This window comes from Patiria miniata, unplaced genomic scaffold (genome assembly GCF_015706575.1).
Source record: "Patiria miniata isolate m_02_andy unplaced genomic scaffold, ASM1570657v1 HiC_scaffold_10, whole genome shotgun sequence".
In the NCBI taxonomy this organism is placed as follows: Eukaryota; Metazoa; Echinodermata; class Asteroidea; order Valvatida; family Asterinidae; genus Patiria; species Patiria miniata.
In genome coordinates this window covers 20,437,130-20,509,218 of record NW_024037048.1, presented here as the reverse complement: position 1 = coordinate 20,509,218, position 72,089 = coordinate 20,437,130, and the positions used below count along the sequence as shown (strand labels likewise).

Genomic DNA, 72,089 nt, shown 5'->3' with positions numbered 1-72,089 from the left:
GCAGTTTTTAGAAGAGTTTAAAACATCAAGTTCTCTGCTGTTTTCAGAATAGTTTCAACTGATTGTGATTAATGCTTAAACATATTCACGCACTATTAATATTTAAAAAAGTGTCTTTCTTTGGTTTAAAGAAGACATATTGCGAAAGCTCCATCCTTTATAAATAACCTCACCCATAAAATCAGTATGATCAACCACTCCTTATTTTCTTCCTCATTTTGCCATTTTAATTTTATCACTTTGATTAGAAAACATGCGATGTACTCACATTGTTTCCCGGCAATCAGTAATTCAGGATCAACAGTTATGGGGAAGTTGGTCACGGAAGAACGTTTTTCAGGAAATCCGGACATCAAAAACATTCCTGTCTTATTGTGTGTTATTGCTCAAGCAGTACCCTTTCAACTTTGCCATTTCGCTAGAGTTCACAGTGCGCTTTGATCATCAAGTTTCATTCAATCATAGCATGCAGGATGAACGAGTCATGAATATAGAGGGCGCAAATACAAACGGACCGGATCGTGATGATACACACAGTTTTATACAAGTTCAAACTGCTTTATTTAAGTGGGTGAATTTGTAGAAATCATGTGTAGAGTTGGTGTTTGTACAAATTGCTCAGGCTTTCTGTTCGCCTGAAGAGATTGAAGCAAAAGCTCTCGATGAATTCACTCATGTATTTGCATGTAGGGTTCCACTCAGCATGCCGCTGAGATTCTGTTGGATATTTGGACAAACAGCCATATTGAATTTTTGGCTTGTTTTTTTAATGTTTTTGGTGATTGGTACAGATTTTTACAAATCTGAAATATTTTGTGAGACAAGTTTCAGTTGACAAACAGATGGAGGCTTACTAGAACCAAACCGGTGCGCTGATTTCCCATCCGGAAAAAAATCTTTATGTAACGACTGTAACTTGACTGCGGTAGTCCAGCTGTAATGTTTGCGCCTCTACTTCCTGGGTATGAGATCGATTTTCCCCACAAATGCAGAAACTGTACGCTCATTGTGATTCCTATAACTACAAGTTCAAGCAACCTTGAACCAGTTAGTGGAACATTTGATCAATTGCTCACAATCTTAAGTATGATGCAGCACAACTAACTTTTGAACTTTTAGCTTGGTTGATGCTATACATTTTACCAAAACAGAGAAATTAAAGGGATTATTTTTTGGGGTTCTTGTCACTGAATTTCGTTGCTAACTCACGTTAATAGTCTGCCCACCGGCACACTATTTCGAAAACGTCTTCAGTTTTTTAAGACGATATATCTTGTCGGATATAACACTATACAAACACGAAATAATTCAGTGTCAAAAAACAAAGCTGTTCAGACTCGACTGGTTTTGAATCAAATTTTGGGAGCATTTTTTAAAGAGCTCATTACATCAAGTTCCCTGCTGTGATTCAGAATAGTTGAAATTGATCGGGATTCGCACTTATTCAAAATAATTCACGCACTTGTAATAGTTCAGGTACATTACTGCGTTAACATTTTGGTTTAAAGAAAACAATCTTGCGAAAGTTCGACTCTTTATATAGGTATGATCAACCACCCCCTGGTTTTCTGCCTCGTTTTTTCCCTGTTTAATTTATCATTTTCATTTTTACACATGAAATCCTGATTCGATGTACTCACATTGTATTCCGGCAATCACTCAAACTAATTCAGGATGAAGAGTTATGGGAAGTTGGTCACGGAAGAACGTTCCTCAGGAAATCCAGACAACTCAAACATGCCTGTCGTATGATAACTTGTGTTATCAGTAAGGTGGATACATGTATTCTCAGTACCTTTTGAACTGTGTCATTTCGCTAGAGTTCACAGTGCGCCATTCCGGTTTGATCATCAAACATTCAAGCATTTCAGGATGAACGTGTCACTGAATATATAGAGGGTGCAAATACAAACGGACCGGATCGTGATGATGCGCACAGTTTTATTCAAGTTCAAATTGCTTTATCTAGTTGGATTCATTTGTAGCAATCATGTACAGCGTTGATGTCTGTGCACATTATTCGTCCCTTCTGTTCCCTGTCAAGGGCGGATCCAAAACACAATTTTTTTTGGGGGGGGGGGGGGTAGCCCAGGGTTCCACTCAGCATGCCACTTAGATTCCGTTGAATATTTTCTTGAAATGGTGATAGTAGTATTTGCTGAATACTTTGAAAGTGTTTGGCCAGTTGGTACACAGATAATAAAAACAAAAAATATGGGACATTATTCGGTTAACAAACATGGGTGGCTGATGCTAGTAGTCAAACCGGTGCGCTGATTTCCAATCCGGAACATAATTATTTTTGTAACGACCGTACCTTGACTGCGGTGCCCACCTGATTTCCGCCACTACTTCCTTGGTATGAGATCGATTGTCCTTGATAATGCAGAAAATGTATGTTCATTGTGATTCCTACAATTTCAAATGCAAGCAATTTAAAAAAGAAAACATAGGATTATTTGCTTTTTAATTTTTTTTTCGTTAGAAGCAACAAAATGGCTTAAAAACTTAACAAGGTCGCAACTAACCTGTTGAAGTTTCAGCTCAGTGGATACTATCATTGAGAAAAAGCAGAGAAAACGTATGCACTATTTTATTGAATCTCGTTACTTGATTCCGTGCTTTATAACACCTTAACTATTTTTTTTATTTTAAAAACACCTGCAAAGTTTTCAACCGATATATCAGGCGAAATACTTTCACCGGGTATTTGATACCAGTCTTATCTTCATTCTCAGCATTGCAAGGTTTCTGCCATTAAATCGCTATGTACTTTTCCGGGCAATTGTAAATGATCCTACGTGGCATTAAATTCTTTTTGCATACAGATTTCTCTCAGAAAATCTGGGCATTTGTTTTGGAAGTTACTGCGTTTGATTCGAAAATATTAAATCCTTTAAAGAAGACATGAATATTGTTGCTCGTGCGTGGGTCTGTTCAGGGCTGTTGCATGTAGGATGCATTCCGCTATATAATCAAACCAGATCGCATTTCGCCCGACAGAGATTTTGATCTGGGGGTGTTTTACTTGTGAAATTCAGCTATGCCTCCCCCAACAGCCCCCAAGATATCTCCCAGCGGATTTTCAATGACTCATTTGCGTTGGTATTATTTCCAGCTCGCAATCTGCTGAGTGTTGAGGATTCCCTTCGTGATAGAATTCAAGAACGTTACATCGAGGTGAGTGTCTGTTATTTGACATTTTCCTGACTCAATCATCAGAACAGAGCAGTGATTCGGTGGGAGACTGTATTTTTTTCTACATATTTATACACCTTTTGGTAAAAATTTTAACAGAAAACATCGCTCGAGTGATATTCTCTCCCTATAACCCCCACATTAGAACTGTGCCAGACATTTTGGCCTGCAGTCTTTGCAAATTCCTCGTTAAACTCACCAGGGTGCCTCGAACTTATAGCGGAAACACGCTGAAATTTCCTTCACATTTTCTTTTATGCAGGTACATCAGTTGGCAAAAAAGAGAACTAAGATGAAAACAAATATTGATCACACCAATACTTAATTGCTGTGTAATCAGATTCTTTGGAATTTGTCTTCTTTTATTTATTTTTTTAAATCGGAATTGTGTTCGCAACCGTTGACCTTCTTGATCGTTGATCACGTTGTAATTCGTTCGTGATTGTTTATCAACTTCGGGAATCATAACATATAGGTTTTTGCGTCCAATTTCGCAACTTGTTCGTCCAATAAGAGAGAATGTTCATTATATTGAAAAAAGGTCGCAGTTAACGCATTTGATATTTTTTTATAAATATTTACACCCACCAAAGCGTGTAGGCAACTTTGTCGTGCAAAAGAAAATCCATTTCTTTTGTTGGTTTTCGATCTTGCACCGAGTATAGGCGAATCTGTAAGAGGAAGTATTCATTTTCAACGAAAGTGCAATGGAATAAGGAGTCTATTTAATTTGCAATTCGCCAATTGTATTGGCTACAAAAAAATTAGGGCCTAGGCCTATACGATTTTTTTTTTATTTCCACTGAGTGTTTACAACAATTAACAAATTGGTCACTTAATTGTCCTTACATAAAAATCTGTATTTTGACGTAGTATTATATCGGCGAGTGTTCTAAATGTATTTCCTTCTATCACTTTAACACTTTACATTGATACAGTTCTGTTCTGCTTTTTTCATATTCCCTTCCCAGGCATTCCAATCTTTGAAATAGCTGTACATTCCTTAATCCAAACTTGTCAAAAGCCATGTCATTTTATACTCTGTTGTATCACTATAATACAATACCTTGTTAATGCAACTTCCAAATATCATTGAACTGTGTTACTTTTGAAAGCTAATTACAAGAATCAGTCAATTCGAGAGAAATTGAACAATGCGACATTAAACAGGTTGTTTTTCTTGACGAATTCGGCCGAGAAAACTTATTATTTTAAGTACTTGACCGTAATAACTTGGTGAGAAATTTTTCCTGTTTTGGGGTGGCAATGTATCCAAATGAGAAAAAAATCTCACTAATTTATCTTAATTGATAATAAAATAGTATTCCTGACTAAAGTGTAAACTTAACCAGTCTTCGTTTGTATGTTTTTTCAGCCTACACTGAATTCCTTGTGATCTCTTCTTGGACCTGATCTTCAAGAACGAACCATCGAGGTGGGTGTGGTGAGGTTAAATTAATGATTCTATCAGGACCGGGGAAGGGGCAAGATGTAATCCGTCCCCCCCCCCCCCCCCCCCCCCCCCAAAAAATACTACAGCTCCGGAACGCTTCGCCCTATCGGAATGCATTTTGGTGACCTTTCTTAACTCTTATTGGCGGGCGAAATAAAAAAAAATCGATTCGATGGGTTGCCATGACAACCGGTTTGATAAACTAGCCTTTTCATAAATGTTAGCCCCTTGATCCCTCATACGCCACTGTTATATAACAAAGAAAACATTCTTCGAACAATGATTCCTCCAATCTCAATTTTTTGGGTTTTTTTTTTCTTCAAATCTGACGGCGGATTGTCATGAATTTTAGATTAGTTCTCCTGTTCATCAAACCTCAATATTTCTCTCTACTCTTCCCGTTTTTAAAAACTATTTTATTGAAAAAAAATCTCACCTGATTTGTTTCAGTTTAATCGTTGTTATTCTGTACAGAATGAAGATCTTCTTGGCAACCGTTCTTTCAATCGCCCTCCTTCTGGGTAACTCCGTCAACCTCCGAGCTTCCGTTACTGGGCCGGTTGCCTCGGACCGTGATGGTCCTGCGTCTCAGGCGTGTCCGATGTGCTGCCAGGGGCCGGCTGCAATTCCCGGCATACCAGGTCTGCCTGGGTCCTTAGGTCAACCAGGTTCAAAGGGCGAGCCAGGTCAAAAGGGTGATATTGGACAGATTGGACCTATGGGTGAGCGTGGAGCAGCTGGGCCTCAAGGGGACGAAGGCATAGGCCAGCCCGGAAAAATTGGTCCAAGAGGAGTCCCAGGTGTTGTAGGGCCAACGGGGAAACTGGTGTCAAAGGTCAAAAGGGTGAGCCAGGGGAGGCACTAGACTCCTCCAACCAGCGGGTAGCATTCACCGTGGTGAGGACGAGCGACTCTGATACCTCTACGAGTAACGACACCCGTTTGCCCTTCCAAGCGACCGAGACGCTTCTGCCGGGTACCAGCTTCGATCTCGAGACCGCCACGTTCACGTGTGGTGTGCCGGGCACCTACGTGTTCATGTTTTCTGTGTGCAAAGATTCTTCCAGCAGCTGGCTGTGGGTTTATCTCCGGAAGAACGGCGACGTGGTTGTCTCTGGCCAAAGCAGTGATTCAAGTCAGTATGAGCAGGTGTCTGGGAGCGCGGTGGTGGTTCTGCAGCGTGGAGATACGATGTATCTCACAATGTACGGTAGGGCGGATAGTGGTTCCAATCACTACACCTCATTCAGTGGCTTCCTCCTTTACCCCGAATAAACAAAACAATCACAACATACAAAGATACACGAGCATTGTGTTGCCGATTTTTTAATCGCTTTCCATTGTTGCCGAAACAATAACTAATGACATAAAACAAATAATGTTCAATGACAATGTCACAAAATATTATTAGCTGTTTCGGTGTACACACCGAAACAGCTCTTGTTTTTGTTATTTTTTTTTTAGCTGTTTCGGTGTACCGAAACAGCTCTTGTTTTTGTTATTTTTTTTTTTCTCTTTTTTTTTTTTTTCTTCCACTTTTTTTCCCATAGGATAACACGTGTTTTCGTTCTACAAGGCACTTTTGGACTTTTTTTCAAATCCGATCGACTTCAAACCTGGCACACACTTAGACCAACATCTGAAGATGTATGCCGAAACTTTTCGTCATCATGACGTCATCACGTGTCACGTGACGTCATCCTTAAGGAGCATACTTTAAGGCCCTATATCTACAGAACCGGAAGTCCGATTTGGTTCAAACTTGGTATGCAAGTGTTCCGGGACGTGTTATAGACGAAAATTGCAGTGACGTCATGATGACGTCATCGTGTGATTTTATATAAATTATTCAATTTTTGGACCTTTTACTCATATCTCATGAACGGAATGTGGTAAATTCGAAATTCTTTTTGTAACAGGTTTGTTAGGTCATAGATAGATGCACAAAATTTCGTAAAATGTGTGACGTCATCATGACGTCATCAAAAACGTGATTTTTTGATTCACATATAAGGGTATGTCCGATCGTTATGAAACTTGGTGGGTAGGTAGGTATAGATAACAGCATTCAAAATCTGAAGTGACATCATCATGACGTCATCATCTGATTTTTTATAAATTTTTCAAATTTTAATATTTAATCAAATTTTGCCAAAAATGTATAAAATACGGTCCGATCGACTTCAAACCTGGCACACACTTGGAGCACCATCTGAAGATTCAGGTCGAATCATGACGGCATCATGACGTCATCACGTGTCACTTGACATCATCCTAAATCTGCATAGTTTAAGTCACTATATCTAGAGAACCTGAGGTCCGATTGGGTTCAATCTCGGTATGCAGATATTCCAGGAAGTGTTATAGACAAAAATTGCAGTGACGTCACGATGACGTCATCATGTGATTTCATAGGAATTATTCAATTTTTGGACCTTTTACTCATATCTCACCAATGGAACGTGGTTAATTTGAAAAAAAATGTTTGCAAAAAAGTTTGTTAGGTCGTAGATAGTTACAGAAAAGTTTTTAAAATGTGTGCCGTCATCCTGACGTCATGAAAAATATTATAATTTTACATAGGATGGACACTTTTTGTATAGAATACGCATGTACATGTTCATTCGACCTGGATGAAACTCCTTTACGGCAGTCATTAATAAAACGGTCGAAACAGCTCAGTGTTTGTCCACAAACACATTTCTAGTTTCTCTTTTTTTTTCTTCCACTTTTTTTCCCATAGGATAACACGTGTTTTCGTTCTACAACGCACTTTTGGACTTTTTTCAAATCCGATCGACTTCAAACCTGGCACACACTTAGACCACCATCTGAAGATGTATGCCGAAACTTTTCGTCATGCTGACGTCATCACGTGTCACGTGACGTCATTCTCAAAGAGCATACTTCAAGGCCCTATATCTACAGAACGGGAAGTTCGATTTGGTTCAAACTTGGTATACAAGCATTCCGGGACATGTTATAGACGAAAATTGCAGTGACGTCATGATGACGTCATCGTGTGATTTTATATAAATTAATCAATTTTTGGACCTTTTACTCGTATCTCATAAACGGAATGTTGTAAATTCGAAATTCTTTTTGTAACAGGTTTGTTAGGTCATAGATAGATGTACAGAATTTCGTAAAATGTGTGACGTCATCATGACGTCATCAAAAACGTGATTTTTTGATTCACATATAAGGGTATGTCCGATCTTTATGAAACTTGGTGGGTAGGTAGGTATAGATAACAGCATTCAAAATCTGAAGTGACATCATCATGACGTGATCATCTGATTTTTTATGCATTTTTCAAATTTTAATATTTTCTTCAAATTTTGCAAAAAATGTATAAAATACGGTCCGATCGACTTCAAACCTGGCACACACTTAGACCACCATCTGAAGATTCAGGTCAAATCATGACGGCATCATGACGTCATCACGTGTCACTTGACATTATCCTAAATCTGCATAGTTTAAGTCACTATATCTAGAGAACCTGAGGTCCGATTGGGTTCAATCTCGGTATGCAGATATTCCAGGAAGTGTTATAGACAAAAATTGCAGTGACGTCACGATGACGTCATCATGTGATTTTATATGAATTATTCAATTTTTGGACCTTTTACTCATATCTCACCAATGGAACGTGCTTAATTCGAAATTCTTTTTTGCAAAAAATTTTGTTATGTCGTAGATAGTTACAGAATTTTTTTAAAATGTGTGCCGTCATCATGACGTCATAAAAAATGTTGGGTTTTTGTTTTTACATAGGATGGACCCTTTTTTGTAAAGAATACGCATGTACATGTTCATTCGACCTGGATGAAACTCCTTTACGGCAGTCATTAATAAAACGGTCGAAACAGCTCAGTGTTTGTCCACAAACACATTTCTAGTTATTAATGTTTTTGCATTGCGCATGCGCCAATCTGTATACAACAATGGATTTGCCATTTTTTTTTCTTTCTGCAAAACAAAATATTTAGCTTTATATGCATGAGTATTGAGATATAGTGAAAAGTATGCGTTAAGTTTTTTGACAATTTTTTGTACCCATTGTTGGCCTATCGAGAAGTATTTTGATGGAAATTATTTTTAAAGCAAGCTGGGTCATCTTTTTTTTTTTAGAAACAAAATGTTTGCAACAAAGCAGTGCCACCATGTATCCAGAAATGTTAACAACTAAAAAAAATTGTGTTATGGTGTTATCTCGACCAACCTGGATTTTTTAGGCCATGTTTCTGACCGCCATTTTTTTTTATTGCCACATTTGGTCAACATATAAAATAACGTGTTTTTTTTCCCTGAAAACAAATGCAACTAATTTGTAGTATTGGGTATTTAAAACAGATTAATTAAACACAATAACTGTATCCTAAAGCAAACAAAGTATAAAAGACATACAGAAAAACAAACAAAATATTTTGCTACTACCTACCTGGATAATTTTAGGGCATTTACTGTAACTTGTTATTTTCTTTGCCTTATGTTCCCTGTATGCCCAGCACAGATGAAGTCAATTAAATCAATCCCATGCATGTATCAATTTTTATTTCATGTCAGGAAAAAGTCTCGGGTGATTGAATCTGATTTTCTTATAGACTTTAAGCTTGGCATTTGGATTAACAATTGTTTGAAATATTCTAATGCTTTACAAAGCAATTAGAACACACTCGATTTTATGAAATGATTGCATTATTTTAAACGTTATTATAATATGTGAGCATTATGTAAAAGTAACAATTGACTGGCTATGAAAACAGTATGCATAAAACCTCATTCTGAGGATTACCAAAAGCACCACCATTGTTGATAAATACTCTCTTTTTTTCGCTTGGCTTCGTTATGAAAAAACCCATGATTTTATTTAATTTCAGTTGAAACAGAAACGTGCCCACAGTAATGAAAAAAGTGGAGTTGGCTGTTGTTTTTAAAGCCCGTAAAAGTGCGACAAGTGTTTCTTGATTAACAGACTCCAAATTATTTGAAGACTGGTATTGTTCTTAATCAGTATTACTTGATTGCATTCAAGAAACTCACTTTGAAAACATCAGTGAAAGTGTGAGCCCGTTGGATGGTAATGAAACAATCTTAACGAAATCAATCAAAACAAAGCACAAATTTCATTCAAGTGAGGAGGGTCTTTCAACTGGTTGGAATTGTCCTTTGTCACTTTATCATTTCAAGTGAATTTCTTTGTATTGACTTTTATTTGGCATCCCTGCTGACAGCATATCCTTGGATAATGTCTCCAGCCGGCACATGTACATGTAAGCTGAACAAGTACGCTTCCTGGGAATAGGTAGACTCCTGCAAGAAATCAAAGAAAAGTTATAATGGACCCTTCCTGCATGTCAATCAACAGTGCACATTGGCCAATCAGATCACCACTTTTGATCAGGTGACCACAGTAGCTCAGTCAGACTGGGTCACAAGCACCATTAGATCTATTGCTCACCCCGCCCCCATTTTTTGCACCAGCAGTTAACACCCCTCCCCCCCCCCCCCCAGTATTCTGTAAAGAGTGCCCTTTTTACACAAGTAACTTTTAGTTTTTACACAAGTGTCCTTAGTTTTGTTTAAAAAGTTTCTTGTTTCGCCAGCGGCTTTTAAAGAATTTTTGGTATTTCGTGTGAACGTCAGCAATTGTGCCGCCATGAAAAGCGCCACCCATTGACCTACCGCCGTTTGCGAGTTAACCACGCCCCTTAGACAACTCTATGAGCCTTTTCGCTGATACCGCCATGTTTGAATTTTTTTTTTCGGGGGGGGGGGGGGCATTACAATGAAAATACGTCTCATCATGCAACTGTAGCTGAGAATGATGGGATGACTTTTCAATGTAATGCCCCCCCCCCCCATTTCAAAGATGGCGGTATCCGCGAAACGGCTCATGGAATTTTGTACGTTAACTTTTGTTTATCTCAGATTTTGGCGTTCTGCGTCCATTTGTATATCATGTTTAGACAATATTTTACAAGCTGCGTTGACGCAATTCCACCGTGATAGGTTAATTGTCCGATAGTGGCCATTATCGCCAGTTTTGTACTTACATGACAATGAGCTGAGCCTCCTGGGAATGTTGGCGAAGCAATTCACGGATCCGCATCTGTCTGTTGGTCTGAAAGAAAAAAAAAGATTTCAGGCGAAAAAATGGCGTGATTTATTGATGTTTACTAAAGTCGAGTTCCATGCACTTGGCAAATCAAATGAACTGAGAGTTGTACGAAAAATGGATTGAAAGTGATCAATCTCATTATTGAAAATCAGCCTCCAGAATGTCAAAGGTTGGACCCAATTAACAGATGTTGCAAGACTGGACTTAAAATCACAAAAACCAGGGACTAAGCGTAAAGTGGATACTGGGAAAGCTTTAAGTGTATTGTCTCCATGCATGGACAAAAGAGGGCGCTTTATAGTCAAACAAGCAGAAGCCGGAATGAGGGACACTTCACTGGTTCACTCATGCTGGTTATCGTGTATTTGGTACCAGCATTTATAAGCCACGATGGCGCCCAAATGGCCCTCGTTTATAGTTTTCTCTGTGGAGGGGGGGGGGGGGGGGGGGGGGGGGGTGCTTGAGCGCAAGGAGGAGATTCTACCTTCTTGTTGAGCATAGTGACTTCTTCCTTGCTGATCTTCCAAGGACACTTCTCCGTGGTCTCCCCTGCATCCTCATCCAGCATCCAGGGTTTGGACAGCTCCTTGAACCGTCTCAGGCTCTCAGTCCTTGGGCTTCTTGTTCAGGTCCGGGATGACCTCCACGTCCGAGCAGTTGATGCGGAACTTGCTGAGCATGTTGGCCATGTTCATCTTTTCCCTCTCCATTTGCTCCTTCTTGCTCGTGGTGGCAAAGACGCGCAGCTTGCATTTCTACCAGTTGGATTTCAAGGAGATGAGGTGAGGGATGAGTAGGGTCAAGCCTGGGGGTGGTGGGAGGTGGGGGCTGAGGGGGGGGGGGGGTTCACAAACAAAAATTATACAGAGCATTATTTCCCTTTGACATAAAGCATGTGTTTCCTTTGACATGCAGCATCCAGAATAACCTGAGAGATCTCTGAAGGCTCCCTGAAATGAATAGAACACTGAAACAAAATAATAAAGCCAACCAAGAACAAAAAGTGTGGTGTTTTCTATTAGGCCAAAAAAAAAGTCGGTCTCTGGTCGGCGCGCGCGTCGATTTTAATCATGCGCGTCAATCTTTTTTTTCCAAAATGTTTCGCGGTAGCTCCGACAGCGCCCTCTATTGCCGCATCTCCTCAATTTTTTTTTAACAAAGAGCACCAAGGAATTGGAATTGCTAGAGAGCACCATTGAGAGCACCAAGGCAAATTATGGAGGACACCAATGTACATGAGGACACCAAAAATCAAAATAGTACCCCACCTTGGGCAAAGTTCGCGCAAGGACTATAGTTGACCAATGGTTAACTAACGTTTGCCCGAACTCTGTCTAGTCGATGGTGGTTGACTATGTAGTCGACTATTTGAAACCAGCTTACTGGGTTGGTTGCTTTGCTGGTAACCAATAGCCGTACGTATTCATAACGCTAGCAGAGAGCCAGGATCCAGAAGTTTTGCGATGACATTTTGACCAGCGTTTGACTATAGAGACGTTGGCACATTGCTATCAGTGCGCAGGCGTAAGGTACGTCACAAATCAACCACTAGTCGACTAATGGTCCTTGCCCGAACTTGGCCTTATCTGTACATTCCAAGCTTGAAAAAAAAAAAGCTGCGTCCCCACGTCAATTCCGGAACTTTGGTCTGACCAGAGACCGAATATTTTTTTTTTGGACTTACATATAAAAAACAACTGTGTGGTAGGGTAGGTAAAAATCTGTTTTGGGGGGTTTGACATTTCAATAGCCAAAAATATAGGGTGGGATGATAGTCATTAAAATTTACTTTTTTTCTCTACTTTGCATGCATTAATTAACATGTGAATCATTCTGCCGACTACTGACCAACTTACACAAAAATAAATATAAAGTTTATAGTTTTCACTGTGCAGGGGGGGGGGGGGGGGTGCTTGAGCACAAGGAGGAGATTCTACCTTCTCTTTGAGCGTGGTGACTTCTTCCTTGCTGATCTTCCAAGGAAACTTCTCCATGGTCTCCAGGCTGCTTCCTCATCCAGCATCCAGGCTTTGGAGAGCTCCTTGATGATTGTGTTGGTCTTGATCTTACCCAACCCACCAATCTAGACGGAAACCAATCAGGAAGGAAAATTTGAATGCATTTGCTCTAAATAAATTGTGTCCAGGTCTTGGAAAAGACTAACGTTAGGTCTGCAAAAAGCCAAAAACCTGGACAAATCTGGTTTAATGATCTTGTTATACATTTTGCCACTTTAACTTAATTTTTTAAAGACCTGCTTGCATTTTACTCAAACTGTTCAGCAAAATTCATTCCGCAAAGTCTTCTTCAAGTACTCAACTGTGAGTACACATTTCGGTACTCAAAATACGGTACTCGAACGACAGTGCCTATTGTCCTCCAACGCCGGTTTGTGCACTAAGTCTATGGGAAAGGTTTAGATCAGGGAGCAAAGGAAAACACAAAGCAAAATTAATCCTCGGCAGCATAGCAGAAAACGACTGTGTGCGCGTTATGGTAAGTGTGTACAGTGTTCGTATATTGTAAATGCAATTTATGTTTTTCTTTTAATGCAAACAAATATAATACGCATTATACAGTATGTCCAAAAGAAATGTCCGTCTGACTATTTTTGAAATAACTACAAAACCATGAAGTCCAATTTGAAAAAGTTTGATTGTGCAGATACTCCCTATCTTGGCCTCAACCCCGATGAGTTTCATTTAATTTCAGTCACGCATCACTGCACACTTGTCAATTGATCACAACAACATTTTGGGACACTGTGACCAAGTTCCTTGCCTTAATCAATTTCAGTGCTGTGTTAAGTAAGCTGTGTAAAATCCTGCATGTTGTGAAAAGGGCTGCAATTGGGATTGGAATCATTTGCCTGGCTATCAGTCATCATGGCAAGACCTCGGTTTAATGCTCAAGGGCAAATGATTCCAATCCCAAACCACATCAGACTTTTTTTTCCACAGACACTTTTTGGGGGCATAATGTATGACAATTAATAATGATATAGGATGAGATTTGAAGGTTTGCATGGTGGAAAGATACTAAGACAAGATAAGTTTGGCGGTGGCACCATGTGAATAAAACTCTTTTCTGAGTATGTGTGGTTCTGAAAAGAACCGGAGGGACTCAGCGTTTCGAACAGTATGCTCTGCCCGTCGTCAGGAGAATGAAGGATTCCAACGATGATGCGATGTTATAAGGATGGGTGCGGTGAGGCGTGAGAAGGATGCAAACTGGTGAAGCTCGAAACCGGTGAAGCTGAGACAGGATGCAAGTTGACTGAAGGATGCTGGATGATCACTGGAGCGTGTCAGTACACAGTGAGGGGGCAAAGGGGAAGGAGCTCAGGGGTATAGTTGGCTTCTCTGATGCGTCGGGGGTACCAGCGGTCGATGCTACTGAGTATTTCTGCTTGGCTTCAGTTGATTGGGTGGTCTTCGGTGTGGGAGTGTTTGACGATGGAAGATTTCTTGAAGTCTCCCTTCCTGCCATGGGCTTTGCGTTCATTGAGTCTGGTGGGCAAGTCCCTGCCAGTCTCGCCGATATACACTTTGCCACATTGACATGGAATCTTGTACACTCCTGGTCTGCATTCTGGGTCACACCGATCCTTGTGTGAAGTCAGCAGGTTCTGCATCTTCAGAGGGGCTGTGTGGAAGACTCGAATTCCATGCTTTTGGAGGATGCGCTGGATGTGATGAGAAGTGGTGCCTAAGTAGGGGAGGGTGATGGAACTAGGGGCCCTAACTAGTTGGCTTTGGGTATAGGAGACCCTACGGCCGGGAATGGGTCTTGTGTCTTGACTTGGCTGGTATCCCTTGCGCTGCAGTGTTGTGGTGATGTGATGGAGTTCTTGAGGTAGGTGTTCATCATCAGCATACAACGTCTGCGACGATGAACACCTACCTCAAGAACTCCATCACATCACCACAACACTGCAGCTTCACCAGTTTGCATCCTTCAGAGATGCCACAGGGTCTGCTTGAAAAAAAACCAGAACGGCTGCTTGAAAAAAAACGGACTTTTTTGTGAGTGAAAAAGCCACTCCGTGTCCAACACAAAGTCCCCGTTGTCATCTTTTATCGTGTAGCCAAGCCAAGTTCTGTTTATTTGTTAATTTTGCTTCTATGGCCTTTAAAGCTGTCGGTTCGTTCAATCACTTTGACTTTTTCCATATTCCTAATATTTTTTCTGCCTACCCGAATTTCCAAAGTAATATTTGACATGAAACATGCACGATTCAACAACACTGCTGTCGGTGTACATGATCCTTGCATTACGCGATGCGCTCAACGAAAACATGGTTGGTACATTTTTTGTATTCACATATATCACTGCGATCGGAAACCACCGATAGCTGAAATGATGGATTTGATTCCCAGGCTGAATGCTACCGGTACGTGTGCTTAGCACACAACACGCCCGCACGCGGTGAAGCACGCGCGAGGCGCCGTTGTATACTGCGTGCAATTAAAAACGTTGTCCGCTTGTATCGCATGCAGGCTTGGCAACAACATACACAGACTGTTTTTAAGACTACTTCGACAAACAACGTTGTGCCATGCGTGCGCCTAAATGTACTAAGTCGAGGTAAAAATCAACGCATTTCCATAGTTTTTTTTTTTTTTTTCTGGTTAATCTGACGGCCGAAAAACCGGAATTTTGTGAGATTTTTTTTTAAAACCGGAATTCCGGTTAAAACCGGAAAAGTGGCATCTCTGATATTCCTTCTCATGCCGCACCCATCCTTATAACATCGCATCATCTTTGGAATCCCTCATTCTCCTGACGACGGGCAGAGCATACTGTTCGAAACGCTGAGTCCCTCCGGTTCTTTTCAGAACCACACATACTCAGAAAAGAGATTAATTCACATGGTGCTACCGCAAAACTTATCTTGTCTTAATAATGATATACTTAGTGTCATGTTAACAATAAAACTTTTTAAGTCTAACGTTATTTTTGTTATGATTTTAGTAATGTAAGATGATTTGATATGATGGAGTTGAGATAATCTGTCGCCTACCTTTCGCTTGCTTCTTCTTTTTGTAGTCAAAGTCAAGATGTCGCCCCTGTAACTTCTTCCATTGGTGCTGTAGAAATGAAACATTGGGAGAAAGTTAATGTACTGTTTGACAAGAGACATGTGCACATTGCTGTAAGGCTCCTTATATAAATTATGGGTCAAAGTGTGACAATTTTCGAGTTCCTGTTATCTCTGAACGTTGTCATTTGCCGTTCAAGTATCATTAAGAATGACTTCAACAATTTGTTGGGTAGGTTGTCTGCTTCACATAATCACTCTTGGTGGACGACTGCATTAACCCTAACCTTCCCAAATCCTCCAAAATCCTCTTTGCAAAATGGAGGATTTTGCAGGATTGAGGCTGTTTAATTGGCAAAAATGTGTGGCTGATTTTGCAGGATGCAGTGTGTCAAGGTCTTGGGCCCGGGCCTTGTGTTTGTTTATGCTCAGCTGTGCATAAATTATACTTGAAGTCCTCCGCACTGCTCCAGGATGTCACTGGCTCAGCCTCAACATATTGACAGTGATTGCTGGAGGATTTTGTAGGATTGAGGCAGTGATCATTCTTCCACGGATCACATTCAAGAAATAATGGAGGATTTTGCAGGATTGAGGCTGCATGCAATTTTGACATGGAGGCAGTTGGAGGATTTTGCAGCATCATCGCAAAAATGCCCAGGGAGTTAGGGTTAAGAATGACTTTAAACAATTTTGTATTCGTTGTGTAGGTAGTTTGCTATTCATAATCACCCTTGGAGGACGACTGCATTAAGGAGTGCATCAGAATTATAATATCATAGGTAAGATTTGAGGCTTTGCATGGTGGAGATACTAAATAATGAAAGGTTTGCGGAAACACCATGTGCGAATAATTTCTCAACTAAGAGAATGGTTCTGAAAAGAACTAGAGGTATAAACTCGACGTTCCGGTCAGTATGCTCTGACCGTCTTCAGGAGAGTGCCTAAACTCTAAGAAAGTGAATACTTAGTGGCAAAAGGGGAATCAATGGAGTGTGAAGTTGCATCCTGTGCAAGTTGCATCCTGTGAAGTTGCATCCTGTGAGGATGCCAAGTAGACAGGATCCCTTAGCCTGCTCAGGGATCCTGTCTACTTGGCATCCTCACAGGATGCAACTTCACAGGATGCAACTTGCACAGGATGCAACTTCACACTCCATTGATTCCCCTTTTGCCACTAAGTATTCACTTTCTTAGAGTTTAGGCACTCTCCTGAAGACGGTCAGAGCATACTGACCGGAACGTCGAGTTTATACCTCTAGTTCTTTTCAGAACCATTCTCTTAGTTGAGAAATTATTCGCACATGGTGTTTCCGCAAACCTTTCATTATTTAGTATCTCCACCATGCAAAGCCTCAAATCTTACTTATCTTCGCTCTACGGGGAGCTGGTAACCAACCAGGTTAGGTTGTATGAACGGACGTCAATTCGGCGTTCTAAACTCATCAACAACTTAACCTTCCTCAAGCGATGCCGCGACTCTAAGATAACTCCTGCCGGTCTGCGTATCCGCGATCCCATACGCAATCACCGATCGGATGACATCCTCCGGAGAGCCAGCTCCGCACTCATCCGAGAACGCATCTCCTTCACCAGACTACAACTCGCCATCCTCGACCAGCAGATCACCGACACGGAAGAGGATCTCCGCTCCACCTTGGAACCAGTCCACTTTGACAGGATTTGTTCTCTCACCACTTCTTCCAGCCAGTTTGTGTACTCCACCACTCGTCGGAAACAACTTAGGAAATTCTACCGCCTGGAACGCAAGGAACGGAGTACTCCGACTCCTTTCCACCGGAACCGTAGCCCGCCAACTGGATCTCCTATATCCTGGCGTCATCCATCTCGCCTACATAGCCCGCCAACTGGATCTCCTATATCCTGGCGTCAGTCTTCTCGCCCGCGTAACCTGCCATCTGGATCTCCTATATCCTGGCGCCATCCACCTCATCTCCGTAGTCAAGACACCTTCACCAAGCATACGGTAGTCAACCTCAGCAGCCGACAGCTGAACAGTACTGAAACGAAAGTTCTGTCCCTTGGCATGAACTTTGCTGTTCCTCCAAAGTCCGTACCCATCGAGAGCATCATCCAGTCGACGGAGCCAGCCCTCAGACACCTCACCAAGACAGCAGCCAACGACGTCCGCATCAAGATGAATGAAGTCCTCCGCAAGGCTCGCCCAGCTAAACCTAATCTGACGAAAACAGAGCGGTTCGCTGTCAGTGACCTTCGCCGAGACAACTCCATCCACATCCTCACAGCGGACAAGGGCAACGCCACCGTCGTCATGGACAGGGAGGACTACAGCAACAAGGTAAAAGACATACTTTCTTCTGGTTCATACCGCCCACTCCCCAAGAACCCCATCCCCGCCATCGAGAAGCGAGTTGCCAGCCACTTCTCCTCTTGCATCGAGCGGATGCATTATCCACCCCCCTCTACAGACGACTCAGACCCTCCAGTTCGATCTGTCCCAGGTTCTTTGGTCAACCAAAGATTCACAAACCTGAGATCCCTCTGCGCCCCATAGTTGCCTCTCGAGGTTCCCCCACTTACCACACAGCCCAACACTTAGCCAAAATCCTCAGACCCTTGGTGGGTCAGACACCACACCATGTGTCCAACTCTCCCCAGTTTGTCAGCATCACCAGAAACCTCACGGTCCAACCCACTGACTTGCTTGTCAGTTTTGACGTCGTCTCACTCTTCACCAATGTTCCCACAGGCGAGGCCTGCAAACTAGCTAAGGAAAGACTTGAACATGATACCACTCTCGCTGAACGCACAGACCTGTCCCCCGACCAAATTCATGATCTGTTACTAACATGTATTTCTTCCAGTTGTTTTCAGTGGCAAGGCAAGTTCTACGAGCAAACGGCTGGGACCTCCATGGGATCTCCTTTATCCCCGGTCCTAGCCGACATCTTCATGGAGGAGTTCGAGTCTTCCTCCCTACTCACAGCGGATCTTCGACCGAGCCTGTGGCTACGCTACGTTGATGACACCTTCGTAGTGTGGCCCCATGGCCCGGACACACTCCAAGACTTCCTCCAGTACCTCAACAAGCAACACACCAGCATCAGCTTCACCATGGAACAAGAACAGCACGGCACCATTCCTTTCCTGGACGTCAAGATCTCCAGGAATCCGGATGGCACCCTGGGACACAGCGTCTACAGGAAACCCACCCACACCGACCGCTATCTCCACCAGCGGTCGTTCCATCACCCCAGCATCAAGTCATCGGTCAACCGCACCCTAGTACAGAGAGCCTTCGAGGTCTGCGACCAAGACAACCTCAAGCGTGAACTCAAGCACATCCAGACGTCACTACAACGGAACGGCTACAAACCCCACCGCATCAAGATCAGCAAACCTGACCAACGGGTCCCCTATACCCAAGGTCCTCCCACTGTATCTCCCTCAGTCACTCTTCCTTACATAGGTCCAGCTTCTCATCATCTGCAACGCATCCTCCGACAAGCCGGCGTCAAGGTGTACCACTCATCTGGCAACAAGCTCCAAGGCAGCCTCCATACGCACAAGGACAAGCAGGACTCCTCATCCAAGCCGGGAGTCTACCGCATTCCATGCGAATGCGGCAAAGTCTACATCGGCGAAACTGGTCGGAACCTTCCCACTAGGCTCAAGGAACACAGAGCACATGGACGGCGAGGGGATTTTGACAAATCGGCCATTGTCAAACATTCCCACATCAACGACCACAAAGTTGATTGGGATGCGGCCGAACTCATCGCACCGATCCAGTTCTGGCATCCAAGACGCATACGGGAAGCCATCGAGATCCGCAAGCACAACACAGTTCCGCAAGACATCGGGTTTCACCTCAACGACATCTGGCTCCCACTTCTCCAGACTGATGGGTCTCCTATACCCTAGGTCCTCAGCTAATATCTTAGACTGATGGGTCTCCTATACCCTAGGTCCTCCCTCTACTGACACTGCAACCCTACTGTTCCACTTCAATGGGTACTAAGCCTGCTCAGGGATCCTGTCTACTTGGCATCCTCACAGGATGCAACTTCACAGGATGCAACTTGCACAGGATGCAACTTCACACTCCATTGATTCCCCTTTTGCCACTAAGTATTCACTTTCTTAGAGTTTAGGCACTCTCCTGAAGACGGTCAGAGCATACTGACCGGAACGTCGAGTTTATACCTCTAGTTCTTTTCAGAACCATTCTCTTAGTTGAGAAATTATTCGCACATGGTGTTTCCGCAAACCTTTCATTATTTATAATATCATAGATGTCAGATGTAACAGGGACAGGATCTCCTATATCCTGGCGTCATCCATCTCGCCTACATAGCCCGCCAACTGGATCTCCTATATCCTGGCGTCAGTCTTCTCGCCCGCGTAACCTGCCATCTGGATCTCCTATATCCTGGCGCCATCCACCTCATCTCCGTAGTCAAGACACCTTCACCAAGCATACGGTAGTCAACCTCAGCAGCCGACAGCTGAACAGTACTGAAACGAAAGTTCTGTCCCTTGGCATGAACTTTGCTGTTCCTCCAAAGTCCGTACCCATCGAGAGCATCATCCAGTCGACGGAGCCAGCCCTCAGACACCTCACCAAGACAGCAGCCAACGACGTCCGCATCAAGATGAATGAAGTCCTCCGCAAGGCTCGCCCAGCTAAACCTAATCTGACGAAAACAGAGCGGTTCGCTGTCAGTGACCTTCGCCGAGACAACTCCATCCACATCCTCACAGCGGACAAGGGCAACGCCACCGTCGTCATGGACAGGGAGGACTACAGCAACAAGGTAAAAGACATACTTTCTTCTGGTTCATACCGCCCACTCCCCAAGAACCCCATCCCCGCCATCGAGAAGCGAGTTGCCAGCCAACTTCTCCTCTTGCATCGAGCGGATGCATTATCCACCCCCCTCTACAGACGACTCAGACCCTCCAGTTCGATCTGTCCCAGGTTCTTTGGTCAACCAAAGATTCACAAACCTGAGATCCCTCTGCGCCCCATAGTTGCCTCTCGAGGTTCCCCCACTTACCACACAGCCCAACACTTAGCCAAAATCCTCAGACCCTTGGTGGGTCAGACACCACACCATGTGTCCAACTCTCCCCAGTTTGTCAGCATCACCAGAAACCTCACGGTCCAACCCACTGACTTGCTTGTCAGTTTTGACGTCGTCTCACTCTTCACCAATGTTCCCACAGGCGAGGCCTGCAAACTAGCTAAGGAAAGACTTGAACATGATACCACTCTCGCTGAACGCACAGACCTGTCCCCCGACCAAATTCATGATCTGTTACTAACATGTATTTCTTCCAGTTGTTTTCAGTGGCAAGGCAAGTTCTACGAGCAAACGGCTGGGACCTCCATGGGATCTCCTTTATCCCCGGTCCTAGCCGACATCTTCATGGAGGAGTTCGAGTCTTCCTCCCTACTCACAGCGGATCTTCGACCGAGCCTGTGGCTACGCTACGTTGATGACACCTTCGTAGTGTGGCCCCATGGCCCGGACACACTCCAAGACTTCCTCCAGTACCTCAACAAGCAACACACCAGCATCAGCTTCACCATGGAACAAGAACAGCACGGCACCATTCCTTTCCTGGACGTCAAGATCTCCAGGAATCCGGATGGCACCCTGGGACACAGCGTCTACAGGAAACCCACCCACACCGACCGCTATCTCCACCAGCGGTCGTTCCATCACCCCAGCATCAAGTCATCGGTCAACCGCACCCTAGTACAGAGAGCCTTCGAGGTCTGCGACCAAGACAACCTCAAGCGTGAACTCAAGCACATCCAGACGTCACTACAACGGAACGGCTACAAACCCCACCGCATCAAGATCAGCAAACCTGACCAACGGGTCCCCTATACCCAAGGTCCTCCCACTGTATCTCCCTCAGTCACTCTTCCTTACATAGGTCCAGCTTCTCATCATCTGCAACGCATCCTCCGACAAGCCGGCGTCAAGGTGTACCACTCATCTGGCAACAAGCTCCAAGGCAGCCTCCATACGCACAAGGACAAGCAGGACTCCTCATCCAAGCCGGGAGTCTACCGCATTCCATGCGAATGCGGCAAAGTCTACATCGGCGAAACTGGTCGGAACCTTCCCACTAGGCTCAAGGAACACAGAGCACATGGACGGCGAGGGGATTTTGACAAATCGGCCATTGTCAAACATTCCCACATCAACGACCACAAAGTTGATTGGGATGCGGCCGAACTCATCGCACCGATCCAGTTCTGGCATCCAAGACGCATACGGGAAGCCATCGAGATCCGCAAGCACAACACAGTTCCGCAAGACATCGGGTTTCACCTCAACGACATCTGGCTCCCACTTCTCCAGACTGATGGGTCTCCTATACCCTAGGTCCTCAGCTAATATCTTAGACTGATGGGTCTCCTATACCCTAGGTCCTCCCTCTACTGACACTGCAACCCTACTGTTCCACTTCAATGGGTACTAAGCCTGCTCAGGGATCCTGTCTACTTGGCATCCTCACAGGATGCAACTTCACAGGATGCAACTTGCACAGGATGCAACTTCACACTCCATTGATTCCCCTTTTGCCACTAAGTATTCACTTTCTTAGAGTTTAGGCACTCTCCTGAAGACGGTCAGAGCATACTGACCGGAACGTCGAGTTTATACCTCTAGTTCTTTTCAGAACCATTCTCTTAGTTGAGAAATTATTCGCACATGGTGTTTCCGCAAACCTTTCATTATTTATAATATCATAGATGTCAGATGTAACAGGGACAGGAAAAAAGTGGACCCCAAATTTATCGAATGACCCAAAGTACACAGGCATAAGTTACAACCCAAATCAACCAGTAGTCGATCACTTGTCTTCTATCAATTTTTTTCCAGATTGGCCACAATTTGTGCTTGAATTTCCCCGCAGGTGGCTGTGCAACACAGTCCTGCTTCTATCAAAATCAACCAAATTCTGTCAGATTCTGTAAGATGGAACTCACGTTGATCTCTTTCAGATCTTTGTTCTTGAGATGACCCAGGGGATCCAGGAAGTTCTGTCTGACGTTCAGATCGAAGGCGCCCTTGACTTCAGAAAGTTGCCTCAGTGATTCTCCCATCTCGACCATCGCCGTAGCTGTAACCAAAAAAATAACCAAAACAATTTTTTTTTTTTTTAATGATACCTATAAAAAACAACATTTTATTGTTCTGTTGTTTCCACCAAAACTAAACAGCTGTGCTAAGTATACCGTGGGAGCTGAGATTGTCTATGAAATGCATGGTCTATGATGCATTATTAGACAGAGTAAAAAAAAAACGGTTTCCCGTCTGCTTTTTTTCCCTCCACCATGAGGTGAGGTATATGTTTTCATCGGCCTTGGTTTGTCTGTGAACAGGATAACTCAGGATAATTGCGGAGGCACTAGGCTCACGTGAATCGCGCACTCCGGACTCCTTCGACCAAAACATTTGCGAGCCTCGTCTTTAAGAACGCGTGCACGTAGTCGTGGCGCGACCTCAAAAATGGCTTCTAATTTTGTTTGCCGGATTACGCTATATGAGAATGTAATTTCCAGTAACCCTGGTTAACCCTTCTGTTAGTGAACATTAGCCATGTCTGAATGACATGGCTACGACTAACACTAGCCCACATGGGAAGTGGCTTCATCTGCTTCCATAGGTGCAACTAATGTATTAGCCGTAGCCACTTCATTCTGACGTGGCTTTATGCTTTTCCATTTTCCCTAATTTGTGCTTGAATTTCCCCGAACGTGGCTGTGCAACACAGTCCTGATTCTATCAAAATCAACCAGATAATGGATGATGTTAGATTTTGTAAGATGGAACTCACGTTGATCTCCTTCAGATCTTTGTTCTTGAGATGATCCAGGGGATCCAGGAAGTTCTGTCTGACGTTCAGATCGAAGGCGTCCTTGACTTAGAAAGTTGCCTCAGTGATTCGCCCATCTCGACCATCGCCGTACCTGTATCCAAACAAAAACAAAAACATAACAAAATCCATCTTTTTAGAATACCTATAACTGGAAAGATTTTATTGTCCTGTTGTTTCCATCAAAATGAGAACAGTTGGGCTAACAATGTAAAAAAGTAAGTGTTCTTTCAGCAAAATGAAAACAATTCTCATAGGGATGCATGTGAATTGTTTTTGTTGTGCTGAAATAACACATACATTTCTTTGTGATCCATGGACAGAACTTTAAAATGGCGTTTGTGTTCAAAATTCCGTAACTTGAAAAGCAAATGAGTGATGTGAATGATTCTTGTGTTAATTCAAAGCCCATTGATTGGGCTTTCATATCCTAGATTTGGAAAGTGCTACAAACTTTATTCAAAAATTGGTCCTGCCATTTGGGTTTCGTCTTTATTGACTCACCTGTATATTGCAAATGTATGCATTTATAAATAAAAAAAAAAAAAAAAATAAAAAGTGGGTGCAAAAAAGGCAGCGGGCAGCTACGAGAAACTGTTTTTTTTCTTTACTTGGCCTTGCATATCTGAAGTGCTGGGCACTACATAAATTACGCAATACTCATGGTATATGTTGGTGGATTGGAACACTGATTAATGCACCTTTTCGAGAGCTTTTTGATCAGTCTACCACAGAAGGAAAGAGAATACATCTTGAAGTTTGCTCACCAAACGTTGAATCTTCTCCTAATTCTCTGCCGTTCTTCAGCATGACTTCTCCCAGGAATCCTACGGGTTGTTGATGGCCCTATGCGATGGCCCTATGGCCAAATATCTTTCTCGTGACATACCCTGACTGTGTGCCAAATGCCATGCTTGTATCATCAAAGGCACAATCCCATCGCCTATCTGCTGTACTAGTACATGTAGCTACAATATTGTTGGAAACAAATAAACAGACAACTGACAAATTTGCCAAATAAAGGGCGAGTAAAAAAACCGAAACACAAACGGCTGGACCAATTTTTGATTGAAGTTTTTCCTGTAGCACTTTCAAAATCCAGGATATATGAAAGCCCAGTTATTAAACTTTCTTTTAGTACAAGAATCATTCTAATCACTCATGTACTTTTCAAGTTACAAAATTTTGAACACAACCACCGTTTTAAAGTTCTGTCCACACATCACAAAAATAGGAAGTGTTCTTGCAGCAAAGTGATAACAATTCTCACAGGGATGAATGCGAATTGTTTTCATTTTACTGAAAGAACACTTACCTTTTTGTGATCCGGACAGAACTTTTAAAACAGTGTTTGTGTTGAAAATTAAGCAACTTGAAAAGTACATGAGTGATTTGAATGATTCTTGTGCTAAAACAAAGCCCATTGATTGGGCTTTCATATCCTAGATTTGGAAAGTGCTACAGGCAAAACTTCATTCAAAAATTGGTCCTGCCATTTGGGTTTCGTCTTTTTTGACTCACCTGTATATTGCAAATGTATGCATTTATAAATAAAAAAAAATAAAAAAATACAAAGTGGGTGCAAAAAAGGCAGCGGGCAGCTACGAGAAACTGGTTTATTTCTTTACTTGGCCTTGCATACATATCTGAAGTGCTGGGCACTACATAAATTACACAATACTCATGGTACTATGTTGGTGGATTGGAACGCTGATTAGAGCACCTTTTTGAGAGCTTTTTGATCAGTCTACCACAGAAGGAAAGAGAATACATCTTGAAGTTTGCTCACTAAACGTCGAATCTTCTCCTAATTCTCTGCCGTTCTTCAGCATGACTTCTCCCAGGAATCCTACGGGTTGTTGAGGCTTGGTTCCTCCTTTGTTCTGACCACGGACTTTACTCATGGCTCTGGAGACTGTTCAGGAAAGACAATACGATTGATTAGGGTCAGCACACAAATAGAAGATCTATCTCTATTTGGTTTGTTTGAAGTGAATACTTAGACCCGATTCAAACCGGTGTTCTATAGTCACCCCAAACGTAATTATTCCAAAGGTTACAATTAAAGGTAATATACGACATTTGCAAACATCAACAAACAAAACTACTAAAATATTATGAAATACTTTACTTGACTGTAGGTGAATGACAGTCTCAGACATCCTGTGAAATCATGGCACCTGGTGTGCTGTCATTTTTGTATTGATTTCAAAAGATGGTCGGCCGGCCATCGTTGGAAGAAACTGATTTTGCCAAATAGTGCCCCAATTTACCCAATTTATTTAGTCCACATTTTTTGGCAAGCGGTTACACATCCGTGAATGGATGCAAGCCAGCTAGTCTGGTTCCCTGAGCTCAGGGAACATCACAAGATCCGGCCCAAGACCTTGACACAGTGCATCCTCATAAATCAGGCACACATTTTTGCCATATAGCCTCAATCCTGCAAAAGCCTACATTTTGCAAATAGGATTTTGGAGGATGTGGGAAGGTTAGCGTCAATGATGTTTCAATTTTGGTTCTTACCTGGATTGGGCTGAAGGTATTCTATTGTCTTGTTCACCAAATCATCCACTGTGTGACCTGTCACGTCAATTCTCTAATGAAAAAAAAAATACATTACCCAAAGACAATGAGAAGAATTCAATAAGCATAAATAATCTCAAGCAATATTTACTAATACTAAATGTGTTAAAACTTTTTGCGCTATGGCAGGAGAGATTCATACCCTGGACTCCGTTGCGTGTACACAACAGAGTCCAACCTGGGCTAGGACTAGGGCTAAGTTACACTTACAGCAGACAGGGCTCTGGAGTGCTCTGAAACGTGCAAAACAAAACGGGCAAAGAAAATGTCCTCAGTATTTCACCAACCAAGTTTGGACACTCAATTCAATTTTAAAGGAGATTTTTCTTCAATGTTTTGCACATGAGAGGGAAGTCAAGTGATTTCAAAATGGGACTAATACTAGTCTGGTACATGTCCAACCATCATGACCATATGGTCCAACTATTTGAAAAGACTGACCTCTTCATTCAGTGTCAATAGTCTGGTGGCTTGACTACGGAGAAATGTGTAGTAAATTGAGACTAGTTCCCGCTTCATGCCACACGTTTCTTAAATTCTTTTGGCATGGTTGATTGATGCAGTACTGAAGCTGTGTTGGACTGGTTGTTTCAGGTGCCAGTCTTTTTTCTTGCTTTGCATGTTTTCAATACCATAAGTTTTGGGACTCTCATACACAGTATTGAGAGTCCCAAATTTTAGGACTACACTTACAGTAGTCCGAGTAACTTGGACCATGCTTGGACCCAACTTATTGTCTTTTTAACATTCAGATTTCACCCTCAAAATGGCCTCCCAATTACTAGATATGCCACCTGAGGTACAAATAGACATCGATGATTAAAATGGTTGTACTGAAGTTTATTTACGATCCGGGAGAAAAATGAAATTTCCCGTTCAATTCTGAGAGCTCCCCTCGCGATCATGAACACGTTAAATTTCCGACTCGTGTTAATGTTTGAACGACGTGATGTAGTCTTCATGCCCAGCGTACATTCAATGGTCCCCATATCCCGAGTGCGATTCTGTTACCGAGCGCGAAGCATCGATTATGATAATGAGTAGACTGGATCTCGCTTGTGAACACAAGTGGATTTCAAATGGTATAAGACAATCGGGAACTAGCTTGAACTGGTTTCCGCCCATAAAAGCTGTCCTTGTTCCCGACTCTCTATTAGGCCAAAAAAAAGAATATGACTCTGCCGTTTTCCTCATACATCATCTCAATGAAGGACAGTCATTGCAAAAATTATGCTAAGACATGAATCTAGGACTAAGAAACATTTGAAATTTCAATGTTAGGAAATACTTCAATTTTCTTGACTCACCATAGACTTTGTACCGCTGAAGTGGCGTCAGGTTGCAACATTCTTTCCATGTCTGCTGCCCATTGGAGATCAACCTGCTATCTGTACTGCCATCAATTGCATCATATGCTGCATTCCTCTGACTCTGTGTCTTGCATCACTGGCTGCTCATGGCATGCACGTCATCAATTTCTATGAAAACCGTAGGATAACAGAAAGGCACTTTTATCTGTATCTGTATGGTTACGTTGCAGAAGCCTATTCAGGCATTATCGCAACGGAGTATAAGTATTCAAGGCGCTGGCAGTTATGTCTATTATTAGATGAATGAAGTACATGAGAAATATGACACCCATTATGTAGCACCTTTCATTGGTTTAATATAAGTTGCTGCGGCCACTGCCAGGACACCGAGGCGAACCCCTTCTCTTACTTAGCGAACAAGTCTTTAACGTGCATTATACAACACACGGGACCTACAGCTTTACGTCCCATCCAAAGCCGAACGAAGCAAGAATGGTCAAGTGCCTTGCTTAAGCACAAGTGTCCGCCGGCGGGCTCGAACCCACGTGACATTGTTGCCTCTGAAACACCAGAACATGAGTCCGGTGCTCTTAACCGCTAGGCCATGGCATTCCATTTATAACGGCTAAATAAAGCGTGAGTTGGTATTTGCTGGACGTGTACTAAAGGAACAATTCTTCCGAAAATTGAGGCTGTTGTGCCCATTCTTGAAAATCACGCATTCTCGAGAATGGGCATGCTCATTCTCGAGAATGGGCGCGCATTCTTAAGAATGAGCGCCCATTCTTAAGAACGAGCACGCGTTCTTAAGAATGAGCGCTCATTCTTAAGATTGGGTGGGAATATCACGTGCACAATTTATGAATTTTGCCCAATCTTAACAAACATTGCACGACATAATTATGTTAAATGAATTGTATAGCGGTTAAAAGGGAAACAATTCATATAAAGAGGAAAGAAAATGTGCTATGCTTCTGTACTCGTATAACTACGATAATTTGAATCAAATTAAACCTGCTATTATTGTTTTTTTCTGCCCACTATGGGAAGTTTTGTAATAACGGAGGACTGGGAACTAGTCTGGGAAGTGCTTTGTTTAGGCTAGACAAGTTACAAGTCCCTGCATGTATCATATGCGTGCCACGAAAAAAAAAACGATGTCCAGAAGCTGCCAAAATTGCTCTTTTGACTAGATAGAATCCAGCTCTGCGACGTTTAATGGTGGGATGTGAACAATAAATTGGTGGCAATTTAAATGGAAATAGCATTAGCACTATGGGATGTCGCAGTATTCATTCTCATTCTTCACATTCTTCATTCTTACGTCCCCCCCCCCCCCGCTTTTATTATCCCAAAAATCAGAATTCTTTGCACTAGTATTATTATGTCTCTTATATTTTCCCGGTCCCCCCCCCCCCCCATATTAATACGCCTTTACTTATCATATCCACTCTACTTTTCAGCGCCTTGCGTTGCAACAGTATAATTATTGAGAATCAGTGAACGAGGATTCAGCTAGACTTGCCAAGCGCAGCCGGTGCTCGGCATCGACAAGACCGTTATCTTGTCGCGCATTCTCGAGAATGTGCGCTCAATCTGGAAGAGTTATTTTTTGCCAAGATTGAGCAAGGATCCAGTTGCACATTCTCAAGAATGTGCATGCCCATTCTCGAGAATGCGTGATTTTCAAGAATGGGCACAACAAGGACTGTCCATGCAAACTCAAACAAGGCCTAGCCTAGCCCTAGGCCTAACTTAACTGACGTTTTTTTTTGCCAGCCATGCCAGCATAATTTATTACGTTTTTATTAGTCAGAATGGGACAAAACTATACGTTCACGTTACGAGTGTCTTACTACGCTGATCTTGAATAACTGCTCAAAAAGAATCCTGTATTTTATTCTGAAATTTACCTTTCCAAAACGAGTTGTGGATCACGTTGCAATTTTCTCATATGGTGATATCTGGCGCCATCTGTCAACTGATAAAAGAACTGCGCCCTCTATTGATAAGATGAGTGGCGCCCTCTATTGATATTTCCCGTTTGGGGCAAACAAGTGGGGCGAGTTGGTAAGGGGGCGAGTTGGTAACTGTATGGTCAGTAGAGGCCGCTGTTTTGTTTTTCAATAGAGTGCGCTATTTATTGGATCACAAATTAGCTGTTTATGTATATCAATAGAGGGAGCTCTTCAAATTTTCAACAGAGGGCGCTATATCGGACAAGTAGAATGGCATAACCGGAATTAAGTGATCAGTTTATAGTTGCTTGCCCGTGCAATTTTTTTAGTTTTGACAATAAAAAATACATTTTGTTTTCAAATTTCTTTTTTTCTAGCAATATGAAAGCTTTGCACTTTGTTATGATGGAGACATCTATCGAAACGATCCGCCCACGTTTAATTAGAGAATTTTGATGTTACAAAAATTTTGAACTATTTAAGAGCCCAATAAATCCCTCGAATCTAAAATGAAGCTTATAATTTGTTTCTCTGACGGCGTGAAACGTCCGAGAGCGAAATAGAAAATCAAGTGGTTACATTGTTTAAACTAGTAAGCTTCGAAGTGCGCCACGTTAGGGAACACGACTATATAGGAAGGGAAAGACTCACCAAAACAGTTGACTAAATGACACTCAAAATTGACATTCTGATATTTCTTGGCACATCTGAACATTTGGCAATGACACCTTCTTGAATATGAGCAGGTTTAATTTTGTGGAAAGAGGGCAGGGCTTTGATTTATGAGGGAAATTCAGGGGTAAAAGACGACAATGACAACCAGAAAACAGACTCAAAAACCAAGAAGGCAAACGTGAAAGCTCGCTGCGATGAAAGCTCGATGCTGATTGGCTGATGAAAAATAAGCATCTTAGGCCCTATTTATTTTTAGTCTGGTTCCCAAAAGATTCAGGGGTACAACTATAGAATGCAGGGCCACTTTACTCTACATCCTCGCCTCCGTACGGCTGCGTGGAGGCGTGGAGCCGCAGTCGACCTACCTCCGAAAATCGATTGCCGCAGTCGACCTACCTCCGAAAATCGATCGTGGAGTCGTGGGATCAAAATAAGGACAGCGCATAAAAATATAAAACAGCACACCGTGTAAACTCAATGGCGCCCCCAATCACCAATCAGTAGACTTGTCACAGTAATTTTCTTCTCCTTGCGGGGAAGGGCAGGGTTTTAAGAAATCATCCTGCACTGCTGCAGGGATATAGTCTTTCAAAGTTTAATCAACTTGAACGTTACAGGGAAAATATCAGACTTTATTCAGGGGATGTTTTGGTAGAACATTAACTATGAAAAAAAAAATTGAGATTATATAATGTAAAGACCACAATTCCCACATACCGCGATAATAGGGAGTCCACCTCCATTCGCACATTCTCCGAGCATGTCTATTTTCACAGGCATTTGAAAAGGAAGAGTTATGCAATATTACAAACAAGAAACGTGATAATACGGCGTTCCATCCTACATGCTTACTGGCACTGCCAGCATCCTACTGTCTGAAAAAACACCAAGGATATTTCATTAAATGTCCAGAACTCCAGGTATGGAATCTTTCCGGAGTATTTTTTAACCCTAACCCACCTCGCTCCTCCAAAATCCTCCTGGCGGTTTTGGAGGATTCTAGAAGATTGAGGATGAATGGTGATTGAATCAAATGAGGATTCTGGAGGATTGAGGATGAATGGTGATTGAATCAAATGAGGATTCTGGAGGATTGAGGATGAATGGTAATTGAATCAAATGAGGATTCTGGAGGATTGAGGATGAATGGTGGTTGAAGCGCATGAGGATTCTGGAGGATTGAGGATGAATGGTGATTGAATCAAATGAGGATTCTGGAGGATTGAGGATGAATGGTGATTGAATCAAATGAGGATTCTGGAGGATTGAGGATGAATGGTGATTGAATCAAATGAGGATTCTGGAGGATTGAGGATGAATGGTGATTGAATCAAATGAGGATTCTGGAGGATGAGGATGAATGGTGATTGAATCAAATGAGGATTCTGGAGGATTGAGGATGAATGGTGATTGAATCAAATGAGGATTCTGGAGGATGAGGATGAATGGTGATTGAATCAAATGAGGATTCTGGAGGATTGAGGATGAATGGTGATTGAAGCACATGAGGATTCTGGAGGATTGAGAACGAATGCATTTTGTGGCAGGACTGTTTGATTATTCTGAAGGATTTGGCGTTGGTTATCCTTCATTCATAAATACCTCAGACAGTTTAGCTATTCCTATTGGTCGAGAGCCCGTCACGTGGCCGGTCTTAAACGGATGATAAAGACATGGCTAGCTGGTCTTCAACACTTTTCCAGTGTCACAATAAAATGTGGACTCCTAAAAATCCAGTGCCTCTTATCGTTTCATTGGTTCAACGTTCACAATCCTCACGTAGGCATGCGCAACACTACCAGGGAGTCAGAATTTTATAGCTCTAAATTCAAGACGCAACGCGCCAGGTGCGTTCTGCGCGAAATCGCGCAGAACATGCTACGCGCGCGTCAATCTCCATAAAAGGGTTGTTTACATCTTACTCGCCAGCTGAACACTCCATTATTTTGCAAGAGGGATGTTTCAAAAAGCATAAAGTGAATTTGTTGAACAAAATCGGGATGTTTTGAACGAATTATATGATTTTTTCTTACCGAAAAGGTATTTATGAATGGGAATAAATATGTGCTCCGTCGGTATTTATCAGCACCCAGACTCTAAGTGGTCTTAAACAGAGTGATAAAAACCTCCGAAGCACACATTTATTCCCGATCCCTTATATTAATATAACCTCATATGTGGCGACCGTGCAGTATTCATAATGTAAGAGGCAACACCGCACGGGCCACAAAATCCCCCGAAACCGCGTTCACTGGGCGTGATGTGGCGGTACTTGTGGAGCCGTCGACAGTTCAGTTTCAACGGGACACACACTGAAAACACAGCGCGGTGCTCACACGATTAATAGACCGCTGAAATATTGAATCATTCTGGAAGTCAAATTATGCATAATGATGCAGCGTGCACCATGCACAAAAATGTCCATTTACCAGGTTCACGCCGTGTGCGCTTCGTGTATGCTTTGTGCACGCATCCAGGACAGCTAAATTTGTTCTGATTCGCTGTTTCTACCAGTCAATATTTGTTGCATGTCTGATGTATTTTAACAAATGATTGAATTTACGAGTTTCCGAATGTCTCAGCGATTCCGTTTTGATGCTGGCCCAAAGCTGGCCCAACGTCGGCGCAGCGTTTACAGAAACACAGATATGGCCTGAAATGTGGAGAGTTCAATGCTGTTTTCTAAATGTGAGGGATATAGCACCGCACGGGCCACAAAATCCCCTCAAACCGCGTTCACTGAGGGGTTGATGCGGTGCAATGTGTAGACCGCTCACCGTGCGTTATTCAATGGGAACGTGAAAACGGCGCGGTGTGAAGCGGGTGAAACGGCCACAATGCCGATGTTTCTGGATGGCCAATTTATTCAAAGCAATGCAGCGTGAACCATGCACGAAAAACTTCACTTGCAAGGTTCACGCTCTGTGTGTTTTGTATGCGTAGGATCAGCTAACAATTTGTTCCAATTCACTGTTTCTGTATGGTATTTGTCTATTTGTGCAGCAAGAGTTCACAAATACTTCCATTTTACAAGTTTCCGAATTTCTCAGTGAATTATTGGCTTTATTGATGGGCCCACCTATGAACTGATATTTGGTGCGGTTTACGCCGAGGCCACTGTGCAGTTTTCTAATGTAAGGGGACGCAACCACTCAGGCCACAAAATCAACTAAAACCGCGTTCGCTGAGGGCTAGTGCGAATGACGGTTGATTTGTATTGAATTGCATGGGAAGTCGCCGCGGTTACACAGGCGATCGTGAACCGCCAGAATGCTGATTTTTCTGCATTGAGGGGCCTGGATCTTCTTTGCAAGGACCCACAAAGTCGCTGATAAAGCACCAAAACGGAGGCACATGTATTCCCCACCCTCAGTGGAAGCCGCCCCCACCCCCCGCCCCATTTTGAAAACCTGAATTACATTCACTGTTGTAATAATAATTTTATTTTGCATTTAGTGCAGCCTTTGAAAAAAAAAACGCACCCCAGGTGCCCTACCCCAAGTTAAACCCAAGCGTCTCCGCTGGCTTGAGTACGATTTAATTCCTCATATAATCCCGAATATATCCACACAATTTAATAGACTGAAGCGCCAACTGTACATTGAATGAATCACGGCCAAGTGTATACGTCACTTGTCTATCCACCAATCACAGTTTGTAGGTGACAAGTCGGTGACGACAAGTCGGTGACCACAAGTGAGTGGTCTGTGACTGACAGGTTGTGTGTGTCAATCATAAATTCCATATTTGGATGTGTCACCGACATCCATACAATATCCACCAATAAGAAGTGGCCATTTCAATCTCGGTGACTAGTTTTTATGTTGACTTTATATAGTCTCAACGACATTAACACTGCTTTCGTATCATTAATATGAAGCGAGTCGGTGATGTGTGATTGACAGCGTACAGGAGCCATGCAATCACAATCCAGGTCCGAGTTTTTAGTCACTGCTCAGGAAATCGATGGCACTATTTAAGACATGTGGGGCCGTCCACCCTTCATATCAACCACAGGTCACCTTCGGACGACAACCAGAGAGAGAACTGACTGCAAGAACAAGATTTTGCTCGGTGAGTGTTTGAAACAATCATTTTTCCTCTGAAGAAATTTGTTGTTTTTGCACAATGTGTTTGAGTCAATGCGGGATTCAGATTTTGTTGAATGTTGCTGATTCAATGATTCTCCAAACAGCGAGCGCGGTGGTGGTAGGCTTGATATTTTCCCGTCTTTGTGTGCTTGTGAAAATGTGGTAGCTTGAGGACTGAAAAAACCCAAGATTTTTATGAACAAATTGTTCTTTTTCATTTCACTATGACTCTGATACACGTCTGCTAACAGCAAAACCAGCGCGCTAATTCCGATACAGAAGTTGTGCCTTTTCCCAACGACCACTTTGGAGTTGAAGTATCGCGATAATTTACAAATGTGTTTGAAATTAACTTGTTCAGACGGGCTTTGTTTGTGCATAACATGCACTAATCAAAGCCCGTCTGAAAGAGTTAATTTTAAATACTTTTGTAAATTATCGAGCTATTTTATTTCAGCTCTTAATGTAAACAGTTGGTGCGGATGCAGACCACGGTTTTGTGAGGTCAAATTTCAAGGCAATAAAAATGAGGAATTCCTGTCTGGCAATATTTCCGCTACTACTTCCATTGTGCACTCTCAAAAACAAATTGTCCAAATACTTACTGGTTTCTTTACTTCTTGAACAAAAAATCATTTGGATTCTTGTCGATATCATATGGATAATACACTACGAAGTCACATTTATGGACTTTTTTTATTTAGTGTCGACTGTTAGGTTGGACTGTTTTCTGACCGCAGTTTTTCGCAAGTATAAAACATCAAGTTTCCTGCTGTGATTCAGAACAGAAAGATGTATTGATCATTCAAAATAATATTTCAGAGGAACTGCAAATCGGTGTTGCACATTTTCGGTTTCAAAAACAAAGGCTCGCAAAACCTGGACTCTTTATAACCTGGCCAATATTTTTGGCACGATCAAGCACACTCTTACTTTTTGCCTCCCTTTTTCCTATTGACTTTATCGTTTAAATTTTCAAACATGAAATCCTAGTGCAATGTACTCACATTATTTCCGGATATCACTCAAACTCAATCAGAATGAAAAGTTATGCGGAAGTTGGTCACGGAAGAACGTATACAGGTATCCGGACATCTCAAAATGCCGGTCTTATTTGTGTTATTATTTGTGGATATTCTCAGTGCCTTTGAACTCTGTTGTTCAACTGGCATTTTATAGCTATATTTTATGGCTATAGTTCACAGTACGCCATTCCGGTTTCATCAAGTTACTTTTAAGCATTGCAGGATAAAAGTGTCACTGGTCAGAATAGACTAGAGGGCGCAAATACAAACGCACTGGATCATGATGATGCACACAGTTTAATACAATTCAAAAGCTGGATGCATTTTGTAGAATTCATGGATAGATTTGATTTTTGGAGAACGCATTTGAGATAAATAGTCAACCCAAATTACATTTTCATTGTACAGACATTTTTTTGCCGTATTGTACTTGTGGAATTCAGCTATGCCTCCCAACCAGACTCCAAGTTATCACCTAGAGGATTTTTAATGACTCATATTTTTGTTGGTATTTTTTTCAGCCAGCAATCCGCTCAAGTGTTGAAGAGTGCTTCTGCGAGAGAATTCAAAAACTGTGCTTAGGTAAGTGCCTTTTAAAGTTTTCTTCATCAAGCATCAGAATAGAGCAGTGATTTGGTAGGAGACTGTTTTTTTTTATGCATTTAATCTTTTTGGTCAAAATTAGCAACCAGAAAACGTCATTCAATTACCTCTACGAAAAATATCATCCTGGCCATGATGGTTAGTCTTCTCAATTATCCCTTCTAAAAAAATATCCTCCAAGCCATAGTCTCCTCAATTATCCGTTCTAAAAATATCCTCCTAGCCATAGTCTCCTCAATTATCCCTTCTAAAAATATCCTCCTAGCCATGATGGTTAGTCTCCTCAATGATCTCATCTAAAAAATATCTTCCAAGTCGTGATGCTGTGTCTGTTCAATAATCTCGTCTAAAAGCCAAGCCATGATGATTACTATCCTAAATTATTATCCATTCTAAAAAAAATAATAACTTCCAAGCAGTGATGGTTTGTGCGTTCAATAATTTCTTCTAAAAAAAATCCTCCCATTCATAATAGTTAGTTTCCTCAATTATCCCTTCTAAAACAATATCCTCCAAGCCGTAATGGTTTTTATTTCAATAAACCCTTCCAAAAATCCTCCTAGCCATGATGTTTAGCCTCCTCAATTTTCCCTTCTAAAATATCCTCCTAGCCGTGGTGATTAGTCTCCTCAATTATCCCTTCTAAAATATATCATCAAAGCCATGATGGTTTTCATTTCAATAATCTCTTCCAAAAAAATCCTCCTTGCAGTGATGATTAGTCTCCACCATAATTATCCCTTCATTTTAGAAAAGATCCTCCTATCCATGATGGTTAGTCTCCTCGATTTTCCCTTCTAAAATATCCTCCTAGCCGTGGTGATTAGTCTCCTCAATTATCCCTTCTAAAATATATCATCCAAGCCATGATGGTTTTCATCTCAATAATCTCTTAAAAAATCCTCCTTGCAGTGATGATTAGTCTCCACAATAATTATCCCTTTAGAAAAGATCCTCCTATCCATTATGGTTAGTTTTCTTAATAATTATCAAATCTACAACATATCCTCCTTGCCAGGATGATAGTCTCCTGAATTATCCCTTCTAAAAAATATCCTTCTAGCCATGATGATTAGTTTCCTCAATTATCTCTTCTAAAAAATATCCTCCTAGCCATGATGGTTTGTCTCCTCAATTATCCCTTCTAAAACAATATCCTCCCGGCCATGATGGTTAGTCTCCTTAATTATCCCTTTAAAAAATATCTTCCAAGCCATGTTGGTTTTCATTCAATAATCCCTTCTAAAAAATCCTCCTAGCCGTGATGATAAGTCTCCTCATTTAACCCTTCTAAAAATATCCTCCTAGCCATGATGGTTAGTCTTCTCAATTATCCCCTTAAAAAATATCCTCCAAGTCATGATGATTAGTGTCTTCAATTATCACATCTAAAAGATAACATCCAAGCATTATGGTTTGTCTGTTCATATAATCAATAATAATAATAATCCCTTCTAAAAAGATACCTCCTTGTTATGAGTGTGAGTCTCCGCAATTATCCCTTCTAGAAATTATCCTCCAAGCAATTATGGTTAGACTCCTCAATTATCACATCTAAAAATTAACTTCCAAGCCGTGATGGTTTGTCTGTTCAATAATCTCGTCTGAAAAATATCCTCCAAGCCGTAATGGTTTTTATTTCAATAAGCCCTTCTAAATAAAATATGCTCCTAGCCATAATGAGTAGTCTCCTCAATTATCCCTTCTCAAAAAAAAATCTTCCAAGCCGTGATGGATTGTGTGTTCAAAAATCTCTTCTAAAAATATTCTCCTAGCCATGATGGTTTGTCTCCTCAGTTATCCCTTCTAAAAATATCCTCCTAGCCATGATGGTTAGTCTCCTCAATTATCCCTTCTAAAAATATCGTACAAGCCATGATGATAAGTCTCCTCGATTATCCCTTCAAAAATATCCTCCGAGCCATGATGGTTTTCATTCAATAATCCCTCTATAAAATATCCTCCTAACCGTGATGAATAGTCTCCTTAATTATCCCTTCTGAAAAAATATCCTCCAAGCAATGATAGTTAGTCTCCTCCATTATCCCTTCAAAAATATCTTCCTAGCCGTGATGATTAGTCTTCTCAGTTATCCCTTCCTTCTAAAACATATCATCCAATCCATGATGGTTTTCATTTCAATAATCCCTTCTACAAATATCCTCCCAGCCGTGATTATTAGCCTCCTCAATTATCCCTTTAAAAAATATCCTCGTGGCCATGATGGTTAGTCTCCTCATTTAGCCCTTCTAAAAAATATCCTCCTAGCCATGAGGGTGAGTCTCCTCAATGATCACATCTAAAAAAAATATCTTCCAAGCCTTGATGGTTTGTGCGTTCAATAATCTCTTCTAAAATAAAATCCTCCCATTCATGATGGTTAGTTTCCTCAATTATCCCTTCTAAACAAATATCCTCCTAGCCATGATGGTTAGTCTCCTCAATTATCCCTTCTAAAACAATATCCTCCAAGCAATGATTGTTTTTATTTTAATAATCCCCTCTAAAAATCCTCCTGGCCATGATGGTTTGTCTCCTCAATTATCCCTTCTAAAACAATATCCTCCTCGCCATGATGGTTAGTCTTCTCAATTATCCCTTCAAAAAATATCCTCCTAACCATGATGGTTTTCATTCAATAATCCCTTCTAAAAAAATCTTATAGAACTGCGCCTGGAACACACCTTTTTGAACCATAGCCTTTTTGTTTGTGGTCTTTGAATCAGCATGCGATTCAGTTTCAAATTCTCCCTATTATAACTAACTTCGTTCGATGACGTCACAATGCTGAATTGTCGCAAAGACGTTTATGGTAATTCAAAGAATATCTATGGCTGCAGACCAGCAAATAAACTGCCATGGACCTCAGTGATAAATACCCCCACTTGTAAAGATCAGGACAAATACTCACAACTCTCCAAGGTGTTTGAGACACCCATCAAATTACAGCTTATTTCATCATCTTTCATTGTCTGTTCAATTTTTGCGGTATGATCCGATGACCTTTTTGGAACAAAAATTCCATCCAAAGATGATGACCCTGTAGTCCTGTAGCCCATCGCCCAAGGCACAATCTGCCACTTCACAAAACAATGAACACTCTGGTTTATTAGGACAAAAGATATTGCTCAAACAGGGGCGGATCCTGGAATTGTTGCAGGGGGAGGGCCAGGCTCCTAAAAAATATGTCAAATTGTTGTCAGGCGAACGGGTAATATTTTGTGTGCATGTTTCACAGCGGGGGCTAGGGGGGGGGGGGTCGGCCCCCCTCCCCACCCTCTGGATCCGCGCCTGTCTAACTATTTTGTCAAATTTTGACCTGAAATGCTTGTAATTTGATGTATGATGACGTCATGACGACGTCACTAAAATATCCACATCTTCACACTAAGATTCATGTTCATATCAAGTTTCGTCTTTCTGCAACTTCTTTTTGCATTTGAAATTCACCTAATTTGACCTACCAGTAACCCCGGAAGGAAAGGTCAGACGACTTTACCTTCGAATATCAAAAATGTTTATCAAGGTAAAGTCAATCAGATTTCAAAGTGTGAACATTATTGATCATTTTGTTTATGAGATTTTTGCAGTGAAATCGCTTGTAATGAGGGTACCCGATGACGTCATTATGACGTCAGAGTATAAAAAGGTACACCTCGGAGTCAATGTTGATGTTTGTTAAAGGTTTGAAGTTTATACCATGTACTACACTGTTCAGAAGAAAAGTCGCAGATAGTTATTGTCAGAAAAAAACCAAGAAAGAAAGAAAGAAAGAAATATATTTCTTAACATTTCCAAACAATGATCGGGTAGTACCCGATCACCCAAATATATCAGGGTTTTGTTGTTCGGAATGAGGAATTCCTGTTTGACATTATTTCCGCCTCTACTTTCATTTCGCACGCTTCAAACTAAATTATTGTTCACATACTGACTGGTTTAGTTTTTGAAAAAGTTGAAATCTTGTCACTTTATGGATAGCACACTGTACATTCACGGAAAGTTGTATTGTCAAAGCAAAGGCTATCAGTAGGACTTTTTCTAGTCATATCTGATTGCGGTTTTTAGAAGAGTTTAAACATCAAGTTCCTTGCTGATTTCAGGTTAGTTTCAACTGATTGTGATTAATGCTTAAACAAATTCACGCACTTTTAATACTTTAAAAAAGTGTCTTTCTTTGGTTTAAAGAAGACATATTGCGAAAGCTCCATCCTATATAATAACCTCACCCATAAAATCAGTATGATCAACCACCCCTTTATTTTCTTCCTCATTTTGCCATTTTAATTTTATCAATTAAATTTTAAAACACGGAAACTCTGGTGCAATGTACTCACATTGTTTCCCGGCAATCACTGAAACTAATTCAGGATCAACAGTTATGTGGAAGTTGGTCACGGAAGAACGTTTATCGGGAAATCCGGACATCAAAAACATTCCTGTCTTATTGTGTGTTATTGCTCAAGCAGTACCCTTTCAACTTTGCCATTTCGCTAGAGTTCACAGTGCGCTTTGATCATCAAGTTTCATTCAATCATCGCAGGATGAACGTGTCATGAATATAGAGGGCGCAAATACAAACGGACCGGATCGTGATGATGCACACAGCACAACGTTTTATACAAGTTCAAATTGCTTTATTTAACTGGTTAATTTGTAGAAATCATCTATAGAGTTGATGTTTGTACAAATTACTCAGGCTTTCTGTTCGCCTGAAGAGAATGAAGCAAAAGCTCTCGATGAATTCATTCATGTATTTGCATGTAGGGTTCCACTCAGCATGCCGCTGAGATTCTGTTGGATATTTGGACAAACAGCCATATCGATTTTTGGCTTATTTTTCGCAAGTTTTTGGTGATTGGTACAGATTTTTACAAATCTGAAATATTATGTGAGACAAGTTTCAGTTGACAAACAGATGGTGGCTTACCAGAGCCAAACCGGTGCGCTGATTTCCTATCCGGAAAATAAATCTTTATGTAACGACTGTAATTTGACTGCGGTAGTCCAGCTGTAATGTTTGCGCCTCCACTTCCTTGGTATGAGATCGATTTCCCCCACAAATGCAGAAACTGTATGCTCATTGTGATTTCTATAACTACAAGTTCAAGCAACCTTGAACCAGTTAGAGGAACACTATGATCAATTGCTCACAATTTAAGTATGATGAAGCACAACTAACTTTTGAACTTTTAGCTTAGTTGATACTATACATTTGACCGAAACAGATTAATTAAAGGGATTAATTTTTGGTTCTTGTCACTGAATTTCGTTGCTAACACACGTTAATAGTCTGCCCACCGGCACACTATTTCGAAAACGTCTTCAGTTTTGTAAGACGATATATCTTGTCTGATATAACACTATACATACACGAAATAATTCAGTGTCAAAAACAAAGCTGTTCAGACTCGACTGGTTTTGAATCAAATTTTGGGAGCATTTTTTTAAAGAGCTCATTACATCAAGTTCCCTGCTGTGATTCAGAATAGTTGAAATTGATCGGGATTCGCACTTATTCAAAATAATTCACGCACTTGTAATAGTTCAGGTAAAAAATTAAGTTAACATTTTGGTTTAAAGAAAACAATCTTGCGAAAGTTCGACTCTTTAACCTAAACAGTATATAGGTATGATCAACCACCCCCTTATTTTCTGCCTCGTTTTTCCCCTGTTTAATTTATCATTTTAATTTTTAAACATGAAATCCTGATTCGATATACTCACATTCTATTCCGGCAATCACTCAAACTAATTCAGGATGAAGAGTTATGGAGAAGTTGGTCACGAAGAACGTTTATCAGGAAATCCGGACAACTCAAACATGCCTGTCTTATTTTGTGCTATCATTAATACTCAGTACCCTTTGAACTTTGTTGTTAAACTGCGTCATTTCGCTAGAGTTCACAGTGCGCCATTCCGGTTTGATCATCAAACATTCAAGCATTTCAGGATGAACGTGGAATATATAGAGGGCGCAAATACAAACGGACCGGATCGTGATGATGCACACAGTTTTATTCAAGTTCAAATTGCTTTATCTAGTTGGATTCATTTGTAGCAATCATGTACAGCGTTGATGTCTGTGCACATTATTCGTCCCTTCTGTTCCCTGTCAAGGGCGGATCCAGAACACAATTTTTGGGGGGTAGCCCCCCAAAAATATTGGTCCCCGGAAAGTGGGTCAAAAAAATTACGGCGTGGGGTTCAGGGCCCGCTTAATCATGGGCCCCGAATTCTTTGTAATTCTAAATGCTCTGTGGCGATCTGAGGAAATTTCTGACCACTTTAACCATTTTTTGTTTCGAAAAGATGGTAGTGTACCCAGTGCGTGCCTTTATTGCGACGTCACTTAAAAACAAAATGGTTTTTTTTTTGGGGGGGGGGGGCATGGCCCCTTCCCCCCCCCCCCGGATCCGCCTTGTCCGCTGTTCGTCTTAAAATATGAAGAACAAGCTCTGTTTGCATGCAGGGTTCCACTCAGCATGCCACTTAGATTTCGTTGAATATTTTCTTGAAATATGGCGATAGTAGTATTTGCTGAATACTTTGAAAGTGTTTGGTCAGTTGGTACAGAAATAATAATAAAAAAAATATGGGACATTATTCGGTTAACAAACAAATGGGGGATGATGCTAGTAGTCAAACCGGTGCGCTGATTTCCAATCCGGAACATAATTATTTGTGTAACGACCGTACCTTGACTGCGGTGTCCACCTGATTTCCGCCACTACTGCATTGGTATGAGATTGATTGTCCTTGATAATGCAGAAAATGCATGTTCATTGTGATGCCTACAATTTCAAATGCAAGCAATTCAAAATAGAAAACATAGGATTATTTGCTTTTGAATTTTTTTTCGTGAGAAGCAACAAAATGGCTTTAAAAACTTAAGAAGGTCGCAACTAAACTGTTGAAGTTTCAGCTCAGTGGATACTATCATTAAGAAAAAGCAGAGAAAACGTATGCACTATTTTGTTGGATCTCGTATCTTGATTCCGTGCTTTATAACACCTTAACTATTTTTTTTTAATTTTAAAAACACCTGCAAAGTTTTCAACCGACATATCAGGCGAAATACTTTCACCGGGTATTTGATACCAGTCTTATCTTCACTCTCAGCATTGCAAGGTTTCTGCCATTAAATGTACTTTTCCGGGCAATTGCAAATGATCCTACGTGTCCTTAAATTCTTTTTGCATACAGATTTCTCTCAGAAAATCTGGGCATTTGTTTTGGTAGTTATTCCGTTTGATTTGAAAATATTAAATCCTACAAAGAAGACTTGAATATTGTTGCTCGTGCGTGGGTCTGTTCGGGACTGTTGCATGCAGGACGCATTCCGCTTAAAAATATATTATCAATCCAGATCACATTTCGCCCGACAGAGATTTTGATCTGGGGGTGTTTTACTTGTGAAATTCAGCTATGCTTCCCCCAACAGCCCCTAAGATATCTCCCAGCGGATTTTCAATGACTCATTTTCGTTGGTATTATTTCCAGCTCGCAATCTGCTGAGTGTTGAGGATTCCCTTCGTGATAGAATTCAAGAACGTTACATCGAGGTGAGTGTCTGTTATTTGACATTTTCCTCACTCAATCATCAGAACAGAGCAGTGATTCGGTGGGAGACTGTATTTTTTCTACATATTTTATACACCTTTTGGTCAAAATTTATAGCAGAAAACATTGCTCGAGTGATAGGGCCTATACAGGGTGAGTCAAAAAAGCGAACCCTAATGTCGGGACCATAATAGTGAAGTTCTGCATGTAGCCCTTTCAAAATCTAGGATATGAAAAACCAATTCATAGGCTTTTGTTTGGTACAATAATCATTCAAATCACTCATGTACGTTTAGTACATGAGGTTAAGGAATTTTAAACACAACCACCGTTTTAAAGTTCTGTCAACGGATCACGAGAAAGTAAGTGTTCTTTCAGCAAAACGAAAACAAATCACATATGCGTGAATTGTTTTCGTTTTGCTGAAAGAACGCACACCTTTTTGTGATCCGGTTGTGTTTAAAATTGCGTAACTTGAAAAGTACATGAGTGAGTTGAATGATTCTTGTGCTAAAAAGAAAGCTTATAAATTGGGCTTTTATATCCTTGATTTTCAAAGTACTACATGCAGAACTTCAATAAAACAATAGTCCCGACATTTGGGTTTCGATTTTATTTTTACTCACCCTGTAGTAGTGAGGAATTCCCTCCCCTAACATGCACCGTAGAACTGTGCCTAACATTTTGGCCTGCAGTCTTTGCAAATTCCTCGTCAAATTCACCAGGGTGCCCCAAACTAATGGCAGACACACGCTCGAATTTCCTTTCACATTTTTATGGAAATATTACTTTGTCAAAAAAAAGGAACTAAGATGGAAACAAATGTTTAGTTATTGTGTAATCAGATTCTTTGGCATTTATCTTCTTTTTGTATCCTTGTTCATCGTGTTCGCATTTTTTAAAATCAAAATTGTGTTCGCAACCATCGTCTTCATTCTTTCGTGATCGTTGATCACATTGTAATTCGTTTGTTTGTGATTGTTTATCACGTTAGGGAATCATCATAGCATAGGTTTTCCCGTCCAATTTTGCAAGTTGTTTTTGCAATCAGACAGACTGTTCATTACATTTCAAAAAGTGGCAGTTAACGCATTCGATGTTATTTGAATATTTACACCCAGCAAAGAGTGTAGGCAACTTTTTCGTGCAAAGAAAATCCATTTCTTTTGTTGGTTTTCGATTTTGCACTGAGAACAGGCGAATCTGTAAGAGGAAGTTTTCATTTTCAACGAATGTGCAATGGAATAAATCGCCAATGGCCCCCCCCCCAAAAAATATGATTTTTAATTTTTGCAACAATTAACAAACTGGTCACTTAATTGCAAATGATCCTACGTGTCCTTAAATTCTTTTTGCATACAGATTTCTCTCAGAAAATCTGGGCATTTGTTTTGGTAGTTATTACGTTTGATTTGAAAATATTAAATCCTACAAAGAAGACTTGAATATTGTTGCTCGTGCGTGGGTCTGTTCGGGACTGTTGCATGCAGGACGCATTCCGCTTAAAAATATATTATCAATCCAGATCACATTTCGCCCGACAGAGATTTTGATCTGGGGGTGTTTTACTTGTGAAATTCAGCTATGCTTCCCCCAACAGCCCCTAAGATATCTCCCAGCGGATTTTCAATGACTCATTTTCGTTGGTATTATTTCCAGCTCGCAATCTGCTGAGTGTTGAGGATTCCCTTCGTGATAGAATTCAAGAACGTTACATCGAGGTGAGTGTCTGTTATTTGACATTTTCCTCACTCAATCATCAGAACAGAGCAGTGATTCGGTGGGAGACTGTATTTTTTCTACATATTTTATACACCTTTTGGTCAAAATTTATAGCAGAAAACATTGCTCGAGTGATAGGGCCTATACAGGGTGAGTCAAAAAAGCGAACCCTAATGTCGGGACCATAATAGTGAAGTTCTGCATGTAGCCCTTTCAAAATCTAGGATATGAAAAACCAATTCATAGGCTTTTGTTTGGTACAATAATCATTCAAATCACTCATGTACGTTTAGTACATGAGGTTAAGGAATTTTAAACACAACCACCGTTTTAAAGTTCTGTCAACGGATCACGAGAAAGTAAGTGTTCTTTCAGCAAAACGAAAACAAATCACATATGCGTGAATTGTTTTCGTTTTGCTGAAAGAACGCACACCTTTTTGTGATCCGGTTGTGTTTAAAATTGCGTAACTTGAAAAGTACATGAGTGAGTTGAATGATTCTTGTGCTAAAAAGAAAGCTTATAAATTGGGCTTTTATATCCTTGATTTTCAAAGTACTACATGCAGAACTTCAATAAAACAATAGTCCCGACATTTGGGTTTCGATTTTATTTTTACTCACCCTGTAGTAGTGAGGAATTCCCTCCCCTAACATGCACCGTAGAACTGTGCCTAACATTTTGGCCTGCAGTCTTTGCAAATTCCTCGTCAAATTCACCAGGGTGCCCCAAACTAATGGCAGACACACGCTCGAATTTCCTTTCACATTTTTATGGAAATATTACTTTGTCAAAAAAAGGAACTAAGATGGAAACAAATGTTTAGTTATTGTGTAATCAGATTCTTTGGCATTTATCTTCTTTTTGTATCCTTGTTCATCGTGTTCGCATTTTTTAAAATCAAAATTGTGTTCGCAACCATCGTCTTCATTCTTTCGTGATCGTTGATCACATTGTAATTCGTTTGTTTGTGATTGTTTATCACGTTAGGGAATCATCATAGCATAGGTTTTCCCGTCCAATTTTGCAAGTTGTTTTTGCAATCAGACAGACTGTTCATTACATTTCAAAAAGTGGCAGTTAACGCATTCGATGTTATTTGAATATTTACACCCAGCAAAGAGTGTAGGCAACTTTTTCGTGCAAAGAAAATCCATTTCTTTTGTTGGTTTTCGATTTTGCACTGAGAACAGGCGAATCTGTAAGAGGAAGTTTTCATTTTCAACGAATGTGCAATGGAATAAATCGCCAATGGCCCCCCCAAAAAATATGATTTTTAATTTTTGCAACAATTAACAAACTGGTCACTTAATTGTCCTTACATAAAAATCTGTATTTTGACATAGTATTTTATCGGCGAGTGTTCTAAATGTGTTTCCTTCTATCACTTTGACACTTTACATTGATACAGTTCTGTTCTGCTTTTTTCATATTCCCTTCCCAGGCATTCCAATCTTTGAAATAGCTGTACATTCCTTAATCCAAACTTGTCAAAAGCCATGTCATTTTATACTCTGTTGTATCACTATAATACAATACCTTGCTCATGCAACTTCCAAATATCATTGAACTGTCTTACTTTTGAATGCAAATGTTTTATTATTAAATTATAGTAAAGTGTGAAATTGGGCGGGAAACCCTATAATATTTCATATTGAATGAAAGATTTCATTGCTGCTTTAAACTACAAAGAGAACTGGAGTTAAAAGTAATTTTGCCTGGCCAAATGCAACAAAAGCTTAGAATGCCAACAAACTTTTGACCGAGTTCCTATATTGTCTCAAAAGTAGATACATGCCTTTAAAATGATTGGAAACGTTTCAATAATAACGTTTAAACAAATTGAACGCTAATTTCAAGAATCAGTCAATTCGAGAGAAGTTGAACAATGCGACATTAAAACAGGTTAGTTTTTCTTGACGAATTCGGCCAGGAAAACCTATTATTTTAATTACTTGACCGTAATAACTTGGTGAGAAATTTTTCCTGTTTTGGGGTGGCAATGTATCCAAATGAGAAAAAAAATCTCACTCATTTATCTTAATTGATAATAAAATAGTATTCCTGACTAAAGTGTAAACTTAACCAGTCTTCGTTTGTATGTTTTTTTCAGCCTACACTGAATTCCTTGTGATCTCTTCTTGGACCTGATCTTCAAGAACGAACCATCGAGGTGGGTGTGGTGAGGTTTAATTAATGATTCTATCAGGACCTGGGAAGGGGCAAGATGTGCTCCGCCTCCCCCCCCTCCAAAAAAAATACTACAGCTCCGGAACGCTTCGCCCTATCGGAATGCATTTTGGTGACCTTTCTTAAATTTTATTGGCAGGCGAAATAAAAACAAAATCGATTCGATGGGTTGCCATGACAACCGGTTTTATAAACTAGGCTTTTAGCCCCTTGACCCCTCATACGCCACTGTTATATAACAAAGAAAACATTCTTCGAACAATGATTCCTCCAATCTCATGTTTTTTGGGTTTCTTCCCTTCAAATCTGACGGCGGATTGTCATGAATTTTAGACTAGTTCTCCTGTTTATCAAACCTCAATATTTTTTACTACTCTTCCATTTTTAAAAACTATTTTATTGAAAAAAATTCTCACCTGATTTGGTTTAGTTTCATGCTTTGTTTACGTACAGAATGAATATCTGCGTGGCAACCGTTCTTTCAATCGCCCTCCTTCTGGGTAACTCCGTCAACCTCCGAGCTTCCGTTACTGGGCCGGTTGCCTCGGACGGTGATGGTCCTGCGTCCCAGGCGTGTCCGATGTGCTGCCAGGGGCCGGCTGCGATTCCCGGCATACCAGGTCTGCCTGGGTCCTTAGGTCAACCAGGGTCAAAGGGCGAGCCAGGTCAAAAGGGTGATATTGGACAGAGTGGACCTATGGGTGATCGTGGAGCAGCTGGGCCTCAAGGGACGAAGGCATAGGCCAGCCCGGAAAAATTGGTCCAAGAGGAGTCCCAGGTGTTGTAGGGCCAACGGGGGAAACTGGTGTCAAAGGTCAAAAGGGTGAGCCAGGGGAGGCACCAGACGACTCCAACCAGCGGGTAGCATTCACCGTGGTGAGGACGAGCAACTCGGATACGTTGAGCGGCACCCGTTTGCCCTTCCAGGCGACCGAGACGCTTCTGCCGGGTACCAGCTTCGATCTCGAGACCGGCACGTTCACGTGTGGTGTGCCGGGCACCTACGTGTTCATGTTTTCTGTGTGCAAATATCCTTCCAGCAGCGGCCTGTACGTTCATCTCCGGAAGAACGGCGACGTGGTTGTCTCTGGCTATAGCAGTGATTCAAGTCACGCTGAGCAGGTGTCTGGGAGCGCGGTGGTGGTTCTGCAGCGTGGAGATACGATGTATCTCGTAATGTACGGTAGGGCGTATAGTAGTTCCAATCACTACACCTCATTCAGTGGCTTCCTCCTTTACCCCGAATAAACAAAACACAACATCCCAACACATAAAGATACACGAGCATCGTGTTGCTGATTTTTTTTAATCGCTTTCCATTTTGCCGAAACAATAACTAATGAATTAAAACAAATAATGCTCAATGACAATGTCACAAAATATTATTATTAATGGTTTTGCATTGCGCATGCGCCGATCTGTATATTACTACAATGGATTTGCCATTTTCTTTTTGGACTTTTTACAAAACAAAATATTTAGCTTTATGCATGAGTATTGGGATATAGTGAAAAGTATGCGTTAAGTTTTTTGACTACGATTTTTTTTTGGACCCATTGTAGGCCTATCGGGAAGTATTTCGATGGAATATTTTTTTCAAAGCAAGCTGGCCGGGTCATTTTTTTATTTTAGATTAACAAAAGGTCTGCAATAAAGCAGTGCCACCATGTATCCAGACAGGTTAACGACTAAAAAAAGATTGTGTTTATGGCGTTATCTCGACCAACTGGATTTTTAAGGCCATGTTTCTGACCGCCATTATTTTTATTGCCACATTTGGTGAACATATAAAATAACGTGTTTTTTTTTCCCAAAAACAAATGCAACTAATTTGTAGTATTGGGTATTTAAAACAGATTAATTAAACACAATAACTGTATCCTAAAGCAAACAAAGTATAAAAGACATACAAACAAACAAAATATTTTGCTACCTACGTGGATAATTTTAGGGCGTTTACTGTAACATGTTATTTTCTTCGCCATATGTTCCCTGTATGCCCAGCACAGATGATGTCAATTAAATCAATCCCATGCATGTATCAATTTTTATTTCATTTCGTGAAAAAAAGTCTCGAGTGATTGAATCTGATTTTCTTATAGACTTTAAGCTTGGCATTTGGATTAACAATTGTTTGAAATATTCTAATGCTATTCACAGCAATTAGAATTCACTGGTTTTTATTAAATGATTGCATTATTTTAAACGTTACAATATGTGAGAATTATGTAAAAGTAACAATTGACTGGCTATGAAAACAGTATGCATAAAACCTCATTCTGAGGATTACCAAAAGCACCACCATTGTTGATAAATACTCTCTTTTTTTCGATTGGCTTCGTTATGAAAAAAAACAACATGATTTTAATTAATTTCAGTTGAAACAGAAACGTGCCCACAGTAATGAAAAAAGTGGAGTTGGCTGTTGTTTTTAAAGCCCGTAAAAGTGCGACAAGTGTTTCTTTATTAAAAGACTCCAAATTATTTGAAGACTTTTATTGTTCTTAATCAGTATTACTTGATTGCATTCAAGAAACTCACTTTGAAAACATCAGTGAAAGTGTGAGCCCGTTAGATGGTAAAGAAACAATCTCAACGAAATCAATCAAAACAAAGCACAAATTCCATTCAAGTGAGGAGGGTCTTTCAACTGGTTGGAATTGTCCTTTGTCACTTTATCATTTCAAGTGAATTTCTTTGTATTGACTTTTATTTGGATGCCATATTTGGTCAGGTGATGCAAGGCCCCTGCTGACAGCATATCCTTGGATAATGTCTCCAGCCGGCACATGTACATGTAAGCTGAACAAGTACGCTTCCTGGGAATAGGTAGACTCCTGCAAGAAATCAAAGAAAAGGTTATAATGGACCCTTCCTGCATGTCAATCAACAGTGCACATTGACCAATCAGATCACCACTTTTGATCAGGTGACCACAGTAGCTCAGTCAGACTGGGTCACAAGCACTGTTGGATCTATTGCTCACCCCGCCCCCATTTTTTGCACCAGCGGTTAACACCCCCCCCCCCCCCCCCCCCCAGTATTCTGTAAAGAGTGCCCTTTTTACACAAGTAAATTTTAGTTTTTACACAAGTGTCCTTACTTTTGTTTAAAAAGTTTCTTGTTTCGCCAGCGGCTTTTAAAGAATTTTTGGTATTTCGTGTAAACGTCAGCAATTGTGCCGCCATGAAAAGCGCCACCCATTGACCTACCGCCGTTTGCGAGTTAACCACGCCCCTTAGACAACTCTATAAGCCTTTTCGCTGATACCGCCATCTTTGAATTTTTTTTCGGGGGGGGGGGGCATTACAATGAAAATACGTCTCATCATGCAACTGTAGCTGAGAATGATGGGATGTCTTTTCATTGTAATGCCCCCCCCCCCCCCCCCCCCAATTTCAAAGATGGCAGTATCCGCGAAACGGCTCATGGAATTTTGTACATTAACTTTTGTTTGTCTCAGATTTTGGCGTTCTGCGTCCATTTGTATATCATGTTTAGACAATATTTTACAAGCTGCGTTGACGCAATTCCACCGTGATAGGTTAATTGTCCGATAGTGGCCATTATCGCCGGTTTGTACTTACATGACAATGAGCTGAGCCTCCTGGGAATGTTGGCGAAGCAATTCATGGATCCGCATCTGTCTGTTGGTCTGAAAGAAAAAAAAAGATTTCAGGCGAAAAAATGTCGTGATTTATTGATGTTTACTAAAGTTGAGTTCCATGCACTTGGCAAATCAAATGAACTGAGAGTTGTACGGAAAAATGGATTGAAAGTGATCAATCTCATTATTGAAAATCAGCCTCCAGAATGTCAAAGGTTGGACCCAATTAACAGATGTTGCAAGACTGGACTTAAAATCACAAAAACCAGGGAATTAGCGTAAAGTGGACACTGGGAAAGCTTTAAGTGTATTGTACTCCATGTATGGACAAAAGAGGGCGCTTTATAGTCAAACAAGCAGAAGCCGGAATGAGGCACACTTTACTGGTTCACTCATGATGGTTATCGTGTATTTGGTACCAGCATTTATAAGCCACGATGGCGCCCAAATGGCCCTCGTTGATAGTTTTCTCTGTGGAGGGGGGGGGGGGGGGTCGCTTAAGCGCAAGAAGGAGATTCTACCTTCTCGTTGAGCGTAGTGACTTCTTCCTTGCTGATCTTCCAAGGAAACTTCTCCGTGGTCTCCCCTGCTTCCTCATCCAGCATCCAGGGTTTGGACAGCTCCTTGAACCGTCTCAGGCTCTACTCCTTGGGCTTCTTGTTCAGGTCCGGGATGACCTCCACGTCCGAGCAGTTGATGCGGAACTTGTTGGACATGTTCATCTTCTCCCTGTCCATTTGCTCCTTCTTGCCCGTGGCGGCAAAGATGCGCAGCCTGCATTTTTCCCAGTTGGATTTCAAGGAGATGAGGTTGGGATGAGTAGGGTCAAGCCTGGGGGTGGTGGGAGGTGGGGGCGGAGGTGGAGGGGGGGGGGGGGGGGGTTCACACAAAAAAATTATACAGAGCATTATTTCCCTTTGACATAAAGCATGTGTTTCCTTCGACATGCAGCCATCCAGAATAACCTGAGAGATCTCTGAAAGGCTCCCTGAAATGAATAGGACACTGAAACAAAATAATAAAGCCAACCAAGAACAAAAAGTGTGGTGTTTTCTATTAGGCCCAAAAAAAAAGTCGGTCTCTGGTCGGCGTGCGCGTCGATTTTAATTATGCGCGTCAATCTTTTTTTTCCAAAATGTTTCGGGGTAGCTTCGACAGCGCCCTCTATTGCCGCATCTCCTCAATTTTTTTTTAACAAAGAGCACCAAGGAATGGGAAATTGCTAGAGAGCACCATCGAGAGCACCAAGGCAAATTATGGAGGACACCAATGTACATGAGGACACCAAAAAAGCAAAATAGTACCCCACCTTGGGCCAAGTTCGCACAAGGACTATAGTTGACCAATGGTTAACTAACGTTTGCCCGAACTCTGTCTAGTCGACGGTGACTGACTACGCTAGTCGACTATTTGGAACCAGCCTACTGGGGTTGGTTGCTTCGCTGGTAACCAATAGCCGTGCGTATTCATAACGCTAGCAGAGAGCCAGGATCCAGAAGTTTTTCACGTTGCTATCAGTGCGCAGGCGTAAGGTACGTCACAAATCAACCACTAGTCGACTAATGGTCCTTGCCCGAAATTGGCCTTGTCTGTACAATCCAAGCTTGAAAAAAAAAAACCAAAAAAAAAAAAAAAAGCAGCGTCCCCGCGTCAATTCCGGAACTTTGGTCTGACCAGAGACCAAATATTTTGTTTTGGTCTACATATAAGAAACAACTGTGTGGTAGGGTAGGTAAAAATCGGTTTTGGGGGGTTTGACATTTCTATAGCCTAAAAATATAAGGTGGGATGTAGTCATTAAAATCCACTTTTCTTCTCTATTTTGCATGCATTAGTTAACATGTGAATCATTCTGCACTTCTGACCAACTTACACAAAAACAAAAATAAAGTTTATAGTTTTCACTATAGGAGGTGGGGGGGGGGGGGGTGCTTGAGCGCAAGGAGGAGATTGTACCTTCTCTTCAAGCGTGGTGACTTCTTCCTTGCTGATCTTCCAAGAAACTTCTCCGTGGTCTCCAGGCTGCTTCCTCATCCAGCATCCAGGGTTTGGAGAGCTCCTTGATGATTGTGTTGGTCTTGATCTTACCCAACCAACAGCACAGAACTCCATCTTGGGCAAAATCTTGTCCTTGTACCAGCCTTCAGAAAAAGAAAAAAAAAACAGTCAATTGTTATTTAATGATCGTTAACTTGGTTATCGTTAAGATCGGAGTAATTAACCTGAAGTTAACACAACCTAGATATACCTCACGGTATACCAAACGTTAAATCTGACACCGTGGCAGCAAGGAGATTTCCACCTTTCTATGAATATGCCTTTGAATGAGCATGACTATTTATAAAAGATATAGGCCTATATCATACTCGGCAATAGGGATAGTCAGTGGAAAGAACTTGGGACAGGTGTGTAAAAAGTTACGCGCAAGACTCAGACTTGTTTTAAGCGAATTACTGAGAAGACGACCATAAGTATTGGTAGTTCAGGATATTTTTATTATGGAGTAGATTAACCATCTTGGTTAGGAGGATATTTTTTAGAAAGGAATTGTGGAGGAGACTAACCATCTTGGCTAGGAGGATATTTTTTTTTTAGAAGGGAACTATGGAGGAGACTATAACCAGCTTGGCTCGGAGGGTGTTTTTTTTTAGAAGGAAATTATGGAGGAGACTACCATCTTGGCTAGGAGGATATTTTGAGAAGGGTATCATTTAGAAGGGTATTAAGGAGGAAACTAACCATATTGGCTTGGAGGATATTTTTTTAGGAGGGAAGTACAGAGGAGACTAACCATCTTGGCTAGGAGAATATTTTTTAGAAGGGAATTATGGAGGAGAGGAACCATCATGGTTTAGGAAGATATTTGTTTTAGAAGGGATTTATGGAGAAGACTAACCATCTTGGCTTAAAGGACATTTTTAGAGGGAATTTATGAAAGAGACTAACTATCTTGGCTAGGAGGATTTTTTTTTAGAAGGGAATTATGAAGAAGACCAAAGATTTTAGGTGGAAAAAGGACTGGAATATTGATGTTTAATATGTCGAGTTCCACTTGGCAAAGAAAATGAACTAATTATGAGTTGTTCAATTTCCACTGAAAGTGATCAATACTCATTTTTGAAAAATCACCCACCAGAATGTCAAAGGTTGGACGCAATTAAAGATATTGCAAGACTGGACTTAAAATCACAAAAACCAGGGACAAAGTGTTAAGTTATGGAAGACAGATAGTGCCACTCAATGAGTGTGAATATATTTTTTTGGTGCGTGTGAAAATATTTTTTTGTACAGCGACCGCCACTTATTATGACGACTTATGTGGCGGCCGCCACTTATTATCTGGCGGCCGCCACATAATAAGTGGCGGCCGGTGTGCAAAAAAAAAATATTTTCACACCCACCAAAAAAAATGTATTCACACTCATTGAGTGGCACTATCCGTCTTCCGTATAAAGTGGATACTGGGAAGAGCTCTAAGTGTATTGTCTCCATGCATGGACTAATAGTCAAACAAGCAGAAGCCGGAATGAGGGACACTTCACTGGTTCACTCATGCTGGTTATCGTGTATTTGGAACCAGCATTTATAAGCCAAGATGGCGCCCAAATGGCCCTCGTTTATAGCTTTCTCTGTGGAAGGGGGGGGGGGGGGTGCTTGAGCGCAAGAAGGAGATTCTACCTTCTCGATGAGCGTAGTGACTTCTTCCTTGCTGATCTTCCAAGGAAACTTCTCTGTGGTCTCCCCTGCTTCCTCATCCAGCATCAAGGCTTTGGAGAGCTCCTTGATGATTGTGTTGGTCTTGATCTTACCCAACCCATCAATCTAGACGGAAACCAATCAGGAAGGAAAATTTGAATGCATTTGCTCTAAATAAATTGTGTCCAGGTCTTGGAAAAGACCAACGTTAGTGCTGGAAAAAAGCGAGAAACCTGGACAAATCTGGTTTAATGATCTTGTTATACATTTTACAACTTTGACTTAATTCTTTAAAGACCTGCTTGCATTTTACACAAACTGTTCATCAAAATTCATTCCGCAAAGTCTGTGAGTACACATTTCGGTTCTCAAAATACTCATCGAAATATTCTGCTCACCCTGTATGTTGAAATCACAAAAACTAGGTACTACGCGTTAAGTTACGGAAGACAGATAGTGCCACTCAATGAGTGTGAATATATTTCTTTGGTGCGTGTGGGAATATTTTTTTTGTACAGCGGCCGCCACTTATTATTTGGCGGCCGCAAAATAATAATTGGCGGCCGCTGTACAAACAAAATATTTACACATGAACAAAAAAAAATATATTCACACTTTTTTATGTGGCGGCCGCCAGATAATAAGTGGCAGCCGCCACATAAAAAAGTGTGAATATATTTTTTTTTGTACAGCGGCCGCCACTTATTATCTGGCGGCCGCCACATAATAAGTGGCGGCCGCTGTACAATAAAATAATTTTTCACACACAACAACGAAAAAATATTCACACTCATTGAGTGGCACTATCCATCTTCCGTATAAAGTGGGTACTGGGAAGAGCTCTAAGTGTATTGTCTCCATGCATGGACAAAAGAGGGCGCTTTATAGTCAAACAAGCAGAAGCCGGAATGAGGGACACTTCACTGGTTCACTCATGCTGGATATCGTTCATTTTGGTACCAGCATTTATAAGCCACGATGGCGCCCAAATGGCCCTTGTTTATAGTTTTCTCTGTGGAGGAGGGGGGGGGGGGTTCTTGAGCGCAAGAAGTAGATTCTACCTTCTCGTTGAGCGTAGTGACTACTTTCTTGCTGATCTTCCAAGGAAACTTCTCCGTGGTCTCCCCTGCTTCCTCATCCAGCATCCAGGGTTTGTTCAGCTCCTTGAACCGTCTCAGGCTCTACTCCTTGGGCTTCTTGTTCAGGTCCGGGATGACCTCCACGTCCGAGCAGTTGATGCGGAACTTGCTGAGCATGTTGGCCATGTTCATCTTCTCCCTGTCCATTTGCTCCTTCTTGCTCGTGGTGGCAAAGACGCGCAGCTTGCATTTCTCCCAGTTGGATTTCATGGAGATGAGGTGATCGATGAGTAGGATCAAGCCTGGGGTGGTGGGAGGTGGGGGCGGAGGTTGGGGGGGGGGGGGGGTTCACAAACAAAAATTATACAGAGCATTATATAAAGCATGTGTTTCCTTAGACATGCAGCCATCCAGAATAACCTGAGAGATCTCTGAAAGGCTCCATGAAATGAATTGAACACTGAAACATATAATAAAATAATCAGGCCAACCAAGAACCAAAAGTGTGGTGTTTTCTATAACATACAAAAATCAACTGTGTGGTAGGGTTGGTAAAAATCTGTTTTTGGGGTTTGACATTTCTATAGCCGAAAAATATAGGGTGGGGTGACATATATAGTCATTAAAATTTACTTTTTACTCTACTTTGCATGCATTATAACATGTGAAACATTCTGTACTACTGACCAACTTACACAAAAATAAATATAAAGTTTATAGTTTTCGCTGTGGAGGGTGGGGGGGGGGGGGGTGCTTGAGCGCAAGGAGGATATTCTACCTTCTCTTTGAGCGTGGTGACTTCTTCCTTACTGATCTTCCAAGGAAACTTCTCCATGGTCTCCAGGCTGCTTCCTCATCCAGCATCCAGGGTTTGGAGAGCTCCTTGATGATTGTGCTGGTCTTGATCTTACCCAACCCACCAATCTAGACGGAAACCAATCAGGAAGGAAAATTTAAAAGCATTTGGTCTGAATAAATTGTGTCCAGGTCTTGGAAAAGACCAACGTTAGTGCTGAAAAAAAGCGAAAAACCTGGACAAATCTGGTTTAATGATCTTATTATACATTTTGCAACTTTGACTTAATTCTTTAAAGACCTGCTTGCATTTTACTCAAACTGTTCATCAAAATTCATTCCGCAAAGTCTGTGAGTACACATTTCGGTACTCAAAATACTCATCGAAATATTCTGCTCACCCTGTATGTTGAAATCACAAAAACTAGGTACTACGCGTTAAGTTACGGAAGACAGATAGTGCCACTCAATGAGTGTGAATATATTTCTTTGGTGCGTGTGGGAATATTTTTTTTGTACAGCGGCCGCCACTTATTTTGTGGCGGCCGCTACATAAGTCGTCATAAAAAAGTGGCAGCCGCTGTGCAAAAAAAAAATATATTTTCACACGTACAAATAAAATATATTCACACTTTTTTATGTGGCGGCCGCCAGATAATAAGTGGCAGCCGCCAAATAAAAAAGTGTAAATATATTTTTTTTTGTACAGCGGCCGCCACTTATTATGGCGACTTATGTGGTGGCCGCCATTTATTATCTGGCGGCCGCCACATAATAAGTGGCGGCCGCTGTACAAAAAAAATAATTTTTCACAAGCACCAACGAAAAAATATTTACACTCATTGAGTGGCACTATCCATCTTCCGTATAAAGTGGGTACTGGGAAGAGCTCTAAGTGTATTGTCTCCATGCATGGACAAAAGAGGGCGCTTTATAGTCAAACAAGCAGAAGCCGGAATGAGGGACACTTCACTGGTTCACTCATGCTGGTTATCGTGTATTTGGTACCAGCATTTATAAGCCATGATGGCGCCCAAAAGGCCCTCGTTTATAGTTTTCTCTGTGGGGGGGGGGGGGGGGGGGGGTGCTTGAGCGCAAGAAGTAGATTCTACCTTCTCGTTGAGCGTAGTGACTACTTTCTTGCTGATCTTCCAAGGAAACTTCTCCGTGGTCTCGCCTGCTTCCTCATCCAGCATCCAGGGTTTGGACAGCTCCTTGAACCGTCTCAGGCTCTACTCCTTGGGCTTCTTGTTCAGGTCCGGGATGACCTCCACGTCCGAGCAGTTGATGCGGAACTTGCTGAGCATGTTGGCCATGTTCATCTTCTCCCTGTCCATTTGCTCCTTCTTGCTCGTGGTGGCAAAGACGCGCAGCTTGCATTTCTCCCAGTTGGATTTCATGGAGATGAGGTGATCGATGAGTAGGATCAAGCCTGGGGGTGGTGGGAGGTGGGGGCGGAGGTTGGGGGGGGGGGGGGTTCACAAACAAAAATTATACAGAGCATTATATAAAGCATGTGTTTCCTTAGACATGCAGCCATCCAGAATAACCTGAGAGATCTCTGAAAGGCTCCATGAAATGAATTGAACACTGAAACATATAATAAAATAATCAGGCCAACCAAGAACCAAAAGTGTGGTGTTTTCTATAGCATACAAAAATCAACTGTGTGGCAGGGTTGGTAAAAATCTGTTTTTGGGGGTTTGACATTTCTATAGCCGAAAAATATAGGGTGGGGTGACATATATAGTCATTAAAATTTACTTTTTACTCTACTTTGCATGCATTATAACATGTGAAACATTCTGTACTACTGACCAACTTACACAAAAATAAATATAAAGTTTATAGTTTTCGCTGTGGAGGGTGGGGGGGGGGTGCTTGAGCGCAAGGAGGATATTCTACCTTCTCTTTGAGCGTGGTGACTTCTTCCTTACTGATCTTCCAAGGAAACTTCTCTGTGGTCTCCAGGCTGCTTCCTCATCCAGCATCAACGGTTTGGAGAGCTCCTTGATGATTGTGCTGGTCTTGATCTTACCCAACCCACCAATCTAGACGGAAACCAATCAGGAAGGAAAATTTGAAAGCATTTGGTCTGAATAAATTGTGTCCAGGTCTTGGAAAAGACCAACGTTAGTGCTGAAAAAAAGCGAAAAAACCTGGACAAATCTGGTTTAATGATCTTATTATACATTTTGCAACTTTGACTTAATTCTTTAAAGACCTGCTTGCATTTTACTCAAACTGTTCATCAAAATTCATTCCGCAAAGTCTGTGAGTACACATTTCGGTACTCAAAATACTCATCGAAATATTCTGCTCACCCTGTATGTTGAAATCACAAAAACTAGGTACTACGCGTTAAGTTACGGAAGACAGATAGTGCCACTCAATGAGTGTGAATATATTTCTTTGGTGCGTGTGGGAATATTTTTTTTGTACAGCGGCCGCCACTTATTATTTGGCGGCCGCAAAATAATAATTGGCGGCCGCTGTACAAACAAAATATTTACACACGAACAAAAAAGAATATATTCACACTTTTTTATGTGGCGGCCGCCAGATAATAAGTGGCAGCCGCCACATAAAAAAGTGTGAATATATTTTTTTTTGTACAGCGGCCGCCACTTATTATGGCGACTTATGTGGCGGCCGCCACTTATTATCTGACGGCCGCCACATAATAAGTGGCGGCCGCTGTACAAAAAAAAATATTTTCACACGCACCAAAAAAAATATATTCACACTCATTGAGTGGCACTATCCATCTTCCGTATAAGGTGGGTACTGGGAAGAGCTCTAAGTGTATTGTCTCCATGCATGGAAAAGAGGGCGCTTTATAGTCAAACAAGCAGAAGCCGGAATGAGGGACACTTCACTGGTTCACTCATGCTGGTTATCGTGTATTTGGTACCAGCATTTATAAGCCACGATGGCGCCCAAATGGCCCTTGTTTATAGTTTTCTCTGTGGAGGGGGGGGGGGGGGTGCTTGAGCACAGGAAGGCTTGAGATTCTACCTTCTCGTTGAGCGTAGTGACTTCTTCCTTGCTGTTCTTCCAAGGAAACTTCTCCGTGGTCTCCCCTGCTTCCTCATCCAGCATCCAGGGTTTGGACAGCTCCTTGAACCGTCTCAGGCTCTACTCCTTGGGCTTCTTGTTCAGGTCCGGGATGACCTCCACGTCCGAGCAGTTGATGCGGAACTTGCTGAGCATGTTGGCCATGTTCATCTTCTCCCTGTCCATTTGCTCCTTCTTGCCCGTGGCGGCAAAGATGCGCAGCCTGCATTTCTACCAGTTGGATTTCATGGAGATGAGGTGAGGGATGAGTAGGGTCAAGCCTGGGGGGTGGTGGGAGGTGGGGGCGGAGGTTGGGGGGGGGGGTTCACAAACAAAAATTATACAGAGCATTATCTCCCTTTGACATAAAGCATGTGTTTCCTTTGACATGCAGCCATCCAGAATAACCTGAAAGATATCTGAAAGACTAAATGAAATGAATTGAACACTGAAATGTATATTAAAATAATAAGGCCAACCAAGAACAAAAAGTGTGGTGTTTTCTATTATATATAAAAAACAACTGTGTGGTAGGTTAGGTAAAAATCTGTTTTGGGGGTTTGACATTTCTATAGCCTAAAAATATAGGGTAGGATGATAGTCGTTAAACTTTCACTTTTTTTCTCTATTTTGCATGCATTAGTTAACATATTGTGAATCATTCTGCACTACTGACCAACTACCTGATTCTACCTTCTCTTTGAGCATGGTGACTTCTTCCTTGCTGATCTTCCACGGAAACTTCTCCGTGGTCTCCAGGCTGCTTCCTCATCCAGCATCCAGGGTTTGGAGAGCTCCTTGATGATTGTGTTGGTCTCGATCTTACCCAACCCACCAATCTAGACGGAAACCAATCAGGAAGGAAAATTTGAAAGCATTTGGTCTGAATAAATTGTGTCCAGGTCTTGGAAAAGACCAACGTTAGTGCTGAAAAAAAAGCGAAAAACCTGGACAAATCTGGTTTAATGATCTTGTTATACATTTTGCAACTTTGACTTAATTTTTTAAAGACCTGCTTAAATTTTACTCAAACTGTTCATCAAAATTCATTCCGCAAAGTCTTCTTCAAGTACTCAACTGTGAGTACACATTTCGGTACTCAAAATACTCATCGAAATATTCATTAAAATAATTCACCAGAGGTACACAAGACTTGTAAAAAGGTACTCAACTAATACAAAACCTCAGGATTCATTGAAAACAAATGAATCGACTCATAAAGTAGTACTCAGTAAAAAGTAGTCTACTTGTCAAAAAAAACCTACTCAACTCATACTCGACTTATCGCAGACTGCTTCACTCGTCAAGCAGACTCGACTTAAAAGACCGGAGTTATCAAACAATACCTCAATCCATTTAAAACTGGTGTTCCAGAGTCCCTAACTTAACTCAACTAAACTCAACTTAAATAGATTCAAGTTGCAAACACGGGCAAAGTTCTTGTATTAATTTTCCATTGATTAGACGCTGGAGTCATTCTGAACGACTGCAACACTCAATCTTTGGACGACTTTTATGTGTAGTTGCTCCTCAATGTTTCAAACGTCAAACTTAATTCAACTCTTTGGAATAATTTAGTTCGGCACTTCTCTGAATGCTAGTCTGAAACGCGTGTAGTTGTCAAAAGGTACACAACTCATCAAAATGCATAAAACTTGAGCTATCCACGCATACTCAGGTCTGACCCTGATCCCCCTCATAAGCCTACCTGCATGAGTGCCTGTGCCCCGGTTCTTAGCGTAGGGCTTGCTACCATGGCTGGGAATGCCTTGATCTTCTGAACATCCACCCATTTCTCCTGAGAGTCTGTTAGAAGCTCCATCAAATGTGGACTCTGCTCACCCTGTATGAAAGGCGGGACAAAATGTTTCCCCTTTAAGCTTAGCATCTATAGTTTACTAAAGAAATTAATACTCTACTAAAATAATAATTAAAAATATAATATCTCTCAAATTGTTCACACACAAAAAAGACAAATCAACCACTCCTTACGACCTTTATGTTTATGCTACAAACAACTTGCAACTGTAGCAGACTACTTATGATCTGCAATGCTATAGGTTCTGATCCCACTGCTTCACAAGGACAAACTTTGTCAAATCACAGACAACTTGCGACCGTAGCAGATTACTTACGATCTGCACCGCTAAGTTATGATCATAATGCTTCACAAGGACAAGCTTGTGTTAAATCACAGACAAGTTGCAACTGTAGCAGATTACTTATGATCAGCACCGCTAGGTACTGACCAAATGCTTCACAAGGACAAGCTTTTGTCAAATCACAGACAACTTGCAATTATATACCAGATTACTTATGATCAGCACTGCCGCATATGAGAAGGCTTGTGCTCTTGGTGATATGGGAGACGAAGTGAACCAGGGCAGGCCTGCATCCAGGGCGACCAGTCAATGCAATAATCTGTGGCCTGTACAGGAAAATACAACCATCCACAAATTGAAAGGAAGAGGGAATAGAACCTGGGACCTCCGGATTGCCGTTCCAGTGCTCCACCAACTGAGCTACCAAGCTCCATCGTGTTTAGTCTCTCATTTTGTCAATGTCTATGTTAAGAATAGGCATTGGTCAGAGTTGTAATGACTCGAGTCGACTTGAGTCACAATTTTATGCACAATTTATGTACACGTTACTTTGCGAATACAGTACGGCCGGTACAGCTGCCGCTTGTAGTGTACATGCAAACATACAACATGACACAGACTCCCGCCTTGTAGTTCTGGAACGCACAAAATAACATTCCAGGGAAAGATTTCCATATAGTACTAACATCTACACCCTGTGTACAAACCCTGGATTGGACTGAAAAATTCTAAGTGTTTTCTATCTACACATCTACGCGGGTACTCAGCAAAGTCCACTTCTGGATGTTAAGGCTATTCGACAGCCAAACGGAAAACGAATAACGATTCCCATTTTCCAATTCGACAGTTAAACGGACAATTGACGGAAAACGAATAATCGATTCCCATGTAATGCTTGTATTTTCTCACTGCTCAAATTGACTTTGATGACATGAAACTGCTATCTGGGGGCTTGTTAGTCAATACAGAGGAAAATTAGTGAACTTATATGGAAATCTTTCCCATTCCGCAATCGGACTTTTTAAGCGCATTTTATGTTGTATACTTCCAGTCACTGCTCAGTTCATTGAATTTGAAAAATGATTGTAGGTGATCAGGGAAAATAAGGTAATCCTTACTTTTAGGACACCTCTATTTTTGTACGAGTTCTGTTCAAAACTGACTTTTGCAGATGACTGTCCAGTACCAAAGTGACTTTTGCAGGAAGTCTTTTTTTCTTCAGACAAACTCATGTTAGTTATAATTTTGAAAGCACTTTCAAAGAAAATGTGACTTTCCTACCTTTTTGCAGTTTGCCATCTCAATTGCTTTTTAAATTTATTTTCTGTTTGTCATCGTCGTCTTTAACCCCTCATAAATCAAAACCCTGCCCTCTTTCTACAAAATCAAACCTGCTGATATTCAAGAGGTGTCATTGCCAAATTGTCAAATGTGTCAATAAATATCAGAATGTCACTTTTGAGGTCACTTAGTCAGCTGTTTTGGTGAGTCTTGTAACCTTATATAGGAATGGGGTCCTAAAAAAAGTAAGTTTACCGAAAATATTTAGTTGGTGGGTTTTTTCCAATTTGGTACAACTATAGAATGTAATATATTGATTGGCTCTTATCTGCTTTTTTTTAGCAAATGTAGGCCTACTCTTCAAATGCTCTGCCTATAATAAATTGACTAATTGAAGTGTGAATAAAATGTCTAGACGTGATGACTTACATGTACGTTATCGATCGAGTTGTCTGCTACATAAAATACATCAGCCTACTGCATGCATGACTCGACTGCGGACAATAATGGGATATCATCAAACAAGAGGCGGCGCCCTTCACAATTAACGGTGTGAAAAGTGACAATCTCATAACCCGTAAATTCCCGGTCGCATTAATTCCTTCCTAACGAAACCATTTCCCAATTCCTAAGCAAACAGAAAAACCGATAACGAAACCCACTTCCCCAATTCCTAAGCAAAAAGAAAAACGGATAACGAAACCAATTCCCATTTCCTAAGCAAAAAGAAAAACGGATAACGGACTTCGAATCCAAAATCCATTCTCGACAGCAAAACGGATAATGAATAACTGTTGAGGCCAGTCTTCTGCGCGCTTCTGGTTTGCGTACTGCGCGCACTTACGCGTTCTTAATCAGTTTCAAATGTTACGCGTGGCAACTACTTGTTTTCAGTTCGTTCGCCACGGCCAGCTAGACAACAATTTTCTTTTATTAAAATGTAGGGTTCAAATTCTATTTCCCCACATTTTGCCACAGGCCGCCAATTTCCAATAACGCGATCTCAATCGGACCTATAGTTTCTAGAATTATCGATGCTAGAAACCTGTCTATATGAGTAACAGTTGGTTTATTGTTCATACTGCAGGTGTCATTACATACCTCAGAACAGGCATCACAGATGTACATGTAGATTCAACTTAGAAAATGAACAACTCAATGAAAATGAGAGAGAACAATAGAGAACGGTAAAAGAATGTTGAGGCCAGTCTTCTGCGCGCTTCTGGTTTGCGTACTGCGCGCACTTACGCGTTCTTAATCAGTTTCAAATGTTACGCGTGGCAACTACTTGTTTTCAGTTCGTTCGCCACGGCCAGCTATATAGACAACAATTTTCTTTTACCGTTCTCTATTGTTCTCTCTCATTTTCATTGAGTTGTTCATTTTCTAAGTTGAATCTACATGTACATCTGTGATGCCTGTTCTGAGGTATGTAATGACACCTGCAGTATGAACAATAAACCAACTGTTACTCATATAGACAGGTTTCTAGCATCGATAATTCTAGAAACTATAGGTCCGATTGAGATCGCGTTATTGGAAATTGGCGGCCTGTGGCAAAATGTGGGGAAATAGAATTTGAACCCTACATTTTAGTAAAAGAAAATTGATTATGAACTGTAGATCTACTGAATGTGCTACCCAGTTTCTTCGTGAACATTTGTAGAGTGTAGCTATAGAACTTTGAAGTAGAATTACTGCGGGTTCCCTGTATTTCTTCACCCGTACCGGACAATTTCGGGCATCGATAAATCGTCTTGCCTTGATGATGTCGCCATAGAGGGCGCTATATATTTACCTACCGGTTTTATGATGCCGTTAAATCATTTCTGTTATATTTCACGTCGGAGAACATCAAAGAATGATGGATGCCAAAGATAGTGTTTCTCAAATTTCACCCATGAGTAACCGAACATCAAGCTCAGTTCATGTGAAAGCAGCCGCAAAACGAGCTGAACTGTTATGTAGGCAACGTCTACTGACAAAGAAACAAGAATTAGAATCTAGACATCTTGCTGTGCAACAAGCTAGGCAACAGGAAGAATTTAGACTGCAGAGAGAAAGGGAAAACTTCGACCTGCAGGTAGAAATAGAAGTTTCTGAAGCCAGTATTAGTGCTATAGAGCAATATGAAGATGAGTTTGATCAGAAAATCAGATTCAAGTTGCCCGACGAAATTCCTCATCCGGCGGCATGTGCAAGTTCTGTGTTGGGTGATAGAATTGAAGCTGGAGCATCTGAAAAGGTCTCTTCAAATGAAGAGCCCAACAAGATTGAAAATCCTTGGTCGATACCGCAAGACTTTCAAGTTAAAGTAGATGAAGTCGAAAACCGGATGCCAGAATTGACTCCGCAGGTGAATATAGGCCAGCTACACAAAGATTGTGCTCAGCTGGATCACCATGTGCCTGAGCCAACTACAGCACAACGGTATCAACCACATCTGCAGCCCATTTCCGATATCGGTGAGCTGACGCAACTTTTGATCAAGCAACAAGTTAGAGCTGCGTTACCAGCACAACAGATAGAAACCTTCAATGGTGATACACTGAAGTACACAAGATTCGTCAAGTCCTTTGAGTTCGGTGTCGAAGACAAGACCACAGACGGTAGAGATAGACTGAATTATCTTTGCCAATATACCTCCGGAGAGCCCAGCACTCTGGTAAGCAGTTGTTTACATTACCATGATGCTGAAGAGGGCTACAGCAAGGCTAAAGAGTTGCTAGCCAAAAGATACGGCAACAGTCACAAGATTGCTCAGGCGGTTTTAAACAAAGCCAATAATTGGCCTGACATCAGAGCAGAAGATGCTACCGGCCTGAATAAGTTTTCGATATTCTTATCGGAGTGCAAGAACATGACAAGTTCTGTCAGCGCTCTCAGTGAATTAAACCACACCCAGAGCATCCAGATGTTGGTCGAGAAACTTCCGTACAGACTGCGCAGCATGTGGAGAAACAAAGTGTATGAAGTGGAAGAAGAGAAAAAGAGATACATTGTCCTTGACGATCTGGTGAGTTTCGTAGATCGACACTCTCAGATACTCTCCAACCCAACGTTTGGAAGGCTACGTGAGACTCCCCACCTAGGCAAGAATAACATTGGAGAGAAGAACAAAAGAGTTCAAGTCAAGAAAGAGGTATTTGGCACCGCTGTGAATAGCCATGCAGAGAAAGCAAGGCAGAAGAAGTCTTGTCAATTCTGTGGCGGTAACTCCCATCACGCTACATTAGAATGCATGAAATTCGCGCAGCTGAGTTGGAAGGACAAGTCGTCATTCTGTTTCAAACACGGATTGTGTTTTGGCTGCCTGGGGGTCGGTCATACGAAATCAAGCTGTAAACAGAGAGAGTTAAGTAAATGCAGCAAATGTCCAGGCAACCATCCAACAGTTCTGCATAATGATGAGAAAATCACTAAGACGTCCCACCCAGCGCAGAACTCTCAGACCCAAGTCACAACGGGGTGTGCAGGTGTACTAGGGGCTGGGGCGAATTTGCACGCATCTGGCAGTCCTCGAATGGCTATCGTACCCGTCTTAGTAAAGGCATCTTCGAGTCATGAATGCATTGCCACGTACGCATTTCTAGACAACGGATGTGGAGCAGTTTTCGCAGACAGCGAGATTTGCAGAGCACTGAAGGTGAGAACAAGGAAGAGAAGTATAATACTGAAAACCTTGAATTCAGAAGAAGTTGTCGACTCTGCTATCGTGATAGATAGACTCCAGTTGGGAGGGATGATAGAGGAGAACAGCTTCATCGACCTACCTGATGTGTATGTCAAGAATGACATTCCTGTGTCGCCAGAAGACATGGTAACGAAAGATGATCTGCAGGAATGGACCCACCTGTCACACATACAACTACCACAACTGTGCAGCCCAGCGATTCCAAGGGTAACCCTAATCATAGGTATGAACGTACCAGCTGCTACAACACCAATTGAGGTCATCAGAGGCGACTCGGGAGATCCTTATGGTGTTAAGACCCCTGTGGGATGGGTCATCTATGGAGTGCCCGGCAGACCCAAATCCCAACTTGATGCGAACTACATCAACGTACTAGATGGCTTGACCAACCTGGAAAATCAATACAAACACTACATGAACTTAGACTTCAATGAAAGGTTGGGCGAAAGCCAAGATGAAAGTGCACTGTCAAGGGAAGACATGCGCTTCTTAGACATTGTCAAAGAAACTACAGAGTTTCAAGGCGGTCACTATCAGATGGCACTACCACTACAGCGACCCACAGTAAGAATGCCTGACAACCGCTCGCTGGCAGAGAAGAGAGCTGTTCAACTGAAGCGGAAGTTCGATAAGAACCAAGAGTTCAAAGAGAAATATGTGCAAGCTATGGAAGATACCATAGGCAAGGGTTATGTTGAAAAGGTTCCCGACAGCCAGAAGTTCAGAAGTGATGGTAAAGTCTGGTTCATCCCACATCACGGTGTTTACCAAGTTCAGAAGCAGAAGATGAGAGTGGTGTACGACTGCGCCGCAGAGTATGGTGGTGTTTCCCTGAACCGACAGCTGTTACAAGGGCCAGACATGACCAATGGTCTCACAGGTGTGCTGATGAGATTCAGACAAGAACCAGTTGCCGTCAAAGCTGACATAGAGGCAATGTTCTACCAAGTGAGGGTGAGATCGGAAGATAGAGATCTCCTAAGATTCCTATGGTGGCCAGGTGGAGATCTGAGTCGTGAATTAGAAGAGTATAGAATGACAGTGCACGTCTTTGGTGCAGCATCGTCTCCCAGCTGTGCCAATTATGCACTACGTAGGACAGCTACAGACAACGAACAGCGCTATCGCTCGGAAGTTACGAATGCTGTCAGGAAGAATTTCTACGTCGATGACTTTTGCAAGTCAGTACCAGATAAAGAAGAGGCCAAGGTCATCTCGAGGGAAGTGACAGACCTGTTAGCTGAGGGTGGATTCAGACTCACCAAGTGGGTCAGCAATCAGCGAGAAGTCTTACGGTCGATTCCTAGGGAAGAATGGTCTAAGGAGGTAAAAGGCCTGCAGATTGATCAAGATGTTCTTCCACCAGAGAAAACTCTTGGAGTCTTGTGGTGTATGGAGAGCGACACCTTCGGCTTCGAGATCAATGTGAAAGTTCGTGAACCCACACGTCGTGGTATACTATCCATTGTGAGTTCAGTTTATGATCCGTTGGGAATGGTCAGTGCTGCCATTATGCCTGCCAAGTTGCTGCTTCAGGATCTATGCAGATTGAAGTTGAACTGGGATGAGAAGATTCCTCAAGAACACCTGCACAAATGGAACCTTTGGCTGATGGACCTACCCAAACTAGAATGCATCTCAGTAGATAGATGCTTCAAGCCTGAAGGCTTTCAGGATCCTGTTAGTGTGCAGATCCATCACTTTGCCGATGCCAGTGAGAAAGGGTATGGCGTCGTCAGCTACCTGAGACTACAGAACAGATATGGAGATGTTCATTGCTCCTTTGTTACATCCAAATCAAGAGTGACCCCGTTGAAGCAGCAATCCATACCCAGACTTGAACTTACAGCAGCTACTGTAGCAGTGAGAGTACACAACTCGATAGTTAGAGAGCTGGAGATCCCTGTTGACCAGACTTTCTTCTGGACAGACAGTATGACCGTCATCAAGTATATCTGCAATGAGACGACAAGGTTCAAGTCTTTCGTGGCTAATCGACTTACAGTGATAAGGGACGGTTCTCATCCATGTCAGTGGAAGTATGTGAGATCAGAACAGAATCCAGCAGACGACTGTTCAAGGGGACTTTCCATCGACAAGTTCATTGCCAATAGGAGATGGTTCCGAGGACCAGAGTTTCTCTGGCATGCAGAAGCAGATTGGCCTTCAACTTGCGTGACCGAGGAGCCAGAAGTAGATCGGGACCCAGAAGTAAAGCGTGTCATGGCGGCAGTTCCGATTGAAAATCTGCTGAGTCGGTCAAATGCAGTTAAGAAGCTGATAGAATACTACTCAGATTGGAATCGTCTGAGGAGAGCCGCAGCATGGTGGCTACGGTTAAAGAGAATCCTGAGAAAGAGAAGCAAAGAAGAATTCAAACATGACGCTGTGAACAACCTCACAGTGGAAGAAATAGAAGAAGCTGAAGTGAGTATCTTGAGATGGGTTCAACATGAGGCATTTCCTCACCAGATAAAGAGGCTTCAAGAAATGAATGATGGCCCTCAAGATCTCACAAGGGAATCTCCAAAACAGCAGAAAGTGGATAAGCTGTTAGACCAGTTAGACCCAGTGATGCACAAGAGCTTGATGAGGGTCGGCGGTAGGTTACAAGCCGCTCAACTCCCAGAGGAAGCCAAGCATCAGATAATCCTGCCACAAAGGTGCCACGTGACAGACCTGATTATGCAACATACACACCAAAAGATTCACCACCAAGGCAGAAATCATGTACTTGCAGAGCTGCGCCGGAGATATTGGATTTTGAAGGCAGGAGTGGTTTTGAAGAGTGTGTTGAAGAGGTGCGTGATTTGCAAGAAAGTCCAAGCTAAATTGGGTCAGCAGAAGATGGCAAACTTACCCGCTAACAGGCTGCTATCTGAGAAGCCAGCCTTCACTAGCACCGGAATAGATTACTTTGGCCCCTTCAATATCAAGCAGGGCCGCAACATAAAGAAGCGGTATGGAGTTGTATTTACCTGCTCGACCAGCCGAGCAGTTCACATTGAGATTGCAGAGAGCCTAGACACAAGCTCGTGCATAAATGCAGTAAGACGCTTCATTGCCAGAAGAGGAAATATAAAAGAGTTGATTTCCGACAATGGTACCAACCTCGTGGGTGCTCATGCAGAGTTGAAAAAGGCGATGAGCGAGTGGAATCATGAAACTCTCGAGAAATTCACAACTGATCGTGGTATCACCTGGAAGTTCAACCCGCCAGCAGCTTCACACTTTGGCGGCATCTGGGAACGCCAAATCCGTACCATTCGGAAGATACTACAAGCCATGTTGAATGAGCAGCATATGAGAGTGTGTAGAGATGAGGAACAGCTCAGGACCTTGATGTGTGAAGTTGAGTACACAATTAACAGTAGACCGTTAACCCATGCGTCTGATGATCCTAAGGATTTGAACGCCATCACTCCCAATGATTTGCTCTTGCTGAGACCGAGCAGTCTATACGTCGCACCACCTGGTGTTTTCTCAGAGAAAGATCAGTATGCGAAGAGGCGATGGCGCCAAATGCAGTATTTGGCAGATCTGTTCTGGAAGCGATGGTCTAGAGAATACCTGATGGATCTTCAACGGCGCCAAAAATGGTTGTACCCTCAGAGGAACCTACACCCTGGTGATGTGGTGTTAGTTGCCGACAATCAAGCACCGCGCAGTTCGTGGCCCCTTGGAATAGTGGAAAAAACCTATCCTGACAAGAATGGATTGATCAGGAGTGCTGAGGTAAAAACAAGAACGGCTCTTCTGGTGAGACCGGTCTTCTGCGCGCTTCTGGTTTGCGTACTGCGCGCACTTACGCGTTCTTAATCAGTTTCAGATGTTACGCGTGGCAACTACTTGTTTTCAGTTCGTTCGCCACGGCCAGCTAGACAACAATTTTCTTTTACCGTTCTCTATTGTTCTCTCTCATTTTCATTGAGTTGTTCATTTTCTAAGTTGAATCTACATGTACATCTGTGATGCCTGTTCTGAGGTATGTAATGACACCTGCAGTATGAACAATAAACCAACTGTTACTCATATAGACAGGTTTCTAGCATCGATAATTCTAGAAACTATAGGTCCGATTGAGATCGCGTTATTGGAAATTGGCGGCCTGTGGCAAAATGTGGGGAAATAGAATTTGAACCCTACAATAACGATTCCCACTTTCCAATTCGACAGTTAAACGGAAAACGAAAAACGATTCCCGCTTTCCAATTCGACAGTTCAACGGAAAACGAATAACGATTCCCACTTTCCAATTCGACAGTTAAACGGAAAACGAATAACGATTCCAAAATTTCAAATCCTATTGAGAAAGGAATTGGGATTTCTCAATGCATGATGGGAAAATTCGGACTTAGAAACTTTTTCGCAACTTCGTCCCCAGGGATAACTTTATTTTGTAACTTTCTTTCCTGTATTAAGTACCTGTCAGTGCGTACCGCTCAACACTACGTAAACGAGATTGTATATGACACCGTTAATTCTGAAGAGCGCCACCTGTTGTTTGGTTATCCGATATCAACATTATGGATAATGTAGCGGTAGGCTAGGCCTGTTCATCAGGTAAGTCTGGATTATATTTACTTGTCAAAATTCAGCTTCCTTTCGGCGTACTGGAAAGATTCCCATATCTGGACATTACTCAATTTTCCCTTCAGTGATTTATGCCACCATTCCTGTTTAAAACGTCCAAAAATATTGGATTTAGCAGGGAAATTTGTTACCAAAAAACTATAGTCGGAGTCCCTTTACTTTAGTTACCATCGCGGTAATCCTTACTTTTTAGGACCCCGTTCCTATATAGGAAGGGAAAGACTCACCAAAACAGTTGACTAAATGACACTCAAAATTGACATTCTGATATTTCTTGGCACATCTGAACAATTGACAATGACACCTTCTTGAATATCAGCAGGTTTAATTTTGTGGAAAGAGGGCAGGGCTTTGATTTATGAGGGAAATTCAGGGGTAAAAGACGACGATGACAACCAGAAAACAGACTCAAAAACCAAGATGGCAAACGTGAAAGCTCGCTGCGATGAAAGCTCGATGCTGATTGGCTGATAAAAAAATAAACATCTTAGTCCCTATTTATTTTTAGTCTGGTTTCCAAAAGATTCAGGGGTACAACTATAGAATGCAGGGCCACTTTACTCTACATCCGCGCCTCCGTACGGCTGCGTGGAGGTGTGGAGCCGCAGTCGACCTACCTCCGAAAATCGATTGCCGCAGTCGATCTACCTCCGAAAATCGATCGTGGAGTCGTGGGATCAAAATAAGGACAGCACATAAAAAAATAAAACAGCACACCGTGTAAACTCAATGGCGCCCCCAATCACCAATCAGTAGATA

The 72,089-nt window shown here is 41.7% G+C and overlaps 3 protein-coding genes and 1 long non-coding RNA gene across 4 annotated transcripts; 3 read left to right on the top strand and 1 right to left on the bottom strand.

The window, feature by feature from the left end:
• Positions 1–18,057: 18,057 nt before the first annotated feature.
• On the top strand, positions 18,058–20,464 carry LOC119734578. Its single transcript, XM_038208118.1, has 3 exons — positions 18,058–18,139; positions 18,666–19,438; positions 20,370–20,464. The coding sequence occupies exons 2-3, from the start codon at positions 18,715–18,717 to the stop codon at positions 20,462–20,464; spliced, it is 819 nt and encodes a 272-aa protein (XP_038064046.1). The 5' UTR covers positions 18,058–18,139; positions 18,666–18,714.
• Positions 20,465–20,536: 72 nt separating this feature from the next.
• Positions 20,537–24,351, top strand: LOC119734568. Its single transcript, XM_038208108.1, has 3 exons — positions 20,537–20,618; positions 21,146–21,918; positions 24,335–24,351. Exons 2-3 carry the CDS (start codon positions 21,195–21,197, stop codon positions 24,349–24,351), a joined length of 741 nt encoding a protein of 246 aa, XP_038064036.1. The 5' UTR covers positions 20,537–20,618; positions 21,146–21,194.
• Positions 24,352–27,727: 3,376 nt separating this feature from the next.
• LOC119734148 lies at positions 27,728–30,244 on the bottom strand. Its single transcript, XR_005272050.1, has 3 exons — positions 30,209–30,244; positions 29,513–29,601; positions 27,728–27,767 (listed from the first exon to the last, which is right to left on the bottom strand). It is a non-coding gene; the product is annotated as an uncharacterized LOC119734148 (long non-coding RNA).
• Positions 30,245–64,907: 34,663 nt separating this feature from the next.
• LOC119734559 lies at positions 64,908–70,556 on the top strand. Its single transcript, XM_038208096.1, has one exon. The coding sequence runs from the start codon at positions 64,908–64,910 to the stop codon at positions 70,554–70,556; it is 5,649 nt and encodes a 1,882-aa protein (XP_038064024.1).
• The last annotated feature ends 1,533 nt before the right edge of the window (positions 70,557–72,089 follow it).

Coding starts and splice junctions, on each gene's coding strand:
- LOC119734578 (XM_038208118.1), top strand. CDS start 18,715: ATGGGATCTCCTTTATCCCCGGTCCTAGCCGACATCTTCATGGAGGAG. Junction 19,439..20,369: donor CGAATGCGGCAAAGTCTACA/TCGGCGAAACTG, acceptor GTTCCTCCAAAG/TCCGTACCCATCGAGAGCAT.
- LOC119734568 (XM_038208108.1), top strand. CDS start 21,195: ATGGGATCTCCTTTATCCCCGGTCCTAGCCGACATCTTCATGGAGGAG.
- LOC119734559 (XM_038208096.1), top strand. CDS start 64,908: ATGGATGCCAAAGATAGTGTTTCTCAAATTTCACCCATGAGTAACCGA.